Source organism: Rhamphochromis sp. 'chilingali' (assembly GCF_963969265.1).
Source record: "Rhamphochromis sp. 'chilingali' genome assembly, chromosome: 22".
Lineage (NCBI taxonomy): Eukaryota > Metazoa > Chordata > Actinopteri > Cichliformes > Cichlidae > Rhamphochromis > Rhamphochromis sp. 'chilingali'.
Window position 1 is genome coordinate 5,273,801 of NC_137950.1, and position 72,089 is coordinate 5,345,889.

The 72,089-nt window shown below is 40.1% G+C and overlaps 2 protein-coding genes across 2 annotated transcripts; one reads left to right on the forward strand and one right to left on the reverse strand.

Annotated features, from left to right (window-relative positions):
* Window positions 1-1,343: 1,343 nt before the first annotated feature.
* On the forward strand, window positions 1,344-31,572 carry gsg1l2b (gsg1-like 2b). Its single transcript, XM_080873281.1, has 5 exons — window positions 1,344-1,816; window positions 2,712-2,759; window positions 6,588-6,740; window positions 25,379-25,490; window positions 28,771-31,572. The coding sequence occupies exons 1-5, from the start codon at window positions 1,516-1,518 to the stop codon at window positions 29,069-29,071; spliced, it is 915 nt and encodes a 304-aa protein (XP_080729407.1). The 5' UTR covers window positions 1,344-1,515; the 3' UTR covers window positions 29,072-31,572.
* Window positions 31,573-31,787: 215 nt separating this feature from the next.
* hs3st3l (heparan sulfate (glucosamine) 3-O-sulfotransferase 3-like) lies at window positions 31,788-47,933 on the reverse strand. Its single transcript, XM_080873461.1, has 3 exons — window positions 47,109-47,933; window positions 33,818-34,047; window positions 31,788-33,336 (listed from the first exon to the last, which is right to left on the reverse strand). Exons 1-3 carry the CDS (start codon window positions 47,606-47,608, stop codon window positions 32,948-32,950), a joined length of 1,119 nt encoding a protein of 372 aa, XP_080729587.1. The 5' UTR covers window positions 47,609-47,933; the 3' UTR covers window positions 31,788-32,947.
* Between the last annotated feature and the right edge of the window lie 24,156 nt (window positions 47,934-72,089).

A 72,089-nucleotide genomic window follows, 5' to 3' on the forward strand; every position in this document is an offset into this window, starting at 1 on the left:
GCTTTAAATCTCACAGAAAAAAAAACATTCTTGAGTCAAGGGGGAAAAAAGTTTTTATGTACTTCGGTATCTTGTATTTGTTAACAGGTAAGAAAATAATTCTTTATACCAAGAATACCTCAACAGAATAGAAATCTGACATAGTAACAAGAAAGAGTAAAAAAAAAAAGATTCTCAGTCTATTCTGCTGTAACATATGGGGTTTATATTATGTTTCTAGTTTCTGTATTGATGCCAATCAATATCTACTTGACTAATATCATGAAATTCACAATAACATAACATGTCAAATCCGTCTCTTCAAGTCATTGTGTTGTACTTCTTTTGGTAAACTCATTCAATTCAAAATTAACTAGAGGTGCATGGATGAGACTATGCCTGCAAAAAAGCTGACAAAAAGTCTAATTACAAATTTATTTTATATTATCATATGTGCATTAATGACATTATAGTGACATTTCAATATTATGGATGTTGTCAATACGTGGTTGTCATGACATAAAAAGTGTCAAATGTGACAATTTAGTTGGTTTTATAGCAGTTTTTTTAAATACCCACCTCTGCCAAAAGCAGAGGTCAATTTTCAAACACATACAGGGATCCCAATATATGGAAGTTGTTTCTCATTGGTTAATGTGAATCATCTTAAAGATAAAACCATAAAGTACTTAAAGAAGCTGAATATATGATGTGTATTTTTCTGCGTGTCAAAAATAAAGGAGAATTGAGTGAAACAAAGAAAATAAATTTATTGACTGGGAGGGTCAGCCTGGGGGGCAGTATGCGCTACTGTCCAAGGCCGATTGTGCTGTTTTGTTTGGGGTTTTTTGCTCCATTTTGTTTCCATTCCTATTCTTCTGTTTTATCCATAATAGCCAAATAGTTTCCACTCTAAACTCTGACAAATACCACCTCCCCCAACGCTTCGAGAAATGGGCTATAAACCGACACAAAAGTGAGTTATCGAAATAAAGTAATAACATAAAAGCATCCTCTGATCAGACAATGAGTGTAAAAACACTGGCTAAATGACTGTGACATCCATTTTTTCTGAGTGCATGGTACACAGTCGGATCCTGTTGTGTTGTTCATTGGAAACATCAGAAATGATCAAGAGGGAAAAGTAGCCGTTAAAGAAACAAAAATGCTGGGGGGGATTTTTATGACATTTTGTGGCGTGTGGTGATAATTCTTAAAAGGGACCAAGAAGGAACAAATGAGCCCCGAGCTCCGACGCCGAAGAGTTCGTGCGTGAGAGCTAGAGGGGGGAGTGCGCCGGGTGTGTGTGGGAGTGGAGGATGGAAGTGGGGGGAGAAAACCTACAAAATGAGAGTCCGCCGCTGTGGAGGAACAGAAGCGAGAGCGCGCTGAAGAAGCCAGATGTACCGTGATAATTAGCCGAGGATATTAATGGGAATAACGGGATTATGAGGATTTGAGGAGAAGTCACCAGAATCCGGTGTCTCGCAGGGCGAGGGATTAAGTTAGGCGTCTTTACTTCTTCCCTCTGCCGTTATGGGGATAGACCGGCGGCGGAGAGCATCGCTGGCTCTCACCTTGAACTTTCTCGCCTTGTTCCTGGCTGTGTCGGCTCTCACCACCAGCTACTGGTGCGAAGGGACACGGAAAGTGGTGAAGCCGTTCTGCACAGGACCGGTCACCACCAAGCAGTCCTTCTGCATCAGGTTCAACAGCACCAACATCAACGACACGCGGCTGGTGCAGTACATCTGGGAGACCGGGGAGGACAAGTACGTGTTGAGGAAGTTTCACACCGGCATTTGGTTCTCCTGCGAGCAGAACATCAACATGACCGGTAAGTTTGGTTTTCTACAGAAGTAACGGCGGACTGACGGCGGGACCGCTGTGCGCGCTGAGGAGGTGCGTCACGGAGGGAGACGTGCTGCTCCAGCTGCGATGAAATAAAATTAAAAGTCCGGATTTTAATGCATTGACTTTTACGTTCAGTTCCACATCAACAAGGACTGGATTTGGGGATTAATCACGGAAACTACTGAGAAAATTACATGGAAATGTCACCAGGAAGTCATAATCTGACAATGAGTATTATATTTAACTAACAGGTTTTTGTGCCCATTGTTCAAAGGATATCAGATAGAGAAGTTCATAGACAGATTTATATAAACTCAGGTTCAGGATGTAATGTCAGTACACGCAAAGACATTTAAATTGCAAACACAAATAAAACGCTAATTAATCACAATTTAGTAATATTTATGATTAAACAAGCAGACAATGGAATAATCATGTCTGGGAGCCTGAAAAGAGCAAACTAAATATATGTAATGTTGATTAATTGAATTATTCTTGGAATAGTTTTTATGGGCAAAAACATGAACAAAGCAAGGTTAAAGGTATATTTCACCCGCTTCAGTGGTTCTTCTATCACTGAGTGTGAAGCACTACGTGTCCGTGTGCAGACCACCATAAATGCATTTGTTGCACTGACAGTAGAATTTCTGGCCAGCACACAGCTATACGCTGCATTTCAGGCAGAAGACTGTGACACCCTAAGAGGGGGTGAGGGGGGTTGGGTGTTCTTGTTACTACATAATCACAGACTGGAACTTTTTCTTTAAAATTTTACATCGTAACTTTATCTTTGTGGAATATGGAGGAAAAACATATGAAGTCTGACATGCTATCAGCTTGGTACATGAAATAAATGTTTAATTTACGTTCTTTTACAGGTGAGAATTGCAGAAATTTCCTTTATGTTGCACCATCAAACGAAAGAGGTAAGTTTTTTTGGTTTTTGTTTGTTTTTGGGTTTTTTTACATATAAAATGTTACTGCAAATAAAGACTTTTTCAGGGACATGGCAAAATTCTCAGTCAATCAGAGCCTTTATCAGTTTTGTCATCTCAAGGCTTAAAATAACCCAAAGATCTCTGTCATCTGTATGGCTGCTTTCTTGTGACTCTAAATAAGCAGATGAATCTGAAGTGGACGTTTCAGTAATTTTGTCAGTGTGATGAAATGCTGGCCAAAGTCATTTGGTTCTCCACTGACCCTCTTTCAGATATTTTTTTCTAGACATTTGTTTAAGCGTCTTTAGGCCTCCAAGTGATGTATTAAGTTTTTTCTTCATCTTCATCTTCTTCTTCATCAGCACTGACTTCCTGTCATTTGAAAGTGAGTCAGGTTCCACCCCAGATTTTTTTCTCACATAAATATCCTATATTGGAAAAAAAAAATCAACAGCTATTGGTGACACCATGGAGTTGTGGATGACCTAATCACTTGTGCTGCTGCTAGGCAATAAGAAACCAAAACAGTAAATCAATCAGATCCACGTGGTTTTCTCCCAGTTAATTAGTGCCCCGAACGCTGCTGTTGTGCTAAAATCTGCCTCTCGTTGCATTCTCGGTGTTTAGCACACAGAGTACAAATGAAAGAGGATCTTGGTCTCTGGGTCTGACAAAGTCAGTGGGGAAGTGCGTTAAACATGCATTTTTCTGATGGTCAATCTCATATTCTCGTACTATTTCAAAATGGGGATTAAGCCACATCTGGGTCTTGGGTGGAGGTTGGAAACAGTCATCATGATGTCACGCACTGGTTGATGAACTACCATAGCCACAAAATAATCTTTCTGTTAACTTCCTGCTTTTGTTTTTCCAACCCAATATGAAAAACAAGGGGTGAGTGTGGATGAGAGCACACAGACACTAACCCCCCTTGAAACAGCAACTTGTCAATCAGAAAATAGCCACACCCTAAATCATAATAATGTTTTGATCCCAAATGAGACTGACATAGAAAAATGAACAAAACCTATATAGCACATTAAACTTCATGATTAAGATCATGAAGTCATTAGGAAACTAATAACTGATGTCATTTTTAAGTAGGAAGCAGGGATATGCTCTCATGGACTTAGATACAATTGTACTTCTTGCTGTAACCCTCTGCAGGCTGTTGGAAAGAAAGCAAGTTGCTATGAGCTACTATTTATGTCCTATTTATTAATGTCCTAAAGTAAACCAAGCAGAAGAGAAAAATATCTGTGCTATATTTCCTGGCACCAACAGTGCCATTAATTAAGCAGATCCTCCCGTGGGTCACATTCACAGGGTCAAAAATGTTTCCCAAAATCTCAACTCCTAAATTTTAATTAGAGCTAGCACGTAGTGAATATATTATGTATATTATGTTTGATACTCAGTTTTTCTTATTCATTTTTTCTCAGTCAGAATTTTATAGTAAAAGTTCAGTTTATTTTGTCAGGAGGCAGTACGACATGACAGAGAAGATACGTATTGTACCAGACTTAGCAAAACAAAAAAATTATTTTTTTATCATAAAAAAATGGGAATATTTTCTAGACCATCAGCGGGGAAGAGAGGGGAAAATGTAAATCCAAAGCCTGATTATTCCACTGAGCCCAACCTGCTTCTTTATTTCCAGAAAAAACTGACAACAAGGTTTTTTGGGAGGGTTTCACTCAGTTGTAGTTGCTGTCAGAAATCTTCCTTTTTGTGTCATTTATAGACAGAGGTGGGTAGAGTAGCCAAAAAATTGTACTCAAGTAAAAGTAGCACTACCTCAACATAGTTTTACTAAAAATAAAAAGTAGCCATCCAAGAAATTACTCAAGTAAGAGTAAAAGAGTATTTAGTGAAAAAGGCTATTTGAATACTGAGTAACTGATCATAACATCTGATTTAATTTTTAAAAATGAGATAAATGGTAAATGGCCTGTATTTATATAGCGCTTTACTAGTCTCTAAGGACCCCAAAACGCTTTACACATCCAGTCATCCACCCATTCACACACTGGTGATGGCAAGTTAGATAATCAGACAGACAAAAATATAAAGTTTAGTGCAAATTTTAAAGACTGAAAAGCAAAAAAACATGAACATAACATGATTACAAAATAATAAATCTAAGCAGAAGAAACACTTTTCTAATTCATTATTGAACTAATATTTAGAGAAGGTGATATAAATATATGTTAGAATAGTATAATACTACAGGTAAAATACTTCCAGTGACAGTATATGGTGTTACTTTATTTCTCCAAATGGCACAACAGACTCAGCAGATAGAACAACATTAAAACAACAAATAAGAAGTCTCACTTCGACATAAACTGTAGATTTGTGTCTGTGTCTCGTGCATTTTTGGTTAAAACGTTTATTATTCATTCAGTGAAGTTACTCACACTGAGTAACCAGACTTTTTTCTCAAGAGTAGCAATACTTCATAACAATGTTACTCAAGTAACAGTAAAAAGTACAGTGTAGTAAAACTACTCCTAAAAGTATTTTTTTCCCAAAAACGTACTCAAGTAAATTTAACTGAGTAAATGTAATTAGTTACTACCCACCGCAGTTTATAGCTCACTCCTCCACTAAAACCAGATCCCCAAAAATGCCTTATTTCAGTATATTTCAGTAACACAAAGAACTGTAGTGCCTAAAAACTACAGCGTACATCTGTTTTAGAAAAATATTGCTGTCTTAAAATAAGAAAAAACAATTAACTGACACCTGTTTTGAAAGACTGAGGTTAACTCCCTCAGACAATGGCAGGCTAACACTTTGTTTCATTCAGTTGTTTTATACAAAAAGAAGAAAATTCAATAAAAATGCCATCTTTATCCTTTAATCCCTCCTACACACATGTGCTTCTTTCTTTTCTTTAACTATGCAAACAATTAACTGTGTGCAGACATGTAAAATGCTGCATAACAAGATGTGGGCAGCAAATTAGTAATCTGTAACCAGGCAACTCCATATGAGCCTCGCCGCAAAGACAAAATAGATCCTCGTATAAAGAGATCTTCAGCGACTGAAACAATAACTTGGATGCCAGACTCTTTAAACAGAAGCCTGTACCGTTGTCCCTGTACAACAGGTTTAGAGCATCCATCTCTTTGCAAACCATTTGCCAGCATCATGATTAAAATACTAGGATTTAGCAAAACAAAGAAACATTTCTATGGAAGGGGCTTAATTGCAGTGTTTTAAAGCCTCTATCTTTTCCACCTGCCTAAATTAAACTGAAGAAATCTTTTACTGAAGTCAATTTAAAGCAAGCAAGAAAAAGAATTTTTAGCTGAAGGACGTATTTCTGTCCACAATTCATTCAGGGATATTTTGGGTAACAGGCATGTTACGTTTATTACACACCTTATGATTAATTAACCACACACTAACTGCCTGCCCTTGGGTGATATATGCAATTACACTACAGCGTACACTGACAGGTTTTTAAATACGCTGATATTTTGTCCTAACACGTATATAGACTCCAGCTCAGAATGCTCTGCGTCTCTGGGTAGATCATGCTCTGTATCCTCTCCCTGACTGTGAAGGTTAATGATACGGGGGATGGGGTTGCCGGTGCACCTTTCTCCACTCACTCTTCCCCGCTTCCTCTGCCTTTTCACGTCTCTGCTCCCTTCCTTCACCCTTGCTCACCCATATTCTCCCTCACGCCCCAATTTCCCTTCTCTCTCCCCACGACGTCACACTTCAACACCACCATCCACACAACTTGATTTTTTGTCTTCTTCCTCTTGGCCATTACTTTGCTATAACAAACTGTTTTCACAGGTGTGCTGTGGCTGTGCATAGTTGCAGAGTGCCTCTACATTCTTCTGCTGGCCACCGGAGGCATCCTTATGTCCATAGAAGTGTGTCACATCGGCAACGTCATCGACGGGCTCAAGCTCAACGCCTTTGCTGCCATATTCACTGTGCTGTCAGGTGAGAAGCATTAATATAATTACCATCTTTGCCATCAAGTTAGTGAAAAGCATCAAATCAAATAGTTGTGATTCAATGAGCGCTATTTTTGTTCATGTTTGTTTTGTGCTCTCCAATGAAAAGATTACAGATACTGTGATTGTTGTCAGTATCTTTTTCCACTTTAGATGAGAAGAGCTTTTATTTGGACATATTACTAACTATACTATATATAACTATATGTTGCTGCCATTAGTGAGTCTTATAGCCTCCCAAAAGTCAACTGGAAAACCTTGAAACTAGGTTAACTGGCTTCCAAAGTTAGAACTCATTGTTGTTCTCTTGCGTTAAAGGGAGGATTTTCAGTAAAGCCAATCATATGTGGGTAGCAGATACTGAGTATCTTCTTCTGCTTTCTACGTGTTTGTAACCAAAACCTGCTCAGACAGCGTTGGTCAGTAAAATAAAGTATTGAAATTTAAATCAGAAAGATGCTGCTTCCAGGAGTCTTTGTCTTCCATTTGTCACATATAAACTGATATGTTGCTTCCATTACTATTACTCCAGTTCATAACCGATAGTGTTCCATTGTTTGATTTTCATATCCAGTTATGCTTTTATTGCAACTATTTTAGATATGTGTCGTACTTAAAAAAAAGAAGAAGAAGCTATTGCTAATCCAGTGCTTTCCAGATGATTTTTTTGCAGGATGGGCCAAAGTCTTACAGTACTTTTCTGCATTCATTCAACTCATTCAATGTTTAATTGAGTCATTTTGACCAGTTCTCCAGCAACACTGGCTGAAATGCAGCCACAGCCTCTACCATGTTTTACAATTGACTTTAGACAGTCACTGTTGTACCTCTCACCTGATCTCTTCCATGCATATTGATGAGGATATACATTGGCAGTTCTTCCCATCTAGTTCACAAGCTCCCGAAAGAGTGTAACAATATGCCCTGAGGGGGGGGAAAGAGGTGTTTTAGAATTGACCCCCCTCCAGGTAAAAAGTAGTAAGACAGATCAAGGACATTGGAGGAAATCTGGAGCTTTAGATGAAAACCAAAGCAGACAATTCAGATTTTTTATACTTAGCTCTGCATTAAGGGGTTGTGATGTCATCTTTGTACACGGGATGATGAAAGAATCTGAGATGATGGAGGAGCTGTCAGCCATGCACTCAATGTAAGGGACAAGGACAGGGCATGATTAGTTCCTGGAGGCAACTGCATGCTTGGGTAGGCTGGGGCTCAAATGGGAGGCGTTAGAACTGATGGCTGTCCTGTTTTTCTCTACTTCAGACTTTCCAAAAACCTGTGAATTGTGGTGGATCGTGGTCTCTTTGGTGTTCTGGTTTGATTATTGCTAAGAGACTTGACAGCCAGGTTTGTTATCAAATGCGCTGATAACTTGCACTATGAAGAAGAGCATATGAATTTGAATTCGAGCCATTTTTCAGTCAGTTGTAGTTTTTGTCGTGGTTTAAGCCATGCTCTCCTTTTTACAACTCACTAAACTATTAAGTTTATATTTATTTAAGGAGGAGGAAGTTAGCCTACCTTGCAAGTTTTTGCAAAAACAGAATATTTATGGATTGCTATAGTGCTGAAATGTGGAAAACTATCAAGAACCACATTTTGTTTTTTGTGGACAAGGGCCTTTCCCTTATTTTTGCACGCGATTACATTGGATAGCATGAGAATCTGAAACTCCAAAGTGAAACTTTCTTAACCTCCCTTAATGGCAAGGTTACTATTAAATTTTATTAGGTCCTGTTGAGGCATTGGCAGCTCCTGTGCACTCAAGAATGTATTTTTCAGCATTATGTAACGCACAAAAAGACAGCATCCTGTAACTTCACCTGATTTTGGTAACATACCGATGCACCAAATGAATAGTGACAGTATTGCATTGATGTTAGGCTCCTTGTCCATGAAGTCACCGCATTCTTTGCTAATATAAAACTGAAAAGTCATGCCCTGTAGAGGACCCCAAAATAAAAATTAACATTTACTGCAGGAACGTTTATCCAAGCTTTAAATACACTTTTGCTAAGTACTGTAAGAAAACTATAGCAAACGCTTGAGATATATACTGATTTTATTCCGTTTCTGTTTAACTTTAAAACCACTGAGTCCTTAGTTCTGCTTCCTTGTTGGCATTTATCCAGTCATATATTCAGGCCAGTTGTAGCCTCTCAGCCCTGAAAAGATTTCCAGCCGGTTTGCAGTCTGCCTCCCTCTCTCGGTGGAGGAATTAACAATGACCTTCTCTCTAATCCACTCTGTGAAAATGATCCCGACCACCACACTCTGGGCAGTGATTCAGCAATGAAAGATACTTGACTCCACGACAGTGACTCACAGCTTTTTGCTGCTTTGACAGGTGAAATTCAGAAAATGTGTTTTTAAAAAAACAGAAAAGGCTACAGGCTGAAGAATCGTACAACCTGTAAAACCGAGGTCCACACTTTGACCAATTTATTTAATGCTTAAAGGTTGTAACATATGTGTGTACTGTATCTATTCTTTAACTACAGGCAGTTCTAGTTAGACTATAGAAAAGACGCTTGTAGGCCTGGAGTAAAACTGATGCTATACTTGATCCACGGCTCACCCAAAATATGTTAGCATTTTGTGAAACACACTTACCAGCTTTTGTTATGTCAGTGACATGAGAGAATCAGTACTCTTCTCATCTCTGGCTAGAGACACATATTGTTTAGCATTGCTTAATTTAAAGACCTGAGGCAGCAGAGAACAGCTAGTCTGGCTTTATTGAAATATGTCTAAAACATGATAACGTCATAAATTAGCATGATGTGTTGGATTTGTTTAATCCATTCATAAACCGAAATGCAGTAATGTGCAAAAGTCTTGAGCCTTCTCATTTCTTGATATATTATGAGGAAAACGGGAAATACATGCAGAGACTGAAACATGCAGTCCTACAGCATATATGTAAAAAAAAAAAAAGAAAAATCCCCCGCTCGCCCCTGTGGGCGGTCAATCCTTCAAGCTCGGGTCCTCTACCAGAGGCCTGGGAGCTTGAGGGTCCTGCGCAGTATCTTAGCTATTCCTAGGACTGCTCTCTTCTGGAAAGAGATCTCCAATGTTGTTCCCGGGATCTGCTGGAGCCACTCGCCTAGCTTGGGAGTCACCGCACCTGGTGCTCCGATTACCACTGGGACCACTGTTACCTTCACCCTCCATATTTTCTCGAGCTCTTCTCTGAGTCCTTGGTATTTCTCGAGCTTCTTGTGTTCCTTCTTTCTGATGTTGCTGTCATTGAGAACTGCTACATCGATCACTACGGCCGTCTTCTTCTGTTTGTCTACCACCACTATGTCCAGTTGGTTAGCCACCACCATTTCGTCCATCTGTACTGGATATCAGCCACTTACTCTATCTGCCGGTGGTACATACTGTGCAGGGGCCTGTCCTTCCATGATGGTTCCTCGCCTTCCTCTTTCTTGGGTTTCTACTGCCTGAGGTATTCACTGAGCACGTGGTCGCTTGGGGCCATCTTCCTGATGTGTATATATATATATATATATATATATATATATATGTGTGTGTGTGTACTGTATGATAACAATATATAAACAGTCTGAACTGTTTTTCAAGCTTTCTTCTAAATGAAATAGACTTGAAGTAGACTTCAGGATAGTTCTCCAGGCTCCTTGATGGACATTCAAAGCACTTCTTTGGATGCTGGTTGCCTCTTTTTCAGTTCTCTGTCAAAATGATCCCACACTGCTTCAATATCAATGTTGAGATTCAGGCACTGGGAAGGCAAATCCATGATTGATAGTGTTCATTTTGTGCTTTTCTGTTCTGTGTTTCATTGTCATGCTGAAAAAAGCATGACAAAAAACCAATCAGATACTTTCCAAATCGTTTTGCATGGTGGATTAAACTCCGATGGCACTTTTCTGTGTTCATAATTTTATCAGTTTTATCAAGATCCCCAACACAGAACCATGACAAAGCCTGCCCTGTGTTTCATAGATGGTTGTACTTCTCTCCTGACCTTCCCAGAACCACACTGACAACAATTTAGATTCTTGTAATTTTTTAAAGTGATCCTGAGCTATAGTTTTCCAGGCTTTCTGAAGGTCTTTCAAAGTTTTCCTGTGGACATTGGCTGCTTTTTCACTCATTGTCATTCTAGTCTACTTTCTGTTTTTTAAGCCACTTACAGTTTTTACCGAATGCCTAAACACTAACTGTGATTCCTGTAGCACAATTTCTAAAACTAGTCAGACGTATAGCAAAACCACTCACTGAGTGTGCAAAACTAAAAGCACAAAAACTGCTTTGCACTCAGTTTGCAATTTTGTAACACACACTTTGCAAGACTGTAGGCACAATTCACTGCACAACACTCAATTACCAAATTTCCAACACACTCCTAGCAAAAGTATACACATGTATGGCTATCATTAACACTAATTTGCCAACTGTCTGGCACACTTTCACATGTGAAAACTTTCTTAGATAATTCGTTCACTTTGCAATCAGCCTAAGCACTATAATACAGGTAAGCTGTGTGTGCGGAGTACAATGGTGGGAGCAGAAAGAGTGAGAAGTAGAGGAGGCCGAGGAAGAGGACGTGGAGGTGAAGAAGTAGGATGAAGAGGACGACAAGGACAAGGAGGAGCAAGAGGAAGACGAGGAGGGGGCAGAGGAAGCATGTTCACTGCAGACCACGTAACCCATATAGTCATTATGGCGATTGCAAATAATCCTATACTTGGAAATAAACACTTGTGTTTGTTTTGATGTGTTTGAATAAACACCAGTACTTGAAGTTTGGATCCCTCTATGCTTATGGATCTATGACAGAAGTATGAGCTCAAACTGACATAGCCTACCTTGTGCACAGGGAAGGCAAACGCCAGATGTGTTTTGTATTCATACCATCGGTGTGCAGTTGGCGCATTGTGTGCTTAGTAGATGATGGCTTGTGTGTACTGTTTGATACGGAAACACCATTTTTACGAAGGTGTGAAGAGTTAATCTAGCTGTGTTTGCTTTTGCAAGAGAACTACAATGTTTTGATGATTGGGTGACAGGTTTTCTTATTTGTGTGAAGAGTTTTGCAAAATTAGCCAATAGTTACAAAAAATGTGCTTAAGCAATCAGAAAAAACTGTAATGATAGCCATACATGTGTATACTTTTGCTAGGAGTGTGTTGGAAATTTGGAAATTGAGTGTTGTGCAGTGAATTGTGCCTACAGTCTTGCAAAGTGTGTGTTACAAAATTGCAAACTGAGTGCAAAGCAGTTTTTGTGCTTTTAGTTTTGCAAACTCAGTGAGTGGTTTTGCTATAAGTCTGAATAGTTTTAGAGATTGTGCTACAGGATTCACAGTTAGTGTTTAGGCATTCGGTAAAAACTGTAAACATATAAGTTGGTCAGATCCACAATAACATTTTCTGCTTGCATCAAGCTTGTAACTTTGCAGACATCTTGAAACCTAATTTAATTAATTAGCTAAATTAACTGTAATTTCAGTGGTCACTGGAACATAAATACTGCATGTATAGAATCACCAGTAAAACCAGAATAAAAGGTGTTTTAAAATGCTTTTAATGCCCAATACTGACTTTCCTACTGTAGGAAAGAAAAACTGTTCATTTTGGTAAAAGGTCACGACAAGGAGAGTCTCTATCAAGAACAATGTGGATACAGAGCAGTGTCCGAAAGCATTACAAAAAAATGGAAATATTACGTTTGCTCAAACCCAACGAAACTTTACTTCTTTGATCTAACTCTAAGACAAGACATTGCTTTGATTGGTGCTTTTCTTCAAATAGTCTGTTTTAGTGAAATGTATTTTGTTGGAAATTGGTGCAAGAATGAGGTTTTTGTCTCTGCTTGGATCAAATTTTCTGTCATATTTGTCTTTTTCAAAGAATCCGGCTTTATGTCTGTGAAGGAAAGCCCCTGATCAGAAGGCAAAGTTTTTAAAAACTTTAAGAGACCAAGAAGATTAGAGAAATTCATTCAAGAGACATATATGGATATGTGGTGAGCCTGAGGCTGCATATTGATTAGTTTGACGTTAGAGTTGGATTCCCCCTAGTCTGACTGTTGCTTTGATTTTAGTACAGAGTAACCCAAGTTCTCTTTTGATCCTGTTGGCATATGAGGCAATGACGGAGCTATAGTCTTACTAGTTAAGTGTCCTCAAAACTTCATATCGTGTATCAGGTGCCTTCTTAATCCTATATGACTTTTTTTGCAGATGAATACACTGGGAATGACCTACTTTTTCCTTAAACTGGAATATTTACAAAAAAAAGAAGTAAAAAGCAAATTGAAAGTTCTCATTCAAATAGATTTGTATAAAAGTGATATGGGTAATGCATCATATTTATCGTCATGACATCAGCACCACCCCACCCTGCTTGTAATCACAATTACTTCAAACCTACATTGCCATTACATTCAAATCACCACAAACTGTATATAAAAGATGGATGCAAGTGTCTTAAACATGCATTATTTCTAATGGCCAGCAGGGAGGGATGTTCAAAAAGGCATCAAGCTACATGGAAGTCTATGGAAAAACAGCCTTCAGCTCCTTTGACCTTAGTAAGACTTTTCCTGATCAGTTCAGATCAGTACCTTACATATTCCTCTGGTTATCAGTTTTATCACTCCTCATTTTAAAATCACCAAGATGGCAACAGTACTAACACTCTGTTCAAGCCTTTAAAGTTTGAGTTCAGGTGACCATCTTTTGCCTGGCATAGACTCAAGTGAGAAAATGCACCTCCAAACCTATTGTCAGTTTAAAAAACTGGTGAAGGTTTAAAACGCTGTAGCAAGGATGTTATAAGATGGAAAAGATAACTAAGATTTACCTGATTTTTTTATTTGTCACTTGTTAATCATATTGACAGTTTGCTTTTGTGTCGTTGTGGATTGTGCATTACTGTGAATCGTGAGACTTTATTATCTCCTTTCCAAATGGGAATCTCTGAGACTGACAAATGAAGCTAATCAGAAGTGCCAAAATCTGCAGTTCCTTTAATGGCCAACTGAAGCTAGATCCATATGTGAGTCAGTCCCCCAGACTCCAGTGTTGAAATGCCCAAGTAATTGGCATTTAAAAAGCCATTACTTTACAGTAAATGGATGTAGACGATGCTGGATGATTTTATTTTATCTTCTATTTATTTCTGGTGCATTTTACTGGCAGGGGCAGGCTGAAGGTTGACACCTTTTCCAGGGTCTGTCTATCACAGCAGAAAAACTACTGACCATCACTCAGTCATCCTGTTGTGGTCTTGTGATATTTTCATTTTCACCTGATAGGTGCTGAACCTAGCATGCTCTCCTGCAACTAAACTCAGGAGTCGTGTTTTCACACACTTACCCAGTGTTTTGCCAGCTGTAACGTTCAGTAAGATAGCGAGTGAACTCTCAACCCAGGCCGTATGTGTCATGTTTTATTTATATATGGCTCGCTGTCTGAAGAAGTGAGCTGTTTGCATAAATAGAGGGGGTGAAATCTGTGAGGCTGGTACTCAAGTGTGAGTGTAGTTTTTATTTCTCTAAAACACAAAATCATTTAGAATTTTTTTACGGCTTTTGTTGCAGTTCGTCGGCTCTCAAACATCAACGGTTTAGTGTCCTTGTAACAGTTTGTTTCTCTTTTTAATGGGCTGAATATGTTATGTTAATGAGGTCTGAGCTGAAATTTTATTACACCTGTCAGTTATGTGACGTATGATGAGGCGTGTGAGGTGATGATGAAAAACAGACGTATTGGGGAAGTAAAAGAAAGAGAGGCTTACTTTGATGTGAGGAATGAACTTAAGTTGAGCTGAATTCGGGTAATTAATGTGAGCAATGTGAGTAAAAACTTCAGTTTTTGTGCTGAGTGTGTGTTAAAAAAAATAAAAACTGTGGTTTTAATAGCGGGTGCCTGCGGAACTGCCAATTTGTTCCAATAGTAAGAGTGGTCATGCTAACTGTACTGTGTGTGACAGAGACTGGTGCTCGTTAGTGTATAAAGAGCCTGAGGGGACAGAAGGAAATACTGAGCAATCTGGAGCTATTTTAGGTGATACTTAACAATCTGAGAAAAATGTGACATGTTTCTCATAAACAAAACCAAAAAAGCATTTGTATTCCTTTAATTATATTTCGCATTACTTTTAGAAAATCTTTTTAAACATTGCAGTTTATTAAAAAAACAAAACGGTTATGCACCATTTAAATACAGCTTATTAATACAATTTTTCTTGATATGAAAGAATCTTTTCTGACTTTTTCAAAAAAGCAAGTTTCTCCAAACTCTCTATTCTCCATTTGTGTTACACTCTAACTTGCCAACTGTCAGCTATTTTCTGCCTTTTTCATGCTGCCCAAACAAAAAGAGCCTCAAAGTTTCATTCTAATGAGAAAGCTATACACAAGACAAACTCTGAAACTCTGGCTTTTTCCACTGGACCATATAGATGAAAGGAGTTCAAAACATAGACTTGCCTTCAGTTGATAAGAGCACATAAAAAGACCTCTCTGAAAACTACAAAAACACCTTTGAAAATGTTCAAGTTTTCCTATTCACCTTGCTCTGCAATGTTTTATCTCAAATAAATATGAAATAAAATATCCATAAAAATTAAACTCTACTTCAAAGAACACATGCTCTGGCGGATTAGATTAACAACACTTACCGGTAATACGCGTGTTCTCAATTTTAACAACTTTTTTTTTTTCACCTTCCAGCACCTTGTCTTAATACCTGCAGCTTAAAGCAACTGATCTCCAAAGCAAGAGAAACGTGGCACAGCAGCAGCAACAAGTTTACTTATCTCTGACATGGAGACAAACATCTGCTAGATAACCACACTTTCTGTTTCTATTTCTTAAATTAGTGTGTGCCTAGTGTACTAAAGTGTGCATGGATGTGTTGCTTGACTACTTAAGGCACAATGAACCTGTAGTTATTTAAGAAACTACCAAAATATAACAAGAAGTAACAATTTGATTTTATGTTGGAGGACTGCAGATGTTTTATATGTACAGAACAAATATTTCAGTGTCAGTGGAGTAAAGCAATCGTTATGTTAGAGAAATCATCTGCTCACCAAGTATGTGTAACCTAGTGACAAGCCTGTGAATGCTGGCTAGTAGCACAGTAACACAGCAGTACTTGTTTTTTCAGTCCTGTATGCTGGGCTGCATATTGTATGCTTACAAGTGTACTAATCTATCCTTAGATGCTGAAGAAAAACAGGACGCCTACAAGCTCAGGAGAAGCTATATTAGCACAGTAAAAAAAATATGCATAGAAGATGCACCTAGTGCAGCTGCTGTGATAGTGTAGGTAAGTAGAAATGCACAGATCAACCAGCCAAAGATCAGAATCAAACGAGTTCCAGGATTCTCAGCCCTGACTGACCAGTCAGCCTCATGTATGACATATTATGAGTCGTCCTGTTTCATGCCTGTGAAAAATCCACAGTGGTGCAGGGAAATGGTTGTGTGCACACTCACAGGCATACACTAATGCCACATTCCTTAATAAGTTGGAATTTCTTAGTGTCACAATTTGAATCTTGAATGCCCCCTCAACTTGGATTTCCCACTTGGAAGGTTGGAGTAGCCCTACCAACCCTCGAGGTAACGGTCCAAGATGGCAGCACTGAACATGAGCAAAAGTAAAACTGTAAAACCTGTCCTGCCAATGTTGTGTATGTGTGACTGACTAAACAAGCCATATGCAGAGCACTGACCAAGCTCTATACATGAATGTGCTCCAGCTGTTTTAAAAGCAAAAAAGTTTTATGTTGTATTGATACATGAATGGCTCTAACTAGCTTATCTACCTAGCAAATCCTGTTTTTCTTTTTTGGAAGGCCAAGTTCAGAGGTATTTGGACCGCAGCAAAACATGCACTATGACTAAAGACACAACCCACTATGAAAACATACAAAACACCTTGAAACAAAATTATTTGTTTACATTGTAAAGAAGCTAACAAAGACAACAACCCAGTTTTAACCAACATAATTTAATATAAAAAGAGCAGCTTAGAAAGGCAGCTTCTCAGAAGTAAAGATGAGGAGAACCATCCATCCATTTGCTTCTGCTTATCCTTTTTCAGGGTCGCTGGAGCCTATCCCAGCTGTCTTAGGGCAAGAGGCAGGGTACACCCTGGACAGGGTGCCAGTCTGTCGCAGCGCTAACACATAGGCACAGACAATCATTCGCACTCACATTCACTCCTATGGGCAATTTAGAGTTTCCATTTAACCTAACCCCCCTAAGTGCATGTCTTTGGACTGTGGGAGGAAGCAGAGAGAACCCACACAAACACAGGGAGAACATGCGAACTCGACAAAAGAAGACCCCGTCCTGATCCTGATGGTAGAATTAAACTCAGGACCTTCTTGCTGTGCGGCAGCAAAGCTGACCACCATGTCACCATGCTGCCCCAGTCCCACTGTTCAAGAACATGTGTCTATAAGTTGTGGGAAAATTTCATAATAATGATCTTCAGTGTAATTGTGAAGCCTGTGAATGCTCTCTTCTTGTAGTCAGAGGAATTGAAATTAGTGTTTTCTTTTTTTTTTGCACACATCCTCCTGACTTTTTCGGTGAAGTCCTTGCACATTTCAGCAAGCCATATTTCTCATGAACCACATACTGCAGATATTAAAACAGCGTTGGTTTGTAGTAGAAGAGTGAAGTTGTTCAGACCTTCAACCTATAAACATTTGAAGCATTGCAAAATGAAAAATAAAACAAAGAAGACCCAACACTGTTGACTAGGTAGAATACTATATCAGACAGTATTAGGGCAGTGGTGTTAAAAAAGGGGTACTACACAGTAGTAAACATGTCCCTGTACCACACTGTTAGACGTGTTGCTGCCATTAAATTACAATAAGCTAATATTATTTATCAGTTTAAACAATTGGGTTTATTCTTTTCTTACTTACACTTTATACACTATTCCAACTTTTTGGTATTGTGGTTCTATTATTTACTAATATTCCAATACGAGGGAATATGTTGCACAATATCTCTCAACAATAAATGTTTTTCGGTCTGTACTAAAATAATTCTGCTGTGTTCTTGTATGAAATCACACTGTGACGTCCTGTTTCTGATGTTCTGACCAGATACTCAGAAAAAGACTGTTCTTCAGCCAACTGGAATTAGACGAGGCATAATGCCCCACAAGAGAGAGAAAAACAATTCATTGCTCTTCGTGTGTTTGTGACTTTGAGTAAAGCATATTGTTTGTGTATAATCTTTCACATGAGAGCATTGCAGATTAATGACATGCCCCTACTCAGGGGCGGAGCGGGGGGGTGGCTTACGGGGCTTAAGCCCGGGTTGTTTTGTCAGAAGCCCGGGGTATTTTGGAGTGTAATTTTTTCATAGTTAGATGTCTGGCTGACAACTGTATAAAACAAAAAGTACACACAATATTCGAAGCACATAGTGCACACTGTGGGAATTTACGACTGTGCGTGAATCCCCCCCTGATATTGGTATGATCCAAGCTCAGGCACTAAGCGACTGAGCGAGGGGGCGGGGCAGCTGCTGCCCGTGAGTGCGCTGTTGGAGAGACGGAGCCAGCCATACTAAGGAGAGCTTAAGTTTGACCAGGTACCAAAGCAAATCATTGTACCGTACAAATAATGTAAATATGACGGTGCATCACGAAAGATTGATATGAAACTGATCACTTGACCAATATTACGTTACTTGCTCTTCAAGTGAATCAACAAATGGCGAAATGAAAAGCCGAACAAATGCTATTTTTTTTTAGAGTCTTAGCTTACGTGTGTTTATTTCATATTTTCAGTTCTTACCCTCCCCGACTAAATCGGTTTCAGTTATGCACTGAAACATAAGAATGGACATTCGAGGGTTCTTTCAAAGAAAAAACTCAGGTAAATGTTATTTTATATATTATGCTTTGTATGTTGTTCAGTATATTTCTATGCAAAACAAGAGGGATTTCAGTACACAGCAGGATATTCACATTTGTAACCAGATATTTACATACACTTTAGGGAGAAAACATAAAACATTTTTACTGTACAACATCAATTTAGAGTAAATTTTTGTTTTAGATAAATATTGAAATATATTTTGAATTAGTTAAATTTCAGAATAAAGAGAGACAGAGCTATTTTTATCACTTTCATCAAATTTAGGAGTACATGTACACTAAATTTATTGTTAATTAATAAGAAAACTCCAGACGATTCCATTCTGAGCTGAAGAAGCTTCTGATAGGTTAGTAGAGTCCATGTGAGTAAATTGGTGGCACAGCTGTGGATGCATATAAGGCAAAACACAGAGCCTGTTTCTTTGACATGGGAAAATCAAGAGATATCAACCAAAACACCAGGAAAAGAACTGTGGAGCTCCATAAATGTGGCTCAAGTTTGAATACAATTTGGTGCCATTTGCAATTAAGAAATACAGATAGTTTCTCTCTTTACTCTTAAAGTTAACAAATATGTTTTTATATTTATCAATCTAAAAAAATAAACATTTAGTCTGATTTGATGTTACAGTTAAAAAAGTGTTTTTATCTGAAGAGTAAATATCTGGTTTCAACTGTATATTTGATGATTGTCAGCACAAAGAGGGAGAGAGAGGAGAACGAGGACAGAACAGATGAACAAGAGCAGGTGAGACACACATGTTAGTCAAATGGTTGTTTACCAAAAGTATCACCGTATCATAGGTCCTCATGTATCTCGTACCTAGTGTTTCTTTTTAGGTTTGTTATTTTTCAAATTCTGTATTTATTAAGTTCTGCAGGCTTGTTTGCACAACAAGGCTAAATAATTATATAAACTTTTCTCAATCTAAATAGTGGACTTTGGTAGAATTAAAAAATAAGTGTAGTGCAGGTCTATGATGATTTTTAGTGCTATCATCTAGTTCTGATTCTGGTTCTGTCTTGGTTAAGTCCTCAGTAGTCCTGATTTTGAACTGTTGTAGTCCTGTTTTAATTCTGGATCAGTTCTGGGTCTGGTTGAATTGGGGTTTAGTCCTCGTGTCTTGATGCAGCCCTGACCTTGTTCTGCCTTGCTGCTTAATTAAAAAACTAGTTTAAGGTGTCCTGCACATGTGATATATATTTTTCCCTATATGAAGTCATTCTTTTTTGAACAGAGCCTATTAATCTTTCAGTCATTTCTACACCCCCCCCCCCCCCCCCCCCCCCCCAAAAAAAAAAAAAAAATCCCACATGCATACTACTCTTTGGGCTAAGCCCCGGGTGTTTCAAATGTCTGGCTCCGCCTCTGCCCCTACTTGCAGTTTGGTGTTGTTGCTGTGCATAATGTATAGCTACAATTTGATAGGTCTGACATGCCGAAAAATGAAAAGTGTAAAGTTTGACATATCCTGTGACCGGTATTGTATTAGCCACAAAAAACACATGTATTTTTTCTTTTTTCATATCCGCTTTGTCGTATGACAGATTTCTCATGCAGTTCTAAACGCAGGATTAAAAGCTCAACCACCTTTTGTACACTGGATGAATAGTCATTTTCCAAACAGCGTGATAAAGGACAAATAATCCTTAGTGTCAGACTTCAGTTGTAGCTTGTGCACAATGACAAAACAGATTAAAAAAATCTAGGTGCCCCCTGTTGACTGTGAGAGAGCTTTGCAGCACAGATTAGGCTAAACTGCTTTCTCGATGTTGTACGGCTGAACTGGATCAAAAGCGTCACATCTCTGAGGCTGCTTGTATATGTTAAGTGCTTTGACACTAAAAATAAATAACCTTGCAATGGCATGTATTGACTTCTTTTGGAAAAAAGTGACCTTGTGTTAGGAGAACAAGCATAATTTCCAGATGACAGAACGTGCTGAGACTCGGGACTGCGATTTGTTCCACTCATCCTGATGCACGGCTGCCTCTGATCTGCATAACATTATGATAATGTAGCACTGTCATATCTTTAGGAATAAACATGAGCTCTGATAGGGATGAGATGAGAATTTAGGTGTTTGGTACTGAATCTGGTGCACTCATGTTCGGCCCAGGGATTTGTGGAGGGGGGGGGGCTTATGTGGTAATCGGATTGGTAGGCTACAAATCCGTAGCTTTTTATTCCTGTGCTGGTTTGTGGGCAAGGCAAAATCCAGCACAAAAAAATCAGGTGCAAAGATGAAAATAATAAATGAAGCAAAGCACAGAAAACCAAGCAAGAGGCAGACGAGGGGAAGAGATGGGAAGAATATGAACGGACAAAGAGTATACCGGATAAGTGGAAGATGCTGCTAATCTCTACTTTACGTTTTGCACCCAGTTCTTGGTATATATGGATTGGACTCAGTTGATGGCTGCTGAAACCTCCAACAAACAATAGTTGTCCTATTACAGGATGAAAGCACGCCTGTTGAGCATGAGATTTCTTCACATAATGAAAAGGGTGTAAATAAATAGGAGATGTCTTGTAATGTCTGGGCTATCTTTTATTCTAGCTTCTCCAGCTCAGTACAATCTCCCATCAGTGTTATCCAGCTTGCTGAAAGTCAGTGTGCTTTTTGTTTCCATCTTTTCCATTCATAAAGAGAAAAAAATATTAAATATGATTTACACAAAGATAGGAAATTTTAACACCTTTGCTGTTTTCCATTTTTTACACAAAATCAGATTGGAATATTTTTCACAGTTGTTCTTTCTCACATTTGCCACAGCAGACAATTTTATCCTGCAGATATGTTTGCACTACTGTAAATAAACTATGCCTGAAGTACACAGGAAGCTGAACTGGTAGATGTAACAGGAAATGGTACCAAGATGCTAAACAGCTTATATTCTAATACATTTAACACTGCAAATGTGGGAGAAGTACAAATGGCAGCAAGCATGTCATTTGTTGGTGTTGTCTATATCTGTTAGTTTTTTCTAATTTCTAGTTTTAATCTCAATTTTTGGCATTTATCCTGCAAACATGCCCAGATAATAAAGAGCTGCTTAAAAAGAACAGAGCAAAAAAAAGCAGTATGAATAAATAATATATGCATAATAGAGAAAGACTCTTTCGTGGCTAGAGTTTTCATTATTACCATCATAAAAGGTGAAACACTGTACTGCGCTATTAATGAACCGTTTGTTTTTTAATAAAATAAAAACTAAAGAGTAAATTTGTTTAGAACGAACAAAAAAGTATGTTTGTGGCAGGCACTGCTGCATCCAGTTAATGGTTCCTCTGAGTATAAAGCTTTATTATCTCTAATTAGTAGTACATTCAAAAACTTCATAATTTTAACAAAGTTGAAAAAAGTTAAGTTAGTTAGGAAAGCTTGTGCATGTTCTTATCCATCATTTTCCTTTCGTATTTTCATGTATTCTACATGGATCTTAAGCTAGTTGGAAAGCTAACTTGCTGCCCAAGATACATAGTTTTACTTTTACTTGCTCAGTATCGCAAGTAAAAGTACAGAATGTTACTGTTTGGGTTTTTAAAATCATTTGGCTAGAAAAAAAAGCTACAGCTACATAAAAACTTCAGCCAATTCACAAAGTAAGCTAACTGTCGCTTGTTTGCTAACTACAGCGCATGTGCTAGCAGTAGCAACAGCATTGCTAATATATTTTTTTTCCTTGTTTAGTCTAGTGTGTGTGTGTGTGTGTGTGTGTGTGTGTGTGTGTGTGTGTGTGTGTGTGTGTGTGTGTGCGTGTGTTATTGTATTGCAATGACTCACACGTATCTTTGAGACGAATGTGACCCTGAGGACACTTTGACAAGGCAGTTTTGAGTCCTTTCATAGGTTGCTATATATAGTTCTGTCTGTGGATGTATTTTATCAAATTAATAATATCAGTATTATAGGAGGGCTGATATTAAAAGCTAATATTAGCTTTTTTGATAATCTGCTAGCGACAGCATTTATAATGGCCAATAAATGAAAATTTTAAACTCGAAAAAAGATGTAGGAGAAACACTCCAATCCACCAGGGGTCGAATGTTGGGTGTTTTTAACAGTAAATTATAGGGAAATCTATTTTCCTGTCGTGTGTCTAAAAGAAAAAATATCGCCTGATATATCAGAATATTGGAATGCTAAATCACCACATCTATATCATTGGGGTGCATTGCATCTGTGCTAGATGCTTTTCTGAATGTTTACTGGTGTGCAGTTAGGATTAAAGGCAGGTGAGAATAAGGCAGTGCTGGGAGAAATTCAGCTCTACCCTCCTACCATTACCTGAGGTCTGAGGTCTGGGTTTCTCTGCTCCACTGCTGCCAACACAACCCAGCCACAGATAAGCAGCCAAAACTGGATGGATGAATGTTTCTACAAAATATGTTTTTCACCAGCGTGTTGCTGGTGTAACTCAACTGTTTGATTCAAATATAGTGTAAAAATTACAATTAGTTAAAAACCTTTGTTGTTTTCCTTGTAAATTGCATATTGGCCTTAAGCTGAGCATGCCTAGCAACAGAAGCTTAAAGGGAACAGGGTTTAGGGAAAAATGAATTGTCTCTCTGTTTTCCCCTTGACTCTCGTGGTCTTCATCTCACAAACAGTGGCACGCTGAGATTGGCTGTAATTACCATATTTATGCCTTCATTTCTTTCATTGCATTAGTTGATCCTATTCCCAAGCAGAAGCCTGCTTACGTGCAAAAGTAAATAACTCCACCAACACTGCTGTATTCTGAAATTTACTGCAAGATTTATTAGCAGCAGCAGCACTGTGAATGGTATTGTTTTCACCTCGTGAGTCAGCTTGTCATCATGGGAAATTGTGGGCCTGGATATACCTACTTTAGCAGGAGCTGCTCACAGAGGCTGTTTTGGGAGCAGTAGCTGTGCCATGTTTTCAAATAAAACGGTAAAATACACCCAGTTTATAATTAACTAATAGTTAATGAAAAATAGTACATTAATTACTCACTAACATAACAAAAAGCTCTCTTCAATGAATGGTTTAAAACACCGACAAAGTGCAGACACAAGGATGGCAAAAGTGAAAGGCAAAGTTACTAGATACTAGTTAGGTCTGCTATAATATATGGTTGGAGATGGTGGCACTAACAAAAAGACAAAAGTGGGAGCTGGTGGCGGAGTTGAAGATGTTAAATTTTTCTTTGGAAATGATGGACAAGATTAGAAATGAGTACATCAGACAGACAGTTTGGGATTCATGGATGTAGAGAAGGAGGATATGATGTGTTTGGTGTGACAGAGCGAATCTTATGAGCTTAAGAGATGCACTCAGTGGCCACTTTGTTAAGGTAAAAATACTAATCCATCACTGTAACAGGGACCCAGTGGTTTCAGGTAAGTAGGCATGGTGAAGATGTCCTGCTGATATTCAAACTGAGCATCAGAATGGAGAAGAACGTTGACTTAAGTGGCTTTGACGGTGGGAGGGTTGTTGTTGCCAGGCAAGCTGGTCTGCCTGGCAACAACCTGGTCCTTTCAGAAACTTATGATCTACTGGGTGCTTCCCACATAATCACCTCCAGGGTGTACAGAGAATTGTCAGAAACTGGGAGAAAATGTGTTGTTGATGTCAGAGGTCAGAAGAGAATGCCAGAATACTTTGAGCTGATAAGAAAGCAACAAAGCTCCCTTGGTTACATCTGCAGTACGCAGAAGTGCATCTCTGAATGAACCAGGTGAAGCAGATGGGTGCAGCAGCAGAAGACCACGCGATGTACCAGCTAAGAACAAGAAACAGTGGCACCTGCTGGGTCATAGGCTAGCCAAGATTGAACAACCGCATGTGATTTAAATGCCGCAGCTTATGTAATATTTTTTAAAAACTTTTTTATCAGAGTTCTCCGTGTTGTTCCCAGTTCCTTGGTGCGCTGCTACTTCTTCTGGTTATTAAGGAATAAATGAGAAAATAATAATGCAGTAGACAAAGAAAAGTTGGTACACCTGAAAGTTGCATTTCACTGTTTATTTCTCACAGTTTTAGTTTTATTTTGTGCTCCACTTGGACTTTTCTGATTGATTTTTCAGCTGTTAGTGAAGTCTTGTCTATTTTTCTTTATGTATTTATTTCGTTTTAAGAATGTGTGAAATAAGTAAAGAAACAGAGAATCAGTGCCTAGTCTGGCCACATAGTTAGAATTTCAGCTCCTGTAATATTTCTCTCTGTATGTGATCATTTGCCAACCCTAAAAGAAATACATTCTGTAGATAGCAGCACTACTCGGTGTGACTCGCTTAAACAGTGACTCACTGTAGCTCAGTACCCCTTGCAGTAAAATGAATAGTGAAGGAAGCATGCAGATTCAGCAAATACAGAGTATGACTAATCAGTCCATGTGACAGTGTTATTGAATTATTAGACCATTAATACTCATTTTTAATAATATTTTAGTTAGTTCTGTGGTTTCATATCCTGGGATTGGTCAAAGGATATGTTAAATAGCTGAGAGGTAGTTAGAGAAAATTCTTCTGCTCTATTTTATTGCGTTCTTAGAGGTTTAAACTTTGTGTAATAGCAGTGTTTGACATGTATATGGTTGCAAACAGCTGCTCGTGTATGCGTCGTCATGTGTTACATTGTGCAATACTGCCATCAAGTGGTGGCTATCAAGAAATACACTTAGCAGGTTCTTTGGCTGCCAGTGTGGGTAAATCTTATTGATTTATCAGTGTTTGTGTACGTGTGTGTGTCCAGGTCTGTTGGGGATGGTAGCCCACATGATGTTCACCACAGCCTTCCAGCTGACAGTCAGTCTGGGCCCAGAGGACTGGAAACCTCAGACGTGGGACTACAGCTGGTCATACATGTGAGTGATGTTGGTTCTTTTTATTTTGCTCCCAAGCAGCCAGACACTCGTGTCATTTTTAAAGTGCTCTTGAACAATAATTCTCCAGGCTTTCTGGAAGTCTTTCAAAGTTTTTGTTCGGACATATAATCTAAAAATTAACAAGGTTTGTGAGTCACTCCAAGCCGAGTTTGGAGAATTTTTCTGAGCATTAAATTCTGACGTCTTTTTTAAATTTATTTGTAGCAAAATCGGTGAACTGACTGTAACTCAACAATGATTCCTTCTAATCATAGTTTTGTACAGATAGCACATCTATAAATTACACATTGTCATGCAGCCATGTGCAACACCATGTGTAAGGACATAACTGCAAGATGTTTTTTGCATGAAACTCCTTTTCTGTCCCATTTAGGATTTGAACATTTATGTTCTGCTCACTGCCAAATACGTGAGCTTGTTAAACTTCAAACATGAGCTTTTACAGGGGCGTTTTTTTGTGTTCCTGTGCCTCCTGGTACAGTAAATTGTCCACAAATTATGCCTTGCTTCAATGCAATTTTAACAGTTCGCAAAGCCATCTGTGGGCCAGACTGAACCTTTCAGCACCTCAGTTGTAGCCTACTTTTCAGTCTTTTCATCTGCTGCAATCACAGGTCCAAAAACTGAGCTTGTTAAGTGGATAAAGGAAAAAGCCCACTCTACAAGATAGCTTAGTCTTTTCTCTTTGTGTCTCCTGTGCTGTTGCTCTCAGCCTACTTTTCTGTATTTCTCCTTACCCCGCTCCCTCCCATTACAGTCTTTGTAGTAATTTCTTTCTTATCCCACTGTTTCACCACTTGGCCCTTTGAGTCCTCACTTGTTTGTTCTCCCAAAGCATTGAAATGATTTGGTAAAATGTTCTATACATTGGTTATTTCATTTTTGATCAATTTAAATTGCACAAGAACAGCAGAAATATGTAATACTTAGTTTAACCATGCATTGCAGTTCTTTTCTCAACTTTTGTTTGCTTTGTGCTAAACTTGGAGCCCAGCTGATATTGAATTTTAAATCACTGAGTACTGGTATCAGTATTCAGTGATTTGAAAGGCAAACATTTCAACAGATTAGCCAATATCTTTTTCTTTTTCTGTGTTGCTAGTGGGAAAGCTTGTATTTATCAATCACTATAAATACTAATGTTGATAAATCAGCACACAGGTAATACTGGCCAGTAACATCAGCCTGACAACAAATGGGTTTGGCTCTAGTTAAACCTCATCAGTTCGATCTTTATTCCTTGTTAAACTAACAATTATGCCTGAATAAAGCAGACAGGTTTGCAGGGCTTTTGTGATGAATCAGCGCCACCCGGAGGACAATTCCTCCTTCACATTGGCTGGACTTTTATTCTGCAAAAACACGATGAAAGCACATAGACAGTTTTTTATTAGCATAGTACATCATTTCTGGTGGTTATTTAATATAGAAAAAAAGAATCTTTTACTCATAAATATCATAGTTTATGCATTCTTGTAAATTTAGGATCAAATCACTAAATTACAAAGAAAAGAGAGCCAGTTTTTGGAAGCCACCATCTTGCACCGCTGTCTTGAATACAGCAGACACAGTAGCATAATAGTGTTTTATGTTCATGGCTTGAGATATACGTTGCATGCCTCATTAGAAGATCACAAACAGCTCTTTCAAGCTCCAGCTATTTAGCATTAGTACATGTATATTCTTATCATTTCCTTCTCATTATGCCTCTGTCCTCCTCCTCTGCTTTTGTCTCTTCCTCATTTTCACCTCGTCCTCTTCCTCTTTACCTCAAGCTTCATCTCCTCAACTGAAGTCGGGGCTCTAACACAAGAAAAGGTTCATAAATATGCTTATTTAGTCTCAATATTGTCGCAATTACTTACTCACCGTCTCTGGACAATGAGCTGAACAAAAACAGCAGCTGGTTTTAAGCTAATATTGTGCCAGCTAGTGTGCCAGACAGCTGAGCTAAACAGTAGAATGACACCCTACACTTACTGCAGATGACCAGCAGTCCTACAGAGTTTTTTGTCCTACAGTGGCCAGTGTAGCTGAGATTTATGAACAAGATTCAGTCGACTGCAGTCTGCAGTCTTTTGACATCTATTGGGGTGGCTGTAGCTAAGGCAGTAGCGTAGCACACCTACTAATTAGAAGGTTGTTGGTTTGATCCCTGTCTGTTCCAGCGCTAAAAATGCTAACCTGAAGTTGCTCTCTGATGCATCCATTCAGACTGTGAATGTTTGATAAAAAGGCACCTGCATAGGAAAAACATAGAAAAGTGTTCGTGTGACTGGGTGTGACGGGGTGTGACGGGGTGAATGAGGCAAGTTGTGTGAAGCGCTTAAAGTAGAAAAGTGCGATATAAGCACCAGTCCGTCTACTGGTGAGATTGTACATACTGCACCTTTAAAGTCACCTGTTCCTGATTGCCCTTCCCTCCTTGTATTTAGTCCGTATCTATAAACATGGTTTTTGTGAGGTAGCCATTGTTGTATATGCAATGTTTTCTCTTACTGACTCACCTCTCTGTACCAGAAAACCCATTCGTTATGCTAAAAAGTTCACAGTGTGCTGTCATTAAAACAGATTTAGATTGTCTTAGTCTATAAATGTGTGAATAGCAATTTTTAAACAATGGTGCACACGTGTAATATGCTGCTGTAAAATTGATAACTTATCTAAACAGGCATGTATATTTTTTTTAGCTATTGTTTGTCTTCTGATCCCTAATCAAAGCAACCCCTTTGTTTACTTGTCAAATAATTATTATTACTTGATCGTGACAAAAAAAATTACCTTGACAGTATTTTATGTTGTCACAAAGTAACTGTTTTCCCAAGATATCAAAATAATATGACAACCTGTTTTCAGTAGTCTGAATTTTGGAGGAAAGAGGCTTTTTGTGTTTTGATCATTAAATAAAAGAGACTTTCTATCAAGATAAAGTTTTCAAAATCATATTTTCATGTTTCTATGAATGCTTTCACTTGAGGATGCATTTGTCATACCTAGTCTGCTATCAGTATTTAACCTCTTAAGCCCCAACGCCCCCTGATACGGGGGCAAAAGGTAGGCTTGGGGCTTAAGAGGTTAAAGTAAGGAGGTGGAGGTGCCAGAGTTGAAGAATGTGACATTTTTATTGGGAGTGGCCACGATTTAAATGTTAGTATATCAAAGGATTAGCTCAGGTTCTGTAAAGGATAGAAAACTGAACAAAGGGTGTTGAATATGGAGCAAATGAAGGAGTTCATGGTGTTTTCGTTTCTTTCCTTAGTTTGGCATGGAGCTCCTTCACGGCCTGCATGGCATCCTCAGTCACCACCATCAACCGCTACACCAAAACCATCCTGGAGTTCAAGCACAAGCGCAGGAACATTGAGAAGAACCTGAAGATCAAGCAGAAGCTGTTGGAGCTGGACTCTCCGGAGCAGGTGTGGGACATGTACATCAGCTCTGTGCCGAGCACTGCCGAGGAACTGCTCGACCTGTCGTCAGATGGACGCAAGCTGTCCAACACCTCCATCTTCTTAGACCTCAATGACCTGCCAGATCCACAGGGAGAGGAATACTGCTAGACAAGCAGCGTGTAGCATTTTGAAACATGATTCTGTCACTGTCATGTCCAGTGTCTTACAAGGATGTAAATTCTTTAAGGATAATGAGATCATGATTGAGACCTCTGGGGATTTTAAGTGATTAGCCAAAATGTTCAACATTTAGCATCGTAAATCACAGCACTAATTTGGAAGCATATTTCTGGTCACCTGATAAACATAACTCTTGTTTGGTCTTCACCATTCCTGAGAACTACAACAGGATGTTTAATTTCAGGTTTTTCACTGTGTTCAACAGATACTTGCTGACGGGTGATGACAGCCATGAACCCAAAACCATAAAAGCACAGCAGGATATTACATATTTTCAGCATAATAACTTCATATTTAAGGCAGAAGATTTAAAGGTTTGGGGGTTTTTTACACATCCTTAAAAAAATCCAGTTTTAGTTTTATATTCATGCGTCATTAGCAAGGTTACAACAATTATTGTTATTAGCAGGAAGACTATTTACCTTACTTTGAATAAAAAGTCAATTAAAAAAAACTAACTTGCATTTTCAGATCATCATATCATCTTTTGTTAGAAAATAATTTAGCCCTTCACAAAAAGCAGGGAAGGTATTTACTCGGAACTTATTCTGTATATTTGTGTAGTGACAAAACAACAAAAAGATCTGAAAAATAAGCTTTTCACCATTTAAATGATGGTCAAACCTGATCTGCTGTGGCACAGCATATCAACAAATATACTGTCAATATACAGTAAATGTACCATTGAAGTTAATTACACTACTGTAAAATTCAAAATGAAGGTTTGCCGTCTCCTCAGCAATGATCTCAGTGATTACAGTGATTGTTTATTACCTCAGAACTCATCAAATGTACATGGAAATTTGATTTGGAAACTTATCCTGATTCTGATAAAAGTCAGAACATGATATATAAAAGACTCTACAGGGACCCAGTTGGTTCAGGCCAACTGTTTAAAGCTAATCAAGCCTCCTATAACCTACATAGCTGTCCCGTTAAAACTGGGTTATAGCCTTATCCAGATTTCTGAAACCAAAACATATACAAAACATAACTGGGATACTTCTGCATACACCGATGCTCAAATGGTACATGTAGCTTCTTCCATGTCTAGTACTTCTAGTCGCTGAGCCCACCACAGTGGTTCTTCCCCGTTCATAAAAGATAGACATACCCATCATAATGTTTTGAAATCCTAAGTGTTCCGGCTGTCTCCATCAGGGGGCGTAACAAGCATGGTTCAGATCTGATGAGAACCTGAAGACACTGGATGAAGGTTAGCTGTGCACCAAAGCATATAAATATCATCATCTATTGAAACTAGCAACATTACAGAAATGTTTGCTCTAGTTGTAAATCATCTGAGAAATAGGATACATTTTTCTCATTGGCTGTACAGAGGCCACTCTTCAGTCGTTCTTATTTTCCATGTAGGAGTCACCCCATGGTGGCCGTTAGCATAAATGAGAATAGGTGAAGCTGAGGAACCTAACAAAAGCCAAGAGAAAAGCTCCATAGAAAGGACAGTGATCTGATCGCTTCTTCAACATCTCCAATTAGTTCAGTGAGGCGTAAAGAGTCTTGGGTTGCTGAATTTTAAAGTTTAACTATTGATGAAGGTGTACAAAGTTGCTAAAGCTGCGTGTGTCCATGACTCACTCAGCTGTAAATAGACATTGCTGGACCGACAGTATCCATATATTGATACACTGCCTCACACCTAACCAATCATGTAAACCAAATGGGATTTAGTGGCATCAAACACACTGCATTAGGTCTTTAGAACCGAGAAGTACGACCACGATCGAGGAACTGTAGCAGCATTGCTCTGTCTAACACATGGAAACAAAAGATGATTTTAAGGTGTATAGCAAGAAGGTTCTGGGGGTGGAGGATGCCTGCAGGCCACGCTGAGTGCCTTTACTTCCAGTAGCATGCCTCCACTCACGCAGCATGCTCTGTGCTCACAACATATGAATAAGGGCAGTGGTGTTTCTCTGAAAAAGTGACTGCTTTAGAGGAAACATGTATCTGTCTGTGCAAACTGCCAAAACCCATCAGCGAGAGAACCGCGCGTCTTTTGAAGCTCTCTGTGTTAATATTTACTTGATGATGGGGGTGTTTTTCTTGTATTGACACACTGGGATTGTTGCTACTTACTGTCATTTAAGTGCATTTCAAAGTATATCTTTGCGTACCTTATTTATTTGTTCAGTTTAAAGTGAAATGTAAACGTAGATGACTTGACAGCTTATTCTTCTTGAGTTTAAATTATCTTTGACTCTCCTGGGTTGCAGTATACGCTGAAGCATGGATTGTTGTGTTTTTACGAGTATGTCATGACTTATTTACAGTGGCATTTTTTGTGCAGTGTTCATTAGTTGCTTTTTTGTGGATAATTGTTTTAAGCTTAATATGTTAATATGAATAATACGTTTTTATGAAAAGATTTAATTTGAGGCAATCAAGGAGCATATGTGATAATAAAGAAGTTGTTTTTATCATATTTTCTGCTGGGCTTCAACCCCACAGTTCCTTGCTTTCACCACAAGATGGCGGTGTTGCCTAACTTTGAAATTAGCAGAAATTGGTGAGCCAACGCACCCCCATACACACGCATACATAAATATGTTTTTTAATCAAAAGATTGAACTCAGTCACCCTTGTAGTCCATCTCAGTAACCACACTCGTGAGTGTTCAGACATTAAAGTATTGTTTCACTTTATTACAGATACCACCAGACTTTTTGAATCTTACCACCGAGGCAATCTGCAGCCTTTACATTTGCAAAGCAATTGCACTAATGCCATTCAATAGAAATTCAATCATTTGTCATCCGAGCTCAGTAAGAGCTTATAGCAACAGAAAACAATAAGCAAGAAGAGCTGTGGGAAAGAAATCTTTGCTGAAAAATAGGTGTCTTTTTTATGCTTTCATACAAGTGCAAATACATGCAAACTGAAAACTGACAACCCTGTAAGCAGAAGCGGAAAAGCTTCGTACATCAAAGTCCACTGAAATGGCTCATCGGCGGGTCGAACCTCTGCATTCATTTAACTTGTCTTGTTTCTGTTGTCCTCCAGTGGTTCCCTTTACCTTGTTCAAGGTGCAGCACAGGATGCTGGTTTTGCAGCGGGATACCAACTTAAATCCTTCACATAAATGTGCCAAGCGGCAAGTGATCCACACCGCTTCCCCTACATCCATTTATCCGCATTCATTATTCAAGAATACAAAACCACTCAGTCAAATCTGAGCTCATACAAAGATTCTCTTGCTCACCCTTCTGCTGCTCGCCGCATGAAAGATTCATCCCACTTTATTTCAGAAACAATGCTTGGAGGATGGTGCTCAACATGTAGGCACTGATTGCTCTTAAATTCTTAACCAGCAAGATTAGAAAACAAACAGGTCGAAAGAGAAAGTTATGGAAATTGAGGAGGGTGAAAATGCATCAGATCTTGAGTTCCTTGTACAGTCTACTGAGCAGATTAAACTGCAGAGACACTAAAAGCTACGGTGTTTTCACTGTTCTACAATTATACAGCCACAACTTACAGCAACCACATTCTCATGACCACCTTTACACATAAATGTTAACCACTTTGAGCAATCTGTCGTATAGAAAAAGACACGGCTGTCTTTCAAACATAAGGTGATTGATTGGTAGAGTTGAATGGATTGACACAGGGTTTTTATTAACAAAGTCTCTGCAATGCTGCTTGGCTGGTCATAAGCAGATAACTGGCTCTCTCTTCTGCACTCTGAGTCGCTGCATTTGTCTCAATCAGATGGCATGTTAACACAGGCGTCTATTCAAAACAGTGCCAACAAAAAGCCCCAAATTCCACCCCGTCAAAGGGTCACTGCCATCCAAAATCCTGTCCTGCCATCTGATAGAAGCGCTGGTTGTGAGGCTTGTAGAAATCCCTCAGTCTCTGAATCGCCTCTGGGTTGATGGAGGCGTGCGTCCTCCCTTTTGTCTTGCCCAGGCAGTGCGGTTTACTACTTCCCTCCGGCTTCTTGAGGCACGGGAAGCCTTTAGTTTTGTTGAAGTAGAAGTGCTTGTCTGTGACAATCCTCTGGAGGCCCAGAAAGTCCTGGACTTTGCCCAGTTCCCCGGCTGGGTCTGAGATGAGCCTTTCCCCGCTGACCAGATGGATCTGATTTCTGGGGAACCAGGCCAGCCAACGCTCCATGTGTTGGGCATACAGACCGATCCACAGCGGGCTCCACAGAGAGTCGATCTGACCTAGAGACAAAGGCACGGGAGGCAGAGAGAGCAATGCATGTGATTTATGTCATCTTTACTCCTAGATAAGGATGGTCAGATGATGAGGATTTCGCCCACTGTGTTCACTTTTTGACCCCACACCAATCATCTATATCACTAGAACCAAGCTGAATGCTGATAACTTGTAAACACCAAGCATCCCAAGCTCCTAGTAAGGAAACAGGAAACTTCTCATTGTCAAAATGTTGGATGTAAAACACTTTGGCAGGTGTAAATAAATGCTAATTGATACAACTATTAAATGCAGCTTGTGGCAGCATTTGCAAATGCCTACAGATAGTGGAGCTGTCTGGAAATTAAACTAATCTCTGACTCATAAAGTTAGAGCTGCTATGCATAGCTGACTGGGCAAACTGAAAAAAAAAACCCATAATAGAAAAAAATGAAAACATCTTCATGAGAAGTACAATCAAATCCTCGCATTTAGTTGTATCTGTACCTGTGGTTTGGTTCTTGAAGGCTAGACTCTCAAAGGCGGGGATGTTTGGGGTCTTGGAGATGATCTGTGTGTAGTCAGATATGGCTCGGGTCACAGGGTCACGGACGACTACGATCAGCTTCACATCTTTAGACATGGCATGGACTCGCGCTGGTGTTTCCACGGTAACAAAGTAACGAGGTGTCTTCTCCATAACAATCTGGCCATCCAGGGCTTTGGGCATTATACTTCTGCACATGAAAGTAAGCAGATGAATTTACACAAGTCAGAAACATAAATCCTTGCAAAAGATTGAGGCTGGTATGAAATGCGTGTATATGGAGGAACTACTCCACTGGAAGAATGATGGATCGATGTTTTTAATGTTAGTACATTTTCTTCATTATCCACCATGTGAGATTTTGTCTAACATGTGACTATTTAAAGAGTAAAAATAAAGGTTTTAAATGACTAGTTCAGCATTTGAAATTATATCCTGAAAACATGTATCTGCACATATGGGTACATATAGGTATTTTCTTGAAAATCAGTACAGTAATCACAAAGGTCTCTACACATTCCCTCATATGACCCTATTAATCATTTTGACACACATCGCATCAGAGTGTCCGAGCAAGATTTCTTCTGTGAACCAGACAAAGAGGCAGGTACGTAAAACAGATTTCCTTGAATGCACCTCACTCTGTTCACCTCCACCTCCGCAGCAGAAGCCCAGCAGATGGGACTCATTTAGAGATAAAAGACTCCAGAGGCCCCAAAGGACTGTCTGGGGATTCAGGGACATCTGCTAACACACCTGCCACACACCTGACTGGCTGACCAAACACAAGCAGCCACAGTGGAACGATCATAAGCAGCTCTGAATCAGCATTTCAGCTGGTGTTACGTTGTAAGCTAAAGAGCTGATTCTAAATAGGTAGTTAAGGCAAACACAGGGTTTCAGCGTATTTAGGAAAACCTCATTTGTTTCCAAAAAGACCCCAATGGACAAGGTGTCCTGTTATAATTTAATCTTCGCATGAAATGTAAAGACAGCCTCTCTATATTTGATGATACTGAATATTAGTAGACCTTAAATGGTCTCATTTAGCAGTAAGATGACTGACAGCCAGTTTCCATGATAAAAACATCACAACAAATTTGGCAAAGATAAAAATGATTTAACCTTTTTATGTGTTTTTATTTCCATTATCAATTATTCAGTTAGTTATTTTGGGCACCTTTGAGAAATAGAACAGCCAATCAGACAAAAGCTGTTTTAAAGCTAAAAAGGCTTGTTTCAGATAAGGGATGAACTAAGAGACTGCACAAAGGGCCAGTATTCAGTAAATTTGGATAATTTTTGAAATGATGATGCAAAGCTACTCAAGAAGAATCCAAGAATAAAAATGCAAACAATAGAAACAGATTTATTAGAAGTAATAATAAAAAAAATAGATAAATAATAATAAATAAATAGAAATAAATAATAAATAAAGATGGGAAGTTGTTATGGCTAATCCTACTATATATCACCTTAAATTAGGATTCTGTATTCTCTTAACAAAACTTTTCTTGTAGCTTTAGTTGAGATTCAGAATGAAGAATTATGTTCATAATTTGACTGCTACTACAGTTTTTTACAGACGCTAGGACACATTTCACAATACTTAGGTCACTTTTGCAAAACACTTCACACAATCCTCCTAACTGACCGTCAGCCTGGCAAAGCAGTTCATTTCACATTCAAAATGCACTACAACTACCAAAACACTTCATTCAGGTCTCAAATAAACTCATTCTTCCAGAACACTAGCAAAGGTTGACAGCCGACAAACACACTTTGTCACCCACAAAACAATGACCTAAAAAACACTAACAACATGTAGCATTACACAGTGTTTTCTTGTGTAAAACAAGGACACATCTCTGTTTATAATTTCAATATATGTTACTGGAATGAATCAGACATCATGCAGAATTCGTTAATATTTGTTTATGTATTTTTATTTTTTTGCACTAAGTAATCCCAAAATACAAGAATTTGTATACACACCATCCACTGATACACATACAATAGTAATGCTAATCTACTCGGTCTTCTCCATTTGGCCACAGGTTCTCATCCACATCACATCTCATGTCATCTAGGGCAATACACCTAGGAAAGAATCTTCTGGCTGCCAGAATTGAAGGAGTTGAAAAATTGAAGGAGTAACACTTGTGTAGATGTTCATCTACAATGAGAATCAGCTGTGGCTGGTTAAACTGCATTTTTAGATTTAAAATATGTTTCAATAAAATATTGCTGTTGGATTTTGCTGTCTTTTTAAGTTTTGCATTGTGTTATTGTTTTGGCCATAAGTTTAACAGTTTTGAAAACAGTATGTAAGCACATGCAAAATGTCCTGTACGTACAAAGATTTTTGGCAGTTGTTGTGTCTGAGTGAGAAGATAATTCATGAAATTTGAGAGATGTAGTCATTGAATGCATTTTGTGCCAAAACAATGATAACTGGTCCTCAGTTTAGCCCACATAGACTTCTGTTGTGCTCACTGTGTGAGGAGTTTTGCAAACGTGACCTAAGTATTGAGAAATGTGTCCTAGCGTCTGTAAAAAACTGTAATATCCACAATGCTATTATGTGCTATATAATTTAGGCATATAGGATCACTGGCTGCTTTTAAATGCTTTGCTACATACACCAGATTCATGTCATGTCATAAATGTCACTAACACTATAAACCTGTTTAGTGATGGTATTCAGAAAAACTAAAATGCTCCACAGAACTTTTGGAAACTGGTCGTAATTTTCTGCTTCTGACGTTTGTACCTATTAAAAAGGAGTTCTTTGTTCCCACTGTTGCCAAATCCTTAAGTAAAATTCTAATTGATGTGTTTCTGTCACTGGTTCATCCCTCTCTGTCAAAATGGAAACAAATCTGTTTGTGTGTGTGTGTGTGTGTGTGTGTGTGTGTGTGTGTGTGTGTGTGTGTGTGTGTGTGTGTGTGTGTGTGTGAGTGAGTGAGATGCAAACTCCTATTTAAAGGCTGTATCAGAAAACAGAATCAATAAAAATGTTCTCATAAATGACACCTTAATAATAAGAAGAAGATACTTTTTTACAAAAAGAGGATAAAGGGAAAGAGAAACACTGCTGATCAATTGATGTTCTACCTGTCAGCTCAGTCAGGCTTCAGTCGCACCTGCAACCTGTCAATACATCCACCTACTACCCACCACACGGCCCTACTTCTAGGAGTTTCACAAACACACTCAGAGCGATTTCATTTGATCTGATCAGTGTGAGGCAGTGCTCACCACCACTTAGCCTGAAGACTTCCCTTTTAACTCCAATACCCTAGACAGGAGGAGCCGTACAGTCTGTTACATGGCCCCATAAACACACACACACACACACACATTCTGCAAAACACAAACATACACTCATTATTCACTCATTAGTCAAGCATTTGCTGTCGTGCTTCTGGTCTCCCTGTGGACCAATTTCTCACAGTCTAACACACACACACAGAAAAAGACACATTTAAAAAAGAAACATCCTACACACACACACACACACACACAAATGCTCTGAAGACATAAATGGTGGGTGTAGTGGATTTTTACCAGACCCTTTAAAAGATCATGTGTGTGTGTGTGTGTGTGTGTGTGTGTGTGTGTGTGTGTGTGTGTGTGTGTGTGTGTGTGTGTGTGTGTGTGTGTGTGTGTGTGTGTGTGTGTGTGTGCGTGCCAGAGCATTTGCTAGAGTGTTTTAAATGAAAGGGGTGGGTGACTGATGAAGGAATGATGGGAGTGGATACAAACGCACCTCCATTAGCAATCTGTCTGTGAATAGCCTGAGAGCCAAGAGCCCCATACCATTACCTAAGCACAAAGAGCTAATTACTGCTCCTAAGAGCACCATCAAAAGATAAGATGTATTCCAAATATGCTTCTGCTATGAGGTTAGCAAAGACACACTAATTGATTGACAAAATAGCCATTAGTTTTTTCTGATAACTAAATATGGCTTCATCGTACTTTTGGCATAGGGAACTTTGTGCTCTTGGAGATATAAGAATAAAGGTATGCAACATTTCGTCCAGATCAGAAACAATGTCACTGGTTGAAGTGGTGCTGACGGGGCAGGATCAAAAAAGAGTAATTTTGCTAGGAAAAAATAGTGTGTGGTGTTTTATATTTACTTGTTATTGGTATGAAAAATAAATGAGTAATCAGAAGGAAATGATGTGGTCACAGTTCCTCCAAGACAGTAACAACAGTAACAAACTAAATTAAATATTACAAGTGTATTTTTAAAAAGTCCGCTTTTTACATGTAGTTCTGCATGACTATTCGTGAAGAACATTATGTGAAGAAATATTATTCCCAATTAAGTATAACTTAAGTAACCTGAACTTCACTAAAGTGCGTGACCAAAACCCAAAGTAGACCAAATAAACAGCCTCGGAGGGTCACCAACTGGTGAATAAATAGGAATACTGCATCACAAACGTTCCCAGAGTAATGCCAACATTAACATGTTATGATGGCATTACTTTTGTACAGTGACACAAAGTGGTATCTTTTTATGGTCTGTCCCCACATTAGTAGTATTAACCTCTTGTGTTCACTGGCAGGCGAATAGAAGTGCCTGGAGACACCATGTGTTACAGAGAAAATGCCCCCCACCCCCCAACAAAGCTTAATAAATTAGCAGTTTTGAAGCTCCTGTTTTAGCTGCATCCTTTTACCGCTCATTGCTCATTTTCTCCTGAGCGCGAGATCAAACATCCAGGAAGATGAACACGTGGATTATCCAGCCCCTTACAATGAGCCCCTTTTCCTTTGAGGAATCCCTCTTTTGTCTCCTGATTTCCAATATTTCTGCACACCTCCCTGGTGAATTACTTCAGGCCAGCCAAGGCCAATGGCTGCTGATCCTGTAGGGGCTTAGGGGTTACCACGTATAGGTGGGTGCGAATGGTGCTTAGCCAGTGACAGTAGGGATGACATGACCTGGGGTGAATGTTATGATGGGGTGGGAAGTGAGGGGGTGCTGGTGTGAATGTAAAGGGATGGAGTACAACTGGTAATGCAGCGTTGAGCCTCAGCTGGGACCAAGAGAAGCAGGTGGAGACTAAAGGAGCCAGGACCCTCTAGAGGCTCATCAGTAGCATACTGTTTCATGTGATGTGTGTGTGTTAATAAATGTGAAGCAATTGCATTCTTCATCATGTATAGCAGGAAATATGCAGCAAAGAATCTGAGGATTTGAGGGTGTGCTGGATCAAAGAATGAAAAAGTGGTCTGTTAATCTTTGATGTTTGATCCAAGGAGGAAACAATAGCCATTTAAAGAGCAGCAACATATTGGCGGAATTCATTATACACACCTGGCTGCCTGCTTATGAGTCAAATATGAGATTTGGGTGTGTATTTTTGTGTTTGTACATATGCATGACTGTGTTTTTGAGGGACCATTCATCCATTTCCTCTGTATGGGGGACCATTAAGTGGTCGGTCTATTGTGGATGTGCCCTGTCCACTTCCAGGAGACATCCATCATAGAGGGGCCCCAGACCACCCCCAGCCTTTGCTTTCCAAACCCCGGGGGAGTGCCCTAATGAGAGCCAGATCGCCCCACCCGTCTAGGCCTTATGGTGATTACCTCCTGTACAGTACGAGGAACAGAGAGATCACACCTGAACCCCAGTTACACAAAGCCACCAAAATCAAGTATAGCTTTAATTACTTCATACTTTAGTGTGTTGTTTCATAACAACTTATCAAAATTATACACACACATGTGCGCACAAATGTGTGTGTGTGTGTGTGTGTGTGTGTGTGTGTGTGTGTGTGTGTGTGTGTGTGTGTGTGTGTGTGTGTGTGTGTGTGTGGAATATCACCAAAGAATATCAATAAATCAGATCAGATTCATCTAAAAATTTCGGTTTCATGTTTCTCTCTAACTCCTGCTGGACATCAAATGTTTAGGCAACTGTTCTTGTGTTATTTACATGATAATTATTTTCTATTACACATACACAAAAAACAAAAGTAACACCATGTGTTGTGTCATTGCAAGAAAAACTCAGCAGTGTATTGGTATGAATTTAAAAGCATCCCTTAACGAGTTCAGGATTAATTGCAAATGCACCGGTGCCATCAGAGCAGCTGATCCTGGATTGCAATTAAAAGTCCCAGTAGGTCTCCCACAGCATTAGAAAACCTCTCAGTCAGTGTAGTTTTAACAGCTTACTATGAAATCAAACCCCTGATATCAGTGCTGGTGAAAAAAAAATACCAATTTGGGGGGGAAAGTAAAATAATGGAGCATTAAAACATTATTTTTTATTTATTTATTTATGGAATAAATTTCAACAAATAGTTTTATGTTTTAAAAAGGTTTCAGTGAAATTGGTCTTATTTAAATACAAAAAAATACATAAAGATTTATGCCTTTAAATATCTTAAAATGTTATTGGCTTATTTGATCCTAAGCATAAATTTCAAGTCGAGGTAGTGAAAAATAAATTATCTGTGAGGCTCAGGAAGAATCTAACATTCACCGCTGAAGACTAAACTTAAAGTAACTACAAATAAAGCAGAACTTTAGGATTTCACACTGCTCCAAGAACTTAATAAAAGTTTTTTGGGTGTTTTTTTAATCAATTTTCAGGAACTTGTAGATTTATGCCAAGGTAAGTTGGTGTGTCCGGAACAAAGAGGCTGCCTCCACATCTGAAAAAAGATGCTAACACTGACGTGCCAGAATCTGCAGCTCCTCTAGTGGTCACATGAGGCTGTCTCAGATAGCAGTTAGATAAACCCCTCCCATGAAATCACATGTTAAAATGCCCAACTTTACAGTATTAAAAAACTTTTTTCAACAATGGTACCAATAAATAAATAAATAATTAAACAGCTCTCCACGTTATAATAGCTGTAGTCTGGGTGATCTCTCCTTTACACTTTTAAACTGCAGCTGTCTGCCTCAGCTCTGCTAATTTGAATTATTGACTTTGACCTTCGTGTCTATTTGCACTGCACCTGACTGCTTGTGAATGCTTAACAGATAACACTTTCTCAGCCAAATACAGCCAGTTTTACTCCAGAAATCGACCATTTCTGCAATCAAAACACTAATGATCTATCTTTTATATACAGTTAGCTGGCTAGCTAGTAGGCTAGCTAGCTAGACAGGTAGTAGCCTCCATGACACCTGCCACTGGTTGTTGTAAAGCCCTGAGCTGCACGCTTCTCACCATCGTAGTGTTGTGAAACTGGATATGCTCAGAAATGTGTTTACTAAGCTCACAGAGCAGATATCTGAGGACCATTTTACAACAGACTGTTGCAGCAAAACTGGAGTTTTTTTAGCAATCAAAAAGTGTCACAGGTGCAGTTTTTTCACGCATATATGTTGGCTTTACTTTACAAATATGGAAGCTACATTCATCGTCTATACTATCTATGGCTATCCATGGGCTTCCAACCACAAAGCATAAAGCTGCTTTTTATTAAAAGAGTCACATTTTTTACTGCCAGTAAATCAGAATCAATAATATATTGATAAATCTCACTGTACCTCAGGAACGAAATACAACCAGCTCAGCTGTCTGGAGGACAGAATGTCTATAGCCAAACCCAAAGATACACACACACACACAAACACGCAGACACACACGAGCCCAGCTCTGATAACAGTCCCTTGGGTTGAAGCAAAGGTCAGCAGAGATGTGTGAGGCTGCGGTAACACTGGCTTCACCCTTTAACCTCCAGCTCACCCAAGCCTTATCTCTTCCTCATCCACTTTACCCCTCACCCCCTCCTTTTTTTGCTCTCCATCCGCCAGTCATGCCATCTTTCAATAAGAAAGCATCATGAGGGAGAATGTGAATTGCTAGCTGAGCAATTTTAATGGATTCATCCGGAGTTGCTTGGAGAGAAAAAAGCTGTGAGTAACATGACCCCTGTGTGCCTATGCGAGAAAGGGAGGGAGGGGGGTGGTTATGCCAATGTAGGAGAAAGCTTCCTGCTAATTGTAACAGAAGCCGAGCTGACCAAAGCTAACTGCTCTAACGCTGGAGTCAACCCAAGGTCAGAGCGAGGAGATAGCGCTATCGATCCCAGGCAGCACAGTAAGGAGGAAACTTCCAGTCCATCTCAGGGCCCATCGCAGCGCTCTTCCAGATCCAATCTCTGCTTCAACGCCATTAGTGGATCTTTGTCAAGGACTCTGATCTCAATAGTCCTGGGGAAGCTAAATGTTATTTTACTCCCAAATGGAAGAGGGGGTGATTCTAAAGAAGATACACTATATCTCATCCTCTTTAATTTAAACTGAAAAAAAAACAAAACAAAAGTATCTACACAAAAATGTCATGTTGACAAAGTAAGCACTGAAGCTGACCCTCCATTAACCATCTGTTAGAAAAAGTGCATTTTTGCCTGATGCCTCATTCTCATTTATTACAACATGAGTCTTATTTCCAAAAGTTGATGCTGAGTCTTATTTGTATTCTCTAAGCTATAGTTCATTTGCAAAACATTGTAAAGCTATAATTATTGATATTTTGGAACATGGCACAGAATATGAGCAGCCTGACAAACCTACAGGTTAGCTCCCAAAAGGCTGATTCTGTTCGTCTGCACGTGGCGTTTTCAGTGGGAGAAATGTTTGTCATCATCCAGGTGACTTCTTCAGTCTCAGCTGACTGCAGGTTTCTCCAACATTATAAACAGCATATTTGCTTAATGACTGAAGCTGGTACAACTGAGGGAACAATGGGCTGTGAGGTCAGTTTCTTGATCTTTACTATGATCATTGATCAACAACTACTGATCAAAGACCATTGATCAATGGCCATGAATACCATTCACAGAGAGCTGTGTCTAGCTACAGGTTAGCCAGACTTTTTTAAAGGGAAAGTAAACAGTAAAATTATTATCCAGCCTTAATGTTATCACAACTAAGCTTTGTCTTGAAAATCTGCATTTTTGAGTAGGCTATTTATGTTTATACATGTTGCTAGCTTGTATGTTTGCATTATACAGGGAGTGCAGAATTATTAGGCAAATGAGTATTTTGTCCACATCATCCTCTTCATGCATGTTGTCTTACTCCAAGCTGTATAGGCTCGAAAGCCTACTACCAATTAAGCATATTAGGTGATGTGCATCTCTGTAATGAGAAGGGGTGTGGTCTAATGACATCAACACCCTATATCAGGTGTGCATAATTATTAGGCAACTTCCTTTCCTTTGGCAAAATGGGTCAAAAGAAGGACTTGACGGGCTCAGAAAAGTCAAAAATAGTGAGATATCTTGCAGAGGGATGCAGCAGTCTCAAAATTGCAAAGCTTCTGAAGCGTGATCATCGAACAATCAAGCGTTTCATTCAAAATAGTCAACAGGGAGCGTGTGGAAAAACCAAGGCGCCAAATAACTGCCCATGAACTGAGAAAAGTCAAGCGTGCAGCTGCCAAGATGCCACTTGCCACCAGTTTGGCCATATTTCAGAGCTGCAACATCACTGGAGTGCCCAAAAGCACAAGGTGTGCAATACTCAGAGACATGGCCAAGGTAAGAAAGGCTGAAAGACGACCACCACTGAACAAGACACACAAGCTGAAACGTCAAGACTGGGCCAAGAAATATCTCAAGACTGGTTTTTCTAAGGTTTTATGGACTGATGAAATGAGAGTGAGTCTTGATGGGCCAGATGGATGGGCCCGTGGCTGGATTGGTAAAGGGCAGAGAGCTCCAGTCCGACTCAGACGCCAGCAAGGTGGAGGTGGAGTACTGGTTTGGGCTGGTATCATCAAAGATGAGCTTGTGGGGCCTTTTCGGGTTGAGGATGGAGTCAAGCTCAACTCCCAGTCCTACTGCCAGTTTCTGGAAGACACCTTCTTCAAGCAGTGGTACAGGAAGAAGTCTGCATCCTTCAAGAAAAACATGATTTTCATGCAGGACAATGCTCCATCACACGCGTCCAAGTACTCCACAGCGTGGCTGGCAAGAAAGGGTATAAAAGAAGAAAAACTAATGACATGGCCTCCTTGTTCACCTGATCTGAACCCCATTGAGAACCTGTGGTCCATCATCAAATGTGAGATTTACAAGGAGGGAAAACAGTACACCTCTCTGAACAGTGTCTGGGAGGCTGTGGTTGCTGCTGCACGCAATGTTGATGGTGAACAGATCAAAACACTGACAGAATCCATGGATGGCAGGCTTTTGAGTGTCCTTGCAAAGAAAGGTGGCTATATTGGTCACTGATTTGTTTTTGTTTTGTTTTTGAATGTCAGAAATGTATATTTGTGAATGTGGAGATGTTATATTGGTTTCACTGGTAAAAATAAATCATTGAAATGGGTATATATTTGTTTTTTGTTAAGTTGCCTAATAATTATGCACAGTAATAGTCACCTGCACACACAGATATCCCCCTAAAATAGCTAAAACTAAAAACTACTTCCAAAAACATTCAGCTTTGATATTAATGAGTTTTTTGGGTTCATTGAGAACATGGTTGTTGTTCAATAATAAAATTATTCCTCAAAAATACAACTTGCCTAATAATTCTGCACTCCCTGTACAAACTCCATCTTTGGTTCAAGTATTTAATCGGGAAAAAAAATAACAATAATAAGACTACTTGTAAGCTAACCCCCCTCAAAAATATGCTAATTCGTTTTTGCATGTCATGTTCTGGCATTTACATCTCACACATAAATTATAGAAGAGAAGCAAAACGAAATCAACTACATTTTGTTTTAAAAAAAAAATAGGATGCCTTTTTAAAGATATTTTGTAATTTATGTATTAAGTTCCTTCAAACTTGCACAGAAACAAGAATAACTTTACTTTCAATTGTCAAGAAATACATAATAATAATAACGATTGCGTGACCAGTAGCTAAGCAAGCAATTTGTGGTCACTCCAGAAGTAAGTCTCATAACTTGGCAGCCATCTTTAATACTTCTATGCACCCATTTACTCAGTTTGTTTTTGAGCATTGTCTATAATAGCTTTAACTTCACTGACACATAAAAAAATGTATGAAAGACCAGTCAAATCTGAAAAAAAAACTTTGGTCACTTTGCCCCAAAATAAAGTTTTTAAAGCTTTTGGCAATATTTACTTCTTTGTTAGAATTCATCTATCCATCCTTGTGGTTGTGGGGGGCTGGAGCCTATCCCAGCTACCATAGGGCAAGAAGTAGGGTACACTCTATGTGTTAGGCTCCCAGCCAGGGCTAACACATTGAGACAGACAACCATTTGCTTATGGGCCATTTAGAATGACCAGTTAACCTAACCCGACTAATTGCATGTCTTTGTACCGTGGGAGGAAGCTGGAATACTTAGAGAGAACACACATAAAACACAGAGAACATGCAAACTCCACACAGAACAGTGGAGTCAAACTCAGGACCTTCTTGCTGTGAGGCAACAGGGCTAACTTCCACACTACCATGCTGCCCGGTGTTACAGCAGATATCAAATAAATGTAATGTTTTTGAGCGCTGTGTTTCTCTTATGATGCCGAAAAGTTTCCTCTACAGCTCAGCTTTGACCTTCATGATAGATTGGCTTTCGTTTTGTGAGAAATAGCTCAGCAGTGTGATTAAACTGTCCTCTTTGCAGTGATAGGACTAATAGGAGGTCCCAGACTCTGACTAGAAAGGCTTTTGTTCACATGATTATACATATATATAAAGCTGGTACAACTGAGGAATATATATATATATATATATATATATATATATATATATATATATATATATATATATATATATAGTATAACTTCTTGAACTGCAGTCTTTTTTAAATCAACATTAGAAAATACAAATAAAAACAATAGTAATTTAAGAATTTTTTCAATAACCACAAACAAAGGGGTCCATGTCCTTTGTCCTTTGTGAACTGCTTGTTATGAAGTGGTGTGAACACATCATTAACTCTCAGCGTAAAGTGACCTAGAGTCAGAGGTCAATTGACAGAGCTGACAGTGATGTCAAGTGGCCCAACATGCAGCGAGGCCCATCTGGTCTGAGGGTAAGATGTGACAATCTCGTGTCACATACACATAATCTTGTGGCACACACAGACACATACACACTCTCACACAGAGCAGACATGTAGGCAGACAGATGAGGCCTCTGTGGCTTTCTCAGTACTTCCAGATTTGTGGAATTTTCTCATTATGTTTACATCCCACAGTTTTTGACATGATGGTGGCTGTGGTGTGTTTTCCTGTCTTTGCATGTGATCACATCAATGTAAAAACACTCCCCAGGAAGCAGATATTACTTCTCTCACTTTATCTCTCTGAGTCATAGGTTAAATTGCTGCTGACGTATCAAACAGGCTCCCAGATCCAGGCCAATGAGAGCCATTATTGAGCCCCTGTAATATACTGTAAGCTGGTTAACAGCATGCAACACTGTATCCAGATTTGGATACAGTTTTAATCTGTCATATTTGGAGCAGTTTGCGGGTCTGTGGGTGCACAGGCTTACAGTAGGCACAGTTCGAAAAGCAGAATGAAAATCAAAAATGTGTAATCCAGCATCTGTTGGGAACTTTTTTTCCCTCAAAGTCCCCTCTACCAGGTCTAAGTAACTTGAATTGGACCTAGAAGAGAGAGAGAGAGAGAGAGAGAGAGTGTGAGTGTGTGTGTGTGTGTGTGTGTGTGTGTGTGTGTGTGTGTGTGTGTGTGTGTGTGTGTGTGTGTGTGTGTGTGTTTGTTTCCGAGTTGTCATGAAACAGCCCAAGAACTGAGCCACATGACAACAGTAACATCTGGCTCTGGCTCCAGAGATGATTACTTTGCTGCTCTGTGAGAAGTCAGTCTGGGAGGCCTCTGCTCTCTTTCTCTGCAGCCCTACAAACAAACAGGCACGTATGCACGCACACAGCAAGTATGGCAAGTACACACGTGTACGCATGCACAGATTGGTATAGCCAGATGGCAAATTCTCTTTGACTGTCACCTAAACCTCTTCGGAATAGCAGTAGATGTGTTTGGGTACACAAGATGAAGCTGGCGGTTACTAATTGGCTCTCGAATGTAATACAGAAACCTAATACTGGAATCATTTGTGTCATTTAAATGACAAGAATTATTAGGGCACTGTAGCATTTTGGTTTTCTCTTTTAAAAAATACAGATTTCTGTAAGACACATCTTCTTAGGATAAACTTTGTAAAGGAAAAATAAAACAAAGAGCAACTCGTGCAAAAACTAAAGTACTTTCAGCACTTCTGGTGAGCTGGATTCTGTGCGTAAAGTGCGCGTACCTGTACCAGTCCAATCCCCGTGCGTAATGCCGGTCGAAGAAGTGCGGCTCAGACCCCAGGGCGCGGATGTCTGGATGGAGCCGCAGAAACTCCAGCAGTGCTCGGGTGCCTCCTTTTTTAACCCCTATAATCAGCGCCTGGGGTAACCTCCGAGTGGCTGTCCACTCTTTCCCGGAGCTGTTCGCCTCCAGCTCGGGATGCTCGCTGCCGAATGCGCCTTCTCCAGCTGCGGTGACACTCTCTTTGGCAAAACTGGTTCCGTTTCTCTCGTACGGCCATCCTGACCCCGACACGAGGAATTCGCTCGTGGGCGACTTTATTTCAGAGTTTTCTGTCAGTTCCGACTCGCAGCATCCAGTGAGAAAGTAGACCAACGAAAAGCAGAGGATGCTCAGCGAGGACGCGATGGTGAGCCGGTGGAAAAGCCGCCGCAGGTCCGTGTTCGGAGGGTGGTGGTGATGATGGTGGTTGTAGTGGTGGTGGTGGTAAAAAGTTGCCATTCCTCACAGGCCCATGTGTGATAATGGGCCATTCTACCACAAGTTCAGCTCACATCCTAACGCCATGAACATCCCGTGAACTCTTGGAGAGTCTCTGTCAGTCCGCTCCGCTGCTCTCCTGCTCGTTCACGTCGCGTGTTTGGAGCATATTGAGAACTCTTCGAACCATAAAGCCGCTCAAACTCAGTAAATCACTGGAACTAGTGTTTACGTGACATCCAGGATATGCGCCCACTTACTCACCCACCCTGGCAACCTAGGGGAACTAATAACGCTCTGATGTCAGAGCCTCGCTGCAGCGGGTCTCTCTCTCTCTCTCTCTCGCTCTCTCTCTCTCCCCACTTCACTGGATTACTCTGCGTCTCTCTACCACGGCTTATCCTAAGGGGATTCACGTCCACAGTTTTCTCTCTCTCTCTCTTTTCCCTCAGATATCTTTGATTGCGGGGTTATGGCTTGGGGCTCTTTTAATTACAGTATTATTTATTTGGTGAAGACTTATAGAAGTTATTAAAGAAAAAGATCACCTCACATGTTCAGTAATCATTATTATCAAAAGAAATGATTAATTTCTGGGACTTTATGCTACAAATCAGCGCATCAAGCATTATCATCTCTCTCCATTGCATATTTGTATAGATGGAAAACTCTTCTGATGGATCCCCAAAGAAGTATTGGTGTCATTTGGATCTGGATTTATCGTACTTAGAGCTGAAACTCTGCTCTGTAAAACCTATGGCATAATTGGCTTAAGGGTCAGACAGTTTTAGATGTAGTACAGCCGCCAATAGTTAGCTGACTGACCTCAAATGACAGACTGTTAGCCCACAGTGAATCATTCAGAAATGCCTTGAAACCTTGTTTTCTGTGTAGGATGCAGTGATTCTGTTCTGATCCCTTACATGATAAACTCCCAAACTATTGACAAATGGTATTGATACATGAATCGAAAAGTGTACTTATTTTTGATCCAGGAAAAAGGTTTGCATGTCAAAAGTGAACGCTTTATCACTGGCATCAGGAGTGTGTTGAGTTGCAGTCTCCTGTTAGGGAGCTCTGCAATGTTGGCTTTTATTATTGCAGAGTGCGGAGCTAAGGTAGGGGTAATAGCTCATAGGAGACTCATTATTCCCCCTCCCAACCACACTTGCACAGCGCGTGTGCACACATGCACACACACACATACACGCACACGTTCACTTACCCACACAAATAAGCACATACTTCATGTTCCATTTGGCTTACCCCTGTCATTATCCCATAGCAGATGTGACCCATGCCATAAAACCACTGCATTGTCCTGCATAGATTAATAAAAGCCACCATCTATTTACAGCAAGATAAACTTTATGTTATTTAGCCATAATCATACTTCTATTTATTATAGTGATACATTTATTCATAAGAAAGTATTGTGAAAAGCTGAAGTGCCGTGAAAAAGTATTGCCCCATTCGTGATTTTTTAGGATTTTTTTGTGGTTTTTGCATATTTGCCTCATTTAAATGTATCAGATCATAAAACAAATTTTAATATTAGACAAAGATAACCCAAGCAAATATAAAATGTTGGGGGTTTTTTTAAGTGATCATTTCATTTATTTAGGGGAAAAAATGTCCAAACCCACCTGGCCCTATGTGAGAAAGTAAATGCCAACCTAACTGGCTGTGCTACGAAAAACAATGAAGTATTTGCAGTGACTGGCAGTGAGTGTCTGACATCACTGGGGAGGAATCTTTGGTCCATGCTTTTGTTGAATTGTTTTAATTTACCCACACTGGAGGGTTTTAAAAGCACGAATGACCAGTTTAAGGTCAAGTCAAAGTATTTCAATCTGATTTAAGTCTGGATTTTGACTAGACCACTCCAGTCTTTTTTTTTTTTTTTGGGGGGGGGGGGGGGGGGGGGGGGGGGGGATCGAAGGTCATCTGGATTTTCTGTTAGCGAGCAGAATTCATGGTTCCACCAATTCCAACAAGTGATCTGAAGAAGCAAAGCAGCTCCAGACCTTTACACTATCACCACCACATTTCACTGAGATCATCAATGCCTTTTTTTTGTCTTTTGTCCTGTCTTCCTTCTCTCACCCCAACTGGTCACAGCAGATGGCCCCGCCCCTCCCTGAGCCTGGTTCTGCTGGAGGTTTCTTCCTGTTAAAAGGGAGTTTTTCCTTCCTACTGTCGCCAGAGTGCTTGCTCAAAGGGAGTCATATGATTGTTGGGTTTTTCTCTGTGTGTATTATTGTAGGGTCTACCTTTCAATATAAAGGCGACTGTTGTTGTGATTTCGTGCTGTATACATAAAATTGAATTGAATTGAATTGAATTGAATTGAATTGAATTGAATTGAATTGAATTGAATTGAATTGAGTTGAATAAACTTGTGGGAAGGTTTCTAGTGTTACAAATTTTGTTAAGGTGTGGATAATCACTGTTACTGGGGTTCACTGGAGTCCCAAAGACTTAGAAAGGGCCAGATAGCTTTTTTCGTTTAATGAGTCTAATCGTCATTTAAAAACTGCATTTTGTATTTACTGGATTTTTGTCTGATATTTAATTAAATCAGAAAGGGGGGGATGCTTTTTCATAGATCTGCATATATACTTTACTATATGTGCTTTTCATGTGATGATGAAAGAGAAAATTTAATTTACTCTTAGCTACTCTATTGTTCTGCTCCTTCCTGTCTCACTAACACTTTATTGACAAGTTGCCATCAGACTGCTTAAATCAATGCCCCAGTGAGTCAAAAGAGTTCAAATGTGGGAAACACAGTGCACCTGTGGATGTTCAAAAACCAAAAAATAAAATCATTCCTTCCTTTTGTCAACCACTATTTATTCCCTAAATACACCTGTGGAGAATGGTATCCTATCCTATACATCCTATACATCCTATACATCTCGCTCTGTAAATGCTCACTCTTACCCCACTCTTCCAACCTTACTCTCTTCATCATGAAGGGCATATGGACTCTTCTTGTCCCTGTCAGTTCCCTGGTAAATCTGGGAAAGCTCTGAGAGGTGGTGGGCAGGGGTCATAGCTGCAGTTTGTGGTGTACAGAGCAGCTTTATTGCTTAACCACGTCTTGAGCCCTGAATCAGGGTCATGATGAAAGCCACCAGCTGTAACATACTACAAATACTCCATGATGCCAATGGAGTCTCCGCAAACATGCCCTGTATCATCTTGTGGAGCTTATAAGCATCCATCAGGTCCAACTGGAGAAGAAAGGTCTGCGTTCCTAACTGTGGTGTTTTAGGCTCCATTGCCACAGTCTTTGTTTCATTTGACACATATTTGAATTTTACGCTGATTTGGTGCCACTGTGGAAGTTTGGGAATCAAACATGACTGACTCTGGAATCATTTTGTTTTAAAGAAAACCATGGAAAACAAAATCTGTGGTCTGTATCTGCAAATCATTGCTACATTTCCCTTCCTTGAGCTACTGATGCAAATCAAAATGGTAAATGGCCTGTATTTATATAGCGCTTTACATATCCAGTCATCCACCCATTCACACACTGGTGATGGCAAGCTACATTGTAGCCACAGCCACCCTGGGGCGCACTGACAGAGGCGAGGCTGCCGGACACTGGCGCCACCAGGCCCTCTGACCACCACCAGTAGGCAACGGGTGAAGTGTCTTGCCCAAGGACACAACGACCGAGACTGTCCGAGCCGGGGCTCAAACCGGCAACCTTCCGATTACAAGGCGAACTCCCAACTCTTGCGCCACGATCACCCCAATTAGTCTTTGTGTAAATCCATAGAAGTGATTCTAGATGAGGAACTGGCACTGTGTTGGTGGGAAAAGAAGTAATAGCAAGTATTTTGCGCCACACCTGTTTTGGGATGGTGCAAAATGGTCTAGGCAAGGACATGCATCCCCTACTCCATCTGATCCAGTTTTGCCAGAAGTCAGAGCTTACTCTGACTTACTCTACCCATAAAAATTATGGGCAATCTGCAGCAAACTGTTCAAGTGAGAATGCAATCACTTGTTTGAACAGCTTTTGATTGGGGCAAAGTACTTACATGAAGTAGTTTCCATTCCCTAGATTGTGTTGTTTTCAGATATCTCGTACTTGTCAATGTGAAAGTACCTGATATACATAAAGTCAAAGCCTTAGGCACATCCTAGCCACTGTTACTTATTATCACTTATTTTTGGGAGTGTTCCCAAAGATCACTGGGACAAATGTTAGATTCATTTTGAAAACATCAAGTGTGGCTGACCCTTTCAGCAATCAGACAACATTACTCACACTGATTTTATTCTTGGGCTCCTGTATGGGCCTCTCCAGCCACAGCAGCTATGGCAAAAAAAATGAAACAAGGGTGACACAAGTAAAGCCAGACCTGCCCCAAATGAGCCCAACAAATACAATCGCATCAACATTGGTTTTGGAGATACTACTTATCACCTCTTATGCGCTTTTCTTATGTATAAAAAGAAACAGGACATTGAAAAATATCAATTACTTTAACCTTTTGGTGAGACCATCAAAAATATCCCTACTCTGATAAATTTCCAAAACCACCCAACCCCTAAGTGTCAGTTCAGTAAAAACTCCATCCACTGCTCAATTGACCCTGAAATAAGAGAGTCATTAAATGCCCCAATTACTCAATAACACTTATACCAAAGTCACCCTTAAGTGTTCCTTTCTTTCTAACTACACATAAAAAACACGTACACTAAGGCTCCATAGAGATGATCAACTATACTTTGTATATCCTATTATTTCCTGTTTATTTTATTCTCCAGCCTTTCTCCATGGATCAAGATGCAAGGTCATCAGGTGAGGCTGTGTGTCTTTTGTCTGCAGTCGCCCTGCAGATTGTTCTGTGATGAAGTGGTCGTCTATAAAGTGTGACCCTGAGGTCAGGGCTGAAACCTAGGCAGGGATTCATTATCCGAAATGGGAACAGAGCAAGGTGATTAATACATTCTGTATCCCAATGTATAAAATGGGGAGTGTTTATTTAAAAAACATAAATATATGAACGCGAGCCACTCTGTACTTTTGTTGATGTTTTACGTTTCTTTGACTTGACGGTGTAATTAATTTCAGAAGGTTAAGAGGTGGTTTTGTGCAACACGAGCTCGTCTTGAATCAATGCATTTGTCACCAACCCTGAATTTAGTATAATTCCTATACAGTCAGTCTGACTGCATCTTTCATCTTCACCTGCCCTGATTGACAGTCTAATTAGAGGTAAAGTAATGGTAAATGTAATCAGGGCTAAATTACAGCCATAACTCACTCAGTGGAGAGCCTCATACCTGCAAGCCAGTCACAGTCACAAACTAACAAACTGACCTCACCATCCATTTCAAACATAAGGACCTGGTATTAACATCTCTCAGCACCACAGGCCGTGCTGAAGTGGTTTTTGTGGAGTGCTTACAAGGTCGCCGCACCCACATTACCAAAAAAGAGAGAAGAGCATATTTTCTCACTTAATGGCATCGAGAATGAGACAAAATGTGTTTTGGGGGGATTTGGTTGACCATACTCTTTAAAACCCATCTGCCATTAGTGCGTGACACGAGTCATTGTATGTTTTTATTGTGTCAATCCAGTTTGAAACGTCCTATTTTCAAAGGGTAGTAATCTTTCTGTGAAACTACAAGCATAAATTACAAAGACAAACAGGGGGGTGTGAGGGGAAGGTTTTCATACAGTACAATACATACAAAAGGAACACTGATTTTCAGAAGTAAAAATAAAAAAGTACTTTGTACAACTGAAGACATATTTCATGTGGGTTTTTTTGAGACAGACTTTTATTTTGGGGGGCAGGGCAAGGGTTTGACCTATACTGCAGCCAGCCACCAGGGACTTGGAGACATATCCATGGAGAAACTACGGAGGCTGAAAAATGAAGCACAAGTGCCAAAAACGGGAGTTTCTCTAGTGGCTGGCACCAAAAGTAAGTCGGTCACATACACACCAGTGTTAAAATAGCAAGAAAAACATTATGATCATGTTTATAGGTACAAGAAAATACATTTAGATGTGTGTGACTGGTTACTTTAGGGGGAGGGGGAGCCCTCACTCCCCATACTTTAAAATCACTGAACCTGACCTTTCCACCACATGGGTGCCACCCAGTGTTGCCAACTTAAAGACTTTGTCGCTATATTTAGCGAGTTTTCAGACCCCCTTAGCAACTTTTTTTCTAAAAAGCGACTAGCGACAAATCTGGCGACTTTTTCTGGTGTTATTGGAGACTTATTTATGATGACTTTTTGACATGAAAGCACATGAGCAAAGCCCCCCCCCCCACACACACACACACACACACACACACACTGTAATGCAGGGTGGGAGCTGCAGTAAATGTACTTTTTTTTTTGACTAAAATAAATCAATGCACTAAAAAATATCATTCCCATCATTGCAAACTTAGAAATCAGATGCCCTTGATGAGCCTTAAGTCCGTCTTGTACATCCGATATGACTGAAGCTGTCTGGTGAGGCTTGCTGTGTCCATTTTTATTTTAATGGTTAAAAATGTTCTTCTTTTGCCATTACTTTTTATGGATCACAAGGTATAAAACTATAAAACAGACACACACAGACACACATTCACACACACAAAATAACTTGTAGTTCTAAATGTATTTTAAATGCTTTTATGGTGTTTTTTACTCACTTTATGTCTCTTCCGTGATGTTATTTCTCTCTCCTACAGCGTCTGTTACAATTACATAGGCATGACCAATTATGCAAATTAGGCGATGACATCATTTAGCGACTTCTAGCGACTTTTAGGACAGCCAATAGCGATTTTCCTTACTGAGGAATTGGCAACACTGGTGCCACCTAAACAGTTTGCTAGCTAAGCTTGCAAGCTAACAGTTGCAAGCTAACCAAGCTTGCAAGCATTAGCACACTCTGCACCTTGTATCCAAATACAGTAGGGCTAACTTCTGACTCCAAAAAAGTACCAAAAACTACAGCAGCGGTTATATTCCTAAATTCAGGCTTCTAAATGTAGCGAGTATGACCATGTTTTATATGCAGTCTATGATAAATAAGAATCCATCCAACACAGAAACTAGCTGCCTAGCAGACTAAGTGCAATGAAAAAAAGTTGCACAAATACATATAGTGTGACTACAGTGGAGAGTTTTGACTGTTTATCACTCAGTTTTACTTCACTATAAAGAAGATGACTGTATATTATGACTTCTGATGTCTCAACAGCAGGCGTTATGCTAAAGGAGCATTAAGAGCACTGACAAGATTGTATGAGATTAGTCCACATTAGGCATACAGTACGGTTGAGCCTGTGAAGAACTTGTTTGACAGAGACCCCCATAAACTGAGCTAGCCAACCTCTTATTTGCTGCCTAGAAACGTGAATTGAGTAAAATCAAATAATCGTTTAGCTTTTCTAGATGTTTCTAATACTATTGCATCAAAGTAATTCAGTTCTGACCTGCTTTTGTTCTAGTAAATGTGTGTGAGTGTAAAAATGCTACTTGGTTCAGAATGAATAAGTATTATGATCACTGCACATATAGTACCTACAGTTCTTTTGAAGCTCTTGGTGTCCTGTTGGTGTCTCTAAATTAGAGGACTGCTGGGCCAATGAGTCCTGCCAGAGCCACACCCTGATCAGAGGGCTGCACCTCCTGCTCTCCCAGCACCTTTTCCACCTGTCATTTGATTCACATGCTGGCCAAGAAACCACACAGTGCCCTGGTGAAGAGCGAGTAAGTGTGTGTGTGAGTGTGTGATTGACCCATAGGGTGAACAGAGATCAGAGGTAGGTGCCAGATCAGATCAGATCAAGGCTTTCCAAGTAGGATAAGCTCTACTTATGCTGCTTTCAGAAGGGTCGTGTGTGTGTGTGTGTGTGTGTGTGTGTGTGTGTGTGTGTGTGTGTGTGTGTGTGTGTGTGTGTGTGTGAGAGAGAGAGAGAGAAGTTGTGAGGAAGTGAGCAAAATGAAAAAGAACTGGATAAAATGTCTATAAAATGGTTTCTTTTCCGTCACCAGAGGATTTGTTTTCCTTTTTGTCAAAGAACAAAATATAATACTGCAATCACTTAAAAAAAGTAGTTCTTCATTTTATACATTTTATACAGTGTTCTCGTTTTTATGTTTTTTTGTTGCTTTTCTTTTCAGTTGGTAAAGGCATAAAATGAGAGAGCTCGCTGGCTCTAGGTTGGGCGAGGCAGGGCAATGTTGGCAGAGTTCAGTCCATGCCGAGGTCTATGCCAGGGGGTCGCTCATGTCCTCGTCAACCTGGGAGAGGAGCTCCTTCTTTTCATCAGTGCTCGCCAGAGAATTGCGGCTGTTGTGGGCACCGATGTACAGGGTGGCATACACTGGGTTCGTGAAGTTGGTGGGCTGCGGAGTGAAGAAAATTTCTCAGTGACTCAGGCAAAAGAAATGAAAAGATTTGGTATATTGTGAAAGAAGCAGTATTTTTCTTATTCAAATAGGCTCAGCTCGCATAAATAACAAGATGTTTCCCAGCTCAGTGCTGAAACCCTGGCAGACATTTGTGGTTTGTTATGTTTTCTGTGTTTGGTTATTTGTTTCTGAAAGTCTGGGCACTAATCATCTGCCCCCAACAAACCAGTAGGTGTATTTCCAGTGAAGAACTTGCAACTTCTTTTTAAGCACTCAGGACTTTATGGACAATTCCTCATTTGATGTTTTATGATTGTGGTGAAAAGTGTTTGAATATAGTGACCATGAGGGCTCCAGCATAAAAGCTTTATTCAGCTGCTCCCCTTATTCACAGTGGATTTCCGTTCCTGACACCCCCAAGGGATTTTTGTCTCCAGCTGGGATTAAACTGGAGATTTTTTCACTTCTTAGGTGAATGTAAAAGAAATGGTATTTATATAGTGCCTTGTGCTTTTATCTGCTGAATGCATTCACACACACAGAGGTAACTCAGGGTTCAGTATCTTGCCCAAGCATTGATCTGTATACAAACCACTCGAGCCACAACGTGTAAACCATGAGACTATGGAGCGACTCATCAGAACTAAAGTATATGATTCACATAATTCTAACAATATTCATTCCAAAATTCATTACAGATGCCAGAAGTAAATACCATAACGACACCCACTGGTTTCCTAAGTCTTGCTTTAAAGCTTTTGCATTTGGACTGTGGTGATCTCGATGGCAAAAAACTGGATATAAATGTAGAAAAGTGATTACAGATCAGTCAAGACAGAAAACTGTTTTTCACTAGACGTCCAAAGGACAGGAATATATTGAGAAACTCACTTTTTATTATTATTTGTAAATATGTGTACAAATGGTTGGTTTTTTATACTGTTTTTATCAATAAATCTCAGCAACAAAGGACCTACACCCATGTGTGTTGATTTCTCCCTAAGATGGCAAACTGAAACACTCCAAGTTGGTGACTTTTGGAGATTTATTTCCCTAGATGATTGAGAATGCATCAAGATGAAACACAAAAGGAAGTTCACAGCTTTTAGCAACTCCCCCACCCCCTCATCCACACACCCCCACTCCCCTCCCTCCAGAATTCCCAGCTAACAACCTAATTTACATATGAATGACTAGCCAATTTAGCTTCCACTTGGCTACCAGCCATTTGGCTGGTGGTGGGTTTTAAAGGTAGAAAGGTAGAAGCCTGGGACTCCTAGTGTTAAGACAGCAAAGAAAGAGAAGAGTGGCAACGGACCGGTAACCCATAACAACGCATGTAAACGCATGGCAACGGACAGTTAACCCATAACAACACATGTAAACGCATGGCAACGGACAGTTAACCCATAACAACGCATGTAAACGCATGGCAACGGACAGTTAACGCATGGCAACGGACAGTTAACCCATGGCAACGGTCAGGTAACCCATGGCAACGGACCGGTTACCATGGCAACGGACCGGTTACCATGGCAACGGACCAGTTACCATGGCAACAGACCGGTAACCCATGGCAACGGACGGGTTACCATGGCAACGGACCGGTAACCCATGGCAACGGACAGTTAACCCATAACAACGCATGTAAACGCATGGCAACGGACAGTTAACCCATAACAACGCATGTAAACGCATGGCAACGGACAGATAACCCATGGCAACGGACAGTTAACCCATAACAACGCATGTAAACGCATGGCAACGGACAGTTAACGCATGGCAACGGACAGTTAACCCATGGCAACGGACAGTTAACCCATAACAACGCATGTAAACGCATGGCAACGGACAGTTAACCCATAACAACACATGTAAACGCATGGCAACGGACAGTTAACGCATGGCAACGGACAGTTAACCCATGGCAACGGTCAGGTAACCCATGGCAACGGACCGGTTACCATGGCAACGGGCCGGTTACCATGGCAACGGACCGGTAACCCATGGCAACGGACCGGTTACCATGGCAACGGACCGGTAACCCATGGCAACGGACAGTTAACCCATAACAACGCATGTAAACGCATGGCAACGGACAGTTAACCCATAACAACGCATGTAAACGCATGGCAACGGACAGTTAACCCATAACAACGCATGTAAACGCATGGCAACGGACAGATAACCCGTGGCAACGGACAGTTAACCCATAACAACACATGTTAACGCATGGCAACGGACAGTTAACCCATGGCAACGGTCATATAACCCATGGCAACGGACAGTTAACCCATAACAACGCATGTAAACGCATGGCAACGGACAGTTAACGCATGGCAACGGACAGTTAACCCATGGCAACGGTCAGGTAACCCATGGCAACGGACCGGTTACCATGGCAACGGACCAGTTACCATGGCAACGGACAGTTAACCCATAACAACACATGTAAACGCATGGCAACGGACAGTTAACCCATGGCAACGGACAGTTAACCCATGGCAACGGTCCGGTAACCCATGGCAACGGACCGGTTACCATGGCAACGGACCGGTTACCATGGCAACGGACCGGTAACCCATGGCAACGGACAGTTAACCCATAACAACGCATGTAAACGCATGGCAACGGACAGTTAACCCATAACAACGCATGTAAACGCATGGCAACGGACAGTTAACCGATAACAACACATGTAAACGCATGGCAACGGACAGTTAACCCATGGCAACGGTCAGGTAACCCATGGCAACGGACCGGTTACCATGGCAACGGACCGGTAACGCATGGCAACGGACCGGTTACCATGGCAACGGACCGGTAACCCATGGCAACGGACAGTTAACCCATAACAACGCATGTTAACGCATGGCAACGGACAGTTAACCCATAACAACGCATGTAAACGCATGGCAACGGACAGTTAACGCATGGCAACGGACAGTTAACCCATGGCAACGGTCAGGTAACCCATGGCAACGGACCGGTTACCATGGCAACGGGCCGGTTACCATGGCAACGGACCGGTAACCCATGGCAACGGACCGGTTACCATGGCAACGGACCGGTAACCCATGGCAACGGACAGTTAACCCATAACAACGCATGTAAACGCATGGCAACGGACAGTTAACCCATAACAACGCATGTAAACGCATGGCAACGGACAGTTAACCCATAACAACGCATGTAAACGCATGGCAACGGTCATATAACCCATGGCAACGGACAGTTAACCCATAACAACGCATGTAAACGCATGGCAACGGACAGTTAACCCATAACAACACATGTAAACGCATGGCAACGGACAGTTAACGCATGGCAACGGTCAGGTAACCCATGGCAACGGACCGGTTACCATGGCAACGGACCGGTAACCCATGGCAACGGACCGGTTACCATGGCAACGGACCGGTAACCCATGGCAACGGACAGTTAACCCATAACAACGCATGTAAACGCATGGCAACGGACAGTTAACCCATAACAACGCATGTAAACGCATGGCAACGGACAGTTAACCCATAACAACGCATGTAAACGCATGGCAACGGACAGATAACCCGTGGCAACGGACAGTTAACCCATAACAACACATGTTAACGCATGGCAACGGACAGTTAACCCATGGCAACGGTCATATAACCCATGGCAACGGACAGTTAACCCATAACAACGCATGTAAACGCATGGCAACGGACAGTTAACGCATGGCAACGGACAGTTAACCCATGGCAACGGTCAGGTAACCCATGGCAACGGACCGGTTACCATGGCAACGGACCAGTTACCATGGCAACGGACAGTTAACCCATAACAACACATGTAAACGCATGGCAACGGACAGTTAACCCATGGCAACGGACAGTTAACCCATGGCAACGGTCCGGTAACCCATGGCAACGGACCGGTTACCATGGCAACGGACCGGTTACCATGGCAACGGACCGGTAACCCATGGCAACGGACAGTTAACCCATAACAACGCATGTAAACGCATGGCAACGGACAGTTAACCCATAACAACGCATGTAAACGCATGGCAACGGACAGTTAACCGATAACAACACATGTAAACGCATGGCAACGGACAGTTAACCCATGGCAACGGTCAGGTAACCCATGGCAACGGACCGGTTACCATGGCAACGGACCGGTAACGCATGGCAACGGACCGGTTACCATGGCAACGGACCGGTAACCCATGGCAACGGACAGTTAACCCATAACAACGCATGTTAACGCATGGCAACGGACAGTTAACCCATAACAACGCATGTAAACGCATGGCAACGGACAGTTAACCCATAACAACGCATGTAAACGCATGGCTGACACAGGACTGACTAGATCATCAAGGCCACACTTGCTGTTTGCAGTTTGATTTGTGAAGTGATCACAATGATGTAAAGCGTTTTCCATAATTATAATGACATTCACCTCCTCAAATGCTTCCAAAGATGAGTCAGTCCCAAAGACTTCCATGTAAAATGCATCATTTTACAGCAAAAATAATTATTACACATTACTAACCGTTAAGGTTGAATGTTATTTATGGTCACCTTTGAGTGACAACTAGGAGCTTTTTTCTCGTGTTCAGCATTAAATAATAAAACACTCCAAGGTTCAGTGTTTTTATCTTTTATATATGTGACACAGTCATGCTGTATTATTATTTATCACGTCAATACTTATTCAAGTTGTCATTATACGATTATGCAGTTATATGCATTATGTATTATACAACCATCATTATACGACATGGTTTGCAGAAAGCAGAGGTGTCAAACATGAGGCTCTAAGGCTTTACAGCAGTCTAAACAAACTAAGTGGTGACGTATTGTGCATCTTTCTAAATAAATTGTGGTGATCAAGTTCATAAGGAAAAGCATCTGTGGTTGAAATTTGAAAATTTCAAAGTTGCAAAGCTTCCTGGGGCTCTTCTGCACTGAATGTTCTCCCAGTGTTTGAGCGTGTTCTCCAGGAGCGTTGGTTTTTCCTGCCATTGAAAAACCTTGCTGCCTGTTGATGCCAAGTTCATTCTCACAAAAGAGTCTTAATCTTAGGCATTTCACTTCCTGGTTAAAATAAGATTTTAAAAAAATATAAACACTGCTCTGCATGTTAATGAAGCATTTAAACTACAGGAGAAACCACTTTAGAAAAGAAGAGTACATTAGCTTTAGCTAAATTAATCTCAGTTCATCTTTTTAGGCTTTATGGAAGAGGTAGATGTGTAAAAGTCAAATTGTGGCATTAACTTGATTAAAATATGTGGTTACAAGATTAGTTCATGCATTACTGCAGTCATTATCCAAATAATCTACAGATCATAACGTAGACACAACACAGACACTACCTTTTCCCAGAACAACAACCTTGTTTGTCCTTGTTTCCTTACTTTCCTTACTTATTCTTTTTTTTCCTTACTGTAATCTGGAGCACTGTAACCAAAATAATTTCCCCTACGGATCAATAAAGTATTCTGATTCTGATGATTCTGATTACAATTACCTTTTATTCACATTTTAAACTCATTGGCCCTTTAGTAGCTGTGCTAGAAAGTGCTTGTGAACTATGTGTTAGTTTACCAACATTTACTAACCTTTATACAGGACAGAACTGGGAGCGTGAACTTGTGTTTAAAGTTGTAAGAGGTAAAAGTGAGGACTTGTTGGGTCATATTAGATGTAAATGGGGTATTTACACTGATATATTTTGCTTTCAGTGTCTTACCTGACTAAAGTCTTGTTCAGCAGTTGGGTTAGGTTGTGACTTCTCTAGATCTCAAGAACTTCTCCGGGGGGGAGGGGGGTATAATGGGCTTGCTAGGCCAGCCTTAATCTGCCCTAATGCCCTGATTCAGGTGCCAACATGGCTATCAGCATAGCCACGTGTCCTCACAGTCAGGCTAATCAGCAGAGCCACACCCTTTAAGCCCTAAGTTAAAAGATTAGCACAGCTGAAGGGATGAAGGTTTTTCCACATGGAGGGACGGACAACATTTAGAGTTAGTTCAGAAGCTGGAATGAGCCCACAGGTGCTGCAAGACTCTGTGTGTATCGACAGAAGTGTTCCTTTATGGATCCTAATGGAATAATAATGAATTGTAATTGCAAAGAGCCTCTCTCTGGGTCTTGATGCATTTTTAGTATTGACCCGTCTGCGCTGAAGCATGAAGACCTTGCATTCCATATTGATTTGCCTTTTACAAGGAGAACCAGTGGTGTGATGTATTTTTCTCGCAGTTTTCTGCCATTAAAATGTATTATTACATAGGCCACGGATGAATACTCATAACACACATTGACAGGATCCAACCTCACTCAGCCAAACCACCTGACTCTAACCGCTAGAGACAACAGGTTAATGTCCCGGCACTCAGCGGGGCTGAGTGCAGAGATAAAGTGTACGAGTGCGTAAGAGAGAGACAGATACGGGGAGAAAAAAGAGATTAAGACTACCTGGAAAGCCTGTCCTCATTTCCGCAGGCTTTCAGACACATCTGCTAGCATTGTTTAACATCCCATTGTAAAGAGAGACGGATTATTGCTCCCCTTTGCCTCTGAGAGGAGGGGAGACAGTGTAACGACATGGACGTTATCCCAGATAAATCTGTTATCCAGGGTTTGTGCAGGGATACTCTCTGCAAGGGGATTAAAGACAGAGAGAAAGCATAGCAATATGAGAGTAATCCCCTCCAGTTTTCTCTTTCACCTTTTATAAAACCTGCTGTCATCAAAAGGACTTCTCTTCACAAAATTGTTTCCGCAAGTGTGTTTTTATATGATTTACAAGCTCATTTTGAGGCTCAGAGACGGCCTCTGCAACTAATGGACGAATCATTGTTGTGAAAGCTGTTTTGTTTTTTCATTCCACGGCTTACAATGAAAGAAAATGAATCCAAAGCATTGCTCATATGGATTTGCCCGAATAATTATGCATTCTGTCCAACTTCAGGCTTTTGCTTGATTACAATAAGAAAGAACATTTTCATGGCTATAAAGTGATTTGCAGTTTTGCACCGTTTCAGGATTGTGTCCAATTTAAACAATAGGGCTTTTTATTCATATTCATTATCATTTGTTTATTTGACCCATTAGCTATCCATCTGACAGTGTTTTTCTCATACAATAAATGGAAGGTGCTGTATATATATATATATATCCCTATTTAAGTGCTGGATCACCAAAGCAGGGTATGTTGAGGAAAAAGTAATCATGCACGGCTGAAAAAGGGATTAACTTTTTCCCTCTTGCATTTCATACCACTAGATTAGTGCTACCTTTAACCTCTGATTTCAATCGGGATTAGATGCTTAGTGTAGTTACCAGCCTTTCGTCAGTTTAAGTGTTGATTCACAGAAACTTTGCAATCATGACCAGATATCAGATGATTAATTTGTAGGACAAAGCAGGTGCTTGTCTCAGATTTGTCGCAGTTTGACAGCTAAGTTACTTTTCACCAGCGTCAGCTTCCTGAGTTTAATGTTCTGGTTTTCAAATGTCATTATAGCTTCAGGCATTATTCAATACTCAATAGTACCCATTCAATGTCATCCCCATTTCCATACTTACATACAAATACTGTCCATCCCTTCCCCCGCTTCCTTCCCCCAAGTCTGGTCCTGAAGGCAGCAACTAGCCGTGGACTGATTACCTTGTTCATTTAGTTGGTTCCTTGGGGGCCTCCATCTCATTGGCAAGTTCCAATAAGATCAAGGCCCCAGTGTGTTTGTGTGAGTGTGTATGTGTCTATGTATTTAATTAAGAATAAAGGCCATTACTGAATTTCCTGGATCCAAACATACCGTGTAACGTACATACATTCATTCACTGAAGATTTGTCCTCAAAAATGCACTGTGAGCGAAACGAAATCAGCACCAACCAATGATGAGCTCGTCTTTCTAACAAAGAAAAGGAAAGAATGGATGACCTGGGTTTATTCAATCCTCACGAATTCTTACTGAAGGAGTTGAAGCTGTATCATGAATGCAGTGGTCTGATTGGTCAAGTTTGTTTATTCGGGTCTGAATATCTAAAAATCTAGCTTGGATAGCAAATGCAGGCAGTGAAATTATGTGAGCCTGAAAAAAAAGAAAATGTTTGTACAGAACTGGCCAGAAACCTGATACAGATTTAATAGTAGAAATACATCTCACATTCAACAAGCGACACAAGAGCTAGCACAAATAATAATGCAATGATTATAGAATATTATGATAGATAGATAGATAGATAGATAGATAGATAGATAGATAGATAGATAGATAGATAGATAGATAGATAGATAGATAGATAGATAGATAGATAGATAGAATTGCACCGTCCATATTATAGATAGATAGATAGATAGATAGATAGATAGATAGATAGATAGATAGATAGATAGATAGATAGATAGATAGATAGATAGATAGATAGATAGATAGATAGATAGAATTGCACCGTCCATATTATTTATATATATATATATATATATATATATATATATATATATATATATATATATATATATATATATATATATACACACACACACACATATATACACACAGGGTGGGCCATTTATATGGATACACCGTAATAAAATGGGAATGGTTGGTGATACTAAAGTCCTGTTTGTGGCACATTAGTATATGTGAGGGGGGGCAAACTCCTCAAGATGGGTGGTGACCACGGTGGCCATTTAGAAGTCGGCCATCTGGGATACAACTTTTGTTTTTTCAATAGGAAGAGGGCCATGTGACACATCAAACTTATTGGTAATGTCACAAGAAAAACAATGGTGTGCTTGGTTTCAACGTAACTTTAGTCTTTAGTAGAAGTAAGACTGTGTCAGAGAAGTTAAATTTGCATTTATAAATTATGCGTACATTATAAATATAAGAAAAGAACCAATTATGGATGAAAAAAGATAGTTACGCTAAAATAAAGAAGGTATTAAAAACAAAGGGCTAACTGTGAAATAGGCTGAACTGACCACACAGCTGGCAAAATAAGAATCTCATTTTGCTAAATTAAGTAGGGTTAGAAAATCAAACGTTTATGACATCATCCACGCTGCCTGCAAAACCTTTCTGATTTGGCTGCTCTGTTTTCTGATTTTACTGAGTGTCCGCTCAAATTAAAACTCTCTCCTCTGCTCAGTTCAGCTACAACTCTCCCACTGCTCCACACAGCCAGGTTCTCCATGAGTTCAATCACACACTCTGACCCAGCTCCAGCTCCCATCTGCAACCCATTCAGCCCTGCAATAATTGCTCATCTTTGATCTAATTACAGCCCTGTATATATTTATCTATCAGTCACATCTGGCTGATGTTACGGTATTCTTAATATCTAAATATGTATAAACAATGACTGTTGCTAGGCAACCAAGCATGGGCAAATGTTGTTTTACAAAAAATGACGTCCTCAGCAGTTTTAGATATTTGTCGTAATTAATTTTTTTTTTTGCCAACTCACCCCAAAATTCACTCTATGATAAATAAACTAATTTTAGAAAACATCATGAAATATGAGATCATGGGTTTTAATTAGTGCTGTCAGCGTTAATCTCGTTAAAATGATGTTAACGCCATAACCTCATTAACGTGGCAAATCTCCGTTAGCGTGTTAGCGCGAATCACCCCATGCATGGGGCTGCACGGCGCCAACATGTTAAGGAGCTAACGGCGCTAACACATTGGGGCAACACGCGCTAACTCGCTAACAGAGATTTGCCGCATTAATGCGGTTATGGCTTTAACGTCATTTTAACGAGATTAATGCTGACAGCACTACATTTAATTAAACAGAGTTACGTGGTTTTTAAAATGCCAAGGGATAAAAATGACACTGGTTCTAGTGTTAAAGGTGAGTTTAAAAACATTGGTTACCTGGTAAAACACTGTTGCTAGCTGCTAACTTTACCAGAACATTTCGGTGCTAGTCTGCCTGCTCTCCCTGCACTCAGCCATATGCTCAATAAGGTTGATTTAATCTTCTTATATGCCATTCAATGTAAAGTAAATGTAAAGTTAGCTAGCTTTCAAGTAATTGTCAAGTTCTAAGCTTGTTAAAAATGTGTTTGTTGATGGGTATAATTTTACACATGATACTCTATAAAGGTGACATTATCTACAAACAATTTATTGCATGGAATGTGTCACGATTTGGTGCTATAGCAGGCAGGATGAAGGACCCAAAAGCAGAACTTACGGAAAGAGAAGGTTGAACTTTATTGTGCTGTAGCAAAAAATACACAGTAAACGAAAATCGAAGACCAGAGAACTAGAAACTAAGGACGAGGAACTAAGACACCGAGAAACCATAAACTATAAACTAGAAGCAAGAGTGACGAAGAGCATAGAGGAAACACACAGTACATGCAGTGTTAGTATGACACAACAACAAACGAGAAGACTGAAGACTAAAATACACAAGCAGGATAAGGAGAGGATGGAGAACAGGTGGAAACACAGCTGGGACTAATCAGACAGCAAAACTCAAAATGAGGCTATCAATGTAAAAAAAGAAAACACCAAAGACATCTACAAGGACACAGACTCGACACTGACTGAGGACACACAGGAAACATGGAACATAGGAGGAGCACAGAAACACAACCTAGAGACTAAATTATGAAATAAAAGCCTATTAATAAATTCAAAACACTGGGTCACTGACCCAGGACCATGGCAAAATGTATTTATTTTTCAATACCAAAATGTTGATTGAAAGTACATAGAGGCATAAACAATAACACAATCAATTTTAGATCCATTTGTGAGTCTGCATTCCCAAAGTTTGATTGAATTCAGAAAAAGCTGCAAGTTGCAAAAGAGAAAAGCTATAAACTTTAAACTCCATTTAAAAATAAATGGTAAAAAGTCATCTTCACCAGAAAAGTTTAACATACATGCTGGTTTATGGTCTTTATATCTTCTGCTGCTTCCATCTATCTTCTACACAAATGCAAAAAATTCTATCAAAACACATTTTTTATAAAGAGAGGTTGTTAAGAATATTTGTATTTCTGCTGGATATGGTGAATCTAAACAGCACAAAATTATTTTCTGTTGTATCTAAAAAAAAACCGGTTCTACCCAACATCCTATTACTCCTAATTATACAGTGAAAACAATCACATCTTGCAACCAGATTAAGCATGTAGGCCAGCTTTACATATCTTTTCCTCGTGCTGTCCACACATATCTGAGTGGTATTGTGTGTCCTGTGATTGCCAGCTGTGTATTGTCTGTATTCCCACAGAGAAAGAAGCCCATGTGACTGAGCTCTGACATATGTCGCTTTTACCTAATGGGCCCACACAATCACTTTGTATTGTGTTTACACAATAAACAGACTAACACACACAGCATGACTCTTGGGATGACAAGACTATTGTCTTTATCAAGGAATATCTACAGTGGCAGAAGGTTATTGAGGACACCACACCGTAAATATATATGGACCACAGCTGCTCTCAATGTAATATTCGCTCCACACCACACTTTGTTTACAAATTTTTAAATTTGAATTTAAATTCCAACTATTTAAATGATTGGCGGGGGGAGGGGGATTGTTTATTATTGCTGTCAGGGTAAGGTTTATAGAATCATAGTATAATAACCGTAGTGTATGTCTGTTTGTATGTTCTCTATCATCTTCTAGGTGAGTGGACTGGTCCCTCCCCTCCAAGCAGTCGCAGCAGATGCTGCCCCTCCCTTAGCCTCGGTATGCCAGAGGTTTCTTCATGTTAAAAGAGAGTTTTTCCTTCCCACTGTCCCCAAGTGCTTGCTCAAAGTTGGTCGTCTGATGAGGTTTTACTGTGTTATTGTAGGCTCTTTACCTTACAAAACTAAGTGCCTTGAGGCAACTGTTGTTGTGATTTTGTGCTCTATTTAAAAAGCAAGGAAATTTAACAGGCAGCACAAATTTTTAATCTTCCCAGTGCAGCTAAGCAGCTACTGATTATCGATAAATATGGCTTATTTAGATAACTTGATCAATAATAAATAAAAAAGCTGAAGTCTAGAAAATAGCACAGCAGAGCAACAGTATGGGACACTGAATGAAGCAGCCCTTGGGTATTAAATCTCAACAGGCTGCTCACAAAATATCACATATAACAAATTTGTTATATTATTACAATCAGCATTTTGTATAAATTTACCACTGTACAGATCATGACCTAACATTAAAGCAAAGACCCATACTGCAAGTGTTTCTTAGTAATTATTAGTTACAACTAAACAAATTCTGACCTTAAAAATGTAACCACAGAATTAACAACAGTGTAACATTTTTTAAAATAAATTAATATACACAATATTACCAGCTTCTTCTTTTGACACTCAGACATAGCTAAACAAATGAATCCTTCCACTTGGCACCATTTGGCCAACACTATCATTTAACTTCAATATAAATATTGAAATATAAATATTATAATACAGAAATACATATGAGATAATCTGAAATTGCATTAAAAAGTATTCAGAAATATTTCACTCCAGTTTCTCCATAAGAAAAAAGTTTGTTTTGTTCACAGACTTTTTCTGCTTTCTTTTGCGGAGCATTTGCCGTTAGTTGCTGCCCCTCCCTGAGCCTGGAGCCTGCTGGAAGTTTCGTCCTGTTAAAAGGGAGTTTTTCCTTCCCACGGTCGCCGAGTGCTGTTGTGATTTGGGACTAACAAATAAAACTGGATTTATAATTTACATCAACCAATATTATTCCTGCCCGCAAAGCCCCAGAGAAATGTTGCTAGGGGCTAAAATCCCAGTCTGCCAATATCTGTCTTCTTCTCTGTTGAGTGAAAGAGTAAACATCATTGAATTCTAATGGAAGCATTGTCTTAGACATAAAAGCTTCATTTAATAGACTGTATATTTAGAAATATCTATGCTGTAATGGCTTTGTGTATTGCCATTTTTTTAAGTGCTGTTGTTTTTTTCTGCCAAGGCTCATCTAAGCTTCTCCAAAGCAGCCTTGCTATCATCTACATACTCTAATACTCCCACAGAGACCAGAGCTGTTTGCCTATTTCAGCTGAGCAGAGGAGATCACAACTACCAGTCTATCCATCTATCCTCAGAGTCCCATGAGTCCAGCAAAGCTTCTACCAATGTCCCTGTGGTAATGACTAAAGTGGGGCCTCCATCAGAACTGATAACAATTCTCAATCCATCAAATGGTAATGTGTTTATGCAGTTGAACTGTGTATACTGCCCTGCAAAAGCAAAACAGAGAAAATACCCATTTAAAGTTTAAAGTGAGGAAATCTCATTTTTGGATTTATGCTTAAAATATTTTTCTGCAAATTTGACTATAAAAATTATTCATTTTGCTGATACACTACTCATTTGCTCCTGCATACTCATGTCATACCGTGCTCTTGTGAACTAACTGTGATGCATTACTGCTTCAAAGTGTATCAGCTCTCTGATAACAGTTTGACTGTGGGTCACCTTTGGATACTCTGCATTACCTTCAACAGCATGTTTAAGGTGGTCCAAGTCACTACCTGCCAGTTTTCATGCTTTACCAACATAAAACCATTAAAATATTCAAAATCTGAACATCTGAGTCTTTGCTGTCAACTTACTCCTGAATAACTCAGTGTCACTCCAACTTCTACATCTGCACTGTTATGTACACTGGGGTTCCCAACGGAGGTTTGTTTACACTGCATCCCACCCCAGCTCTTCTCTGTGACAGGCACTGGCGTCATCACAACAAACCACATTGTTGCCCGGCATCCTGAGGCGACTGGTCTGTGTTGGTGGTATTGTTAATTCCACGTGTTTCACTACCATTCTATCGTTAACAAAGCATTACTTGTACATGACATCATCACTGGCAGGAATATTAATTTTAAGTTCTTTACTTAGATATGGCAAAATTTTAGGACTTACACTAGTGTGGCTTGGACACTGCTGTGTGGTGGTGAGCTTGCTGTTACATATCATCCTGACATTGTGGTTTAAGAGCTGTCTGTACCTTCTGTCACCTCTTTTGAAAGAGTTTTTTTTTTTTACATTGGCTGGTTTTAAGCAGGTGTAGGTGATTCTGGTTTAGCACCTGCCAGAAGCTTACACTGTCTTCAGTTTTGGGCTGCCTGAGCTGCTTATCTTCGTTACCTCCTTGGGGACGTCAATGTCCATCCTTATAACAGCCCCTGTCCTGCAGAATTTATGTCACTCTCCACTTCCCCTGCCGGTGGCGGACTCCCTCAGGTGTCGGTGTGTTGGTGGTTCTTTGTGTCTGGGGGTGGGCGTCTGGGTACACACCGGCTCACTCCTTGGCGGCCGCTTGTCGGGGCCTGGGGCCTGGGGCTCGCTCGGGCCCCTTTGGAGGTGGGGTGCCCCCGGCCTCTCGGCCTAGGGCTCGGTCACTCAGGCGCAGCTGGGGGCCGGCGGAGCTCACGGGCGCGTCACTGCAACTCCCCCTGACTTCTGCTCCGCGGCTGCTGGGCGAGCCCTCATCTGGGACTCTCCTCAGCTCTTACTGGGACAGTGGCGCGGCTGCCCCTCTGTTGGTCTTCCATGGTCTCTTGTGTTCTGGGGGCCTCTGGATGTCTGGAGTTTTGATCTCCTCCATACCCGCTTCACACCCTGGAGGACGGGGCTGTGGCCCCCCCACACTCCCTAGCAGATCATTACATGGAGAAACCTTTGGAATGCAAGCATGCTGATCCACACAGGTATGCACACATGGGTATTCACAGACACGGACTAAAGCTTTCTTGGCTGCTGCCTCAAAGCACACTGTGCGCTGTCTATCTTGCGTGCTGCACAATATCGTTTATTATTTAGTAAATATTGATATCTATGACTAGCTAGTTTATTGTGATGGTGCTTTGTTTTCTCTATTATTATGTTGCTCTTTGTTGTTTGCTGTCTCCTCTGTTTGTTTTTTTTGTTTGTTTTTTTTTTTTTTTTCTCCATACAGGTGACCCAGGAGTTCTTTTTTTTCTCTCTCTCTTCCCCCCCCTTCTCACCGTCTCTTCTCCTCTTTGGTTTTCTTTCTTTCTCTCCCCCTCTCTCTCTCATTCATTCCCCCTGTCCTATTTATTAAAAAAAAAAAAAAAAAAAAAAAAAATGACAAAGGATGAACTGAAGCTCTGCCATCACGTAATGTCGCATACTGCTGTTTCTGATGTCATTTAAAAAAAAAAAAAAAAAGAATTTATGTCACTCTTAGACTGCTACAGCATGTAAAAGACCCCACTCATGTCAAAGGTTATGCACCAGACTTAGTGTTTTCCACTGGTACAACCCCCACTGGCCCACAGTGTATTAAAATCGCTGTCTCTGATTACCACATCATTCTTTTCTCTGCTTCTGTCCTCCTTTCCCAGGCAGTGTCAGGTATACATCACATACAGGAACATCAAGTCTGTTAATACATCAGATCTAGCCAGCATCACTGGGATTTACTTGACCTCTGACACTCCCAACCACAAAGCGGATGGCAAAGTGGCGTATTACAGTAGTGTGCTGTCTCAATGATTTGACTCTATGGTTTCATCCTTTGTCTTGTGCCCTGGTTCACCAGTGCATTAAACTCTCTGCCATTCTCAGAATGCTTTCCTACTCACTTCATTCCCTCTCCACTGGACACCTTGTGAAAGCTAAGATCTCCAGCTGTCCTCTGAATCGCACGCTGGCAACCTTCATCAGTTCTTGCCTACCTAACCAGTGTACCATCATAGTTGACATCATCAACAAAGCCTTAGAAATCAGACTCGTACCCTCAGATCTAAAACAAAAAACAAAAACCTTTCATTCATCAGTAAATAGGAAAGAGCAGTCGCTGCCCAACTCCAGCACCATATGTCTATCCATGAACTTTTCGGAGCTTGTTTCAGACTACATCACAGAACCTGGAATGTTCTTATCAAGAGCACAAATGACCTCCTCATTGCTGCGGACTCTTCCCACGTCAGCATTTTTGTTCTCTTGTACCTTTCAGCAGCTTTTGTCACTCATTCCATCATTCTTGAGGGTTTATCTAACTAAGTTGGTCTCACTGGTGTAGCATCCTTTCAGTCTTAGTCTTGCCTTAGTGGCAGGACACACTGTCACCTGCTGAGACTCGTGTTCTTCCTCTG

Excerpts from the sequence above, each read along its gene's own strand:
- gsg1l2b (XM_080873281.1), top strand. The coding sequence starts at position 1,516 with ATGGGGATAGACCGGCGGCGGAGAGCATCGCTGGCTCTCACCTTGAAC. Across the intron at positions 1,817-2,711 it reads GCAGAACATCAACATGACCG|GTGAGAATTGCAGAAATTTC; the intron begins GTAAGTTTGGTT and ends GTTCTTTTACAG. Across the intron at positions 2,760-6,587 it reads TGCACCATCAAACGAAAGAG|GTGTGCTGTGGCTGTGCATA; the intron begins GTAAGTTTTTTT and ends CTGTTTTCACAG.
- hs3st3l (XM_080873461.1), bottom strand. The coding sequence starts at position 47,608 with ATGGCAACTTTTTACCACCACCACCACTACAACCACCATCATCACCAC. Across the intron at positions 34,048-47,108 it reads CGGGGATTGGACTGGTACAG|AAGTATAATGCCCAAAGCCC; the intron begins GTACGCGCACTT and ends TTTCATGTGCAG. Across the intron at positions 33,337-33,817 it reads CTTCAAGAACCAAACCACAG|GTCAGATCGACTCTCTGTGG; the intron begins GTACAGATACAA and ends CTTTGTCTCTAG.